The sequence below is a fragment of the Amblyomma americanum genome, chromosome 9 (assembly GCF_052857255.1).
Source record: "Amblyomma americanum isolate KBUSLIRL-KWMA chromosome 9, ASM5285725v1, whole genome shotgun sequence".
Taxonomy (NCBI): Eukaryota; Metazoa; Arthropoda; class Arachnida; order Ixodida; family Ixodidae; genus Amblyomma; species Amblyomma americanum.
Genome location: NC_135505.1, coordinates 61,115,077 through 61,187,165, shown reverse-complemented (window position 1 = coordinate 61,187,165; position 72,089 = coordinate 61,115,077). Strand labels below are relative to the sequence as shown.

Sequence of the window (72,089 nt, the reverse complement as noted above, 5' to 3'; positions counted from 1 at the left end):
GGGGAAGGAAAGGGGTCCAGTTAACTTGGAGATCAAAGACGGGACAATTGCTTAATGTGCATAATAGTACACAATGCCTGTAATGTTGCAATGTCGTACTGACTGAGAGCGGGAAGAAGAAATTAGAATAGGAGTCGCTGCGTTTCTTGAAGAAAATTTTGCACAGCAGAGCGCACACTCCTGTCGCTTCGTCCAAGCAAAGAAGCGCCAATTGAAAGAACAACCGCGGAAGACACAGGCAAGCCCAGTTGATGAAATGGAATTTGCAAAAGACGCTTCCTCAAATGACAAAAGCGGCGGCAGAACAGCGGGAAGTGATCTATTGTCTCAGGTTCGGCACGAAAAGGGCACAGTGGGGAAGCTGCCAGGCCAGATCTCAGAAGGTAGAAATTTAGAAGGGGAACCCGGCAACTCAAGCGCGTGAAAGAGACCTCTAGTCTGCGTGAGCGCCATTCTTTGCTACTCCAAGGATGCAGAAGATGCTGATGTTTGGGAGATGATGTAAGAGCCGAGGCAGCAAATTCCTGAAATATTGTGTAACCGCGAAACCTCACCGCAGCTGTATATGCACACGTTGGCAGGACAGCAACAATTGGGCCGCAGAGAAAGGCTCTTGCTAAGGAATCTGCAACCTCATTTAAGTGAAAACCCATGTGACCTGTGGCACATGAAAAAGTGGCACATGAAACAGTCCGACGGCCATGCAGCAAACATCGTGTCACGTCGCACACACGGCAGTACTCGAGCACAGCGCCCGCACGAATCGCGGTCAAAATGGTAATGGATACCTAGCAAAAATAACGTCGTGTGGTAGCGATCACTGCAACCATCGCAACGAATGCGACTAGCTGCGTAACGCCACGATCATTTCAGCATTCGGAAAGCACGGCGTCCGTCGTGAGCTTTCGCAGGTACACATTTCGCTGCCTTGACGTAAAAGCACTCGCTCCGATCGCAATCGCGTTCATTACGCGGAGACTTGTCACTGTGCTATGCAGCTCATGCACGCACAAGAAATTGACCGTGAGCAGCTGTTACTCGCCGCTGTCCGTGATGACCCTCGCAGCAATTACAAACGCTTACAATAACCACAAACAGCTCGAAATAAACACTTCGTGACACCGCCACTGCACAGGTCTTGCATCGGTTTGAAGAGGCGCTCTGTCAACTCCGTCAGCGTAGATGATTACAGAATTCAACTAGTGGAACTATCGCTCGCCACTGCTGAACGCGGCGAAGTTTGCAGTCGCTCTGAACACTGGTAATATCAAGATGTGTCCAATATAATATGCTTCGCGACATCGCTGCCCCTGCCCAGGCCGCGCTCCCCAGTTCAGTCGACGGACGGCCATCTTGCCCCGGCAGGGCAGAACCGAGGCGGAGGGCGGAGGGGCTCGGACGTCACTGACGTCACGGGAAAAGCAGTCAATAGCTGCAATCCGGTCTCCGGCCGGATGCGCTCGTCCGCCAGAAAGTTGAAGTTGACCAACTTTCCATCCGTTCGCCGAACGAGGCGGATCCGCCAGGCCCGCTCGTCACCGCCGGGCGAGACGGGTCTGGACGCTCGCGCGATGCGCAGAGTACGGTCAGGTGCGGGCGCGGCGAGCAGACGCCCGAGCCGTTGAGCCGCGGCGGCGCCGAAGCCCGAGGACGGGGCATACCAACGGCTCTCGAGAAGTGGGCCGGGTTAACGAAACGTAGGTGTACTTACAAAAGGGATGCTGACGCACGTTCAAAGGCAGCAACGACAGGCTGGCGCCGCTTTCCAGATTTTTGGGGGGACGCCCGTAAACAGTCGGCACGAAGACGAGTAGTTTGTTACTTGCGGCTGTAGCGGCTCGGTTGAGACCGATAATTGCCGTAATGCTGGGAGCCGCCAGGTCACGGGTTCTCAGGAAGCCGGCGACACGTGAGAGTGTCTTTGATGTATTCTCGTTTGTTTCTCTTTTTACTTGGTTAGGGAGAGAGTTTGAGCAATATTATTGAAGTATGGGGCGTGGCACGTAAACCTAGTGGGCCAATCATTTCGAGGGCCCGTTCCCGGAATGCCATTTTTTAAAAGCAATTTTGATGTTCTTATCGTGCTGAGTATTTTAGGGAGAGGGGTTTGAACCTTGAGGAACCTGGAAGACATGCCATGCAGTTTGTATACAAATCATGTGTTAGTTTGTTATGATTGTGTGGTGCCAAATGTGGGACTGGCTCCTAGGTTTCAAAACCGGGCTCCGGAGCCTGGAAAATTGTTCTGAGCCAGATTTAGATCCCTTGCATCTTCGGCGATGCCAAGGAGGGAAGATTTTCCCTAAGCCAGTTCCACGTAATCACTCGCCGTTTATTCTGTTGTAATCCGCCTTTTTTCATTTTCCTGTGCTGCCACCTCGCGTACAACGTTGGAAGCTCACTGGTAGGGTACTGTGCGCCCAACCCGGCCGGACTGAGTGCCGCTGCGGAGCACGTTTTGTTGGAATCTGTCAACGATGGCGTGTCTCCTGGGCAGCACCTGGTACCTGGAGGATTTATAGGGTTGACTGATGGCTTGGTGCGAAGTCCGAGGCAGGCTGTAGTGCCCACCGAAAAGCAAATTCTTCAGTATCTCCGATCATCCGGCATGCGATGCGAACACTAGCTAGCAAGGGCCGCCGCTTCAGAGATGAAGGCTACATTCGGAACATAATGTTCAATGAAATATCCCCGATCAGTGAGGTTGGCGTTTTCCGCTGTATATGCCTGCCATTCATGAAAGGTGGATACTACATCGTGCACGCCGTAGTACAGAAAACGACTGGGGACAACAGTTTTCACAAGCAATCGTTGTGCTCAAGCGCTGCAGAATAGCTACACGAGCTATAAAAGCACAAGCGTACTCGCAACAAAGCAGCTCTGCTAGCATTTCACTGTATTTTCCCACAGCACACCGCTGCATAGGTTAAACAAGCATGCGCGTCCATAAAGACGAGCGCGAGAGGCGCACATTAATCCATTCTGGCGATACCACGCAGAGCTCTTCATCATGGATATGATTCGAACACACGCATAACGCACCTTCTTCTTCTTCTGCCTCTTAATACATGGCACATACCCACACGGGGGGATTGGCCAGGGTGTAGTGGCATAAACAAGGAAATTTTCATAGGAGATTATGACAAAATTTTAGCACCATGCGTGAATGCTCTCGTAGCTTCTTTTTCGTTGCCCGCTCCATCGCGCGTTGAAAGCGGCTCACAGCACTTGTCCATTTGGCCTTCTTGTTTGAGAAAGCAAAAAGCGCCGGAACGAAGTCTGGGTGCCGCGGTGACATTCGAGGCTTTCCTGCCCATGAATAAAACACTTCGTGATAGACTGCACACGCATTTAAACACAGTACCTCGTCCGTACCTGTCACAAAGTGATTCTCGGACAGTCTTGACGTGCTTGACGGTGCCCAAGGGCGGCACGATCGCCGAGCCGGCGAACTGCTTTTATCCACGCTTCGCGTCGAAGGCTGTCCCGGGAAGCGCTCGGAAAGCGAAAAAATCCGAGTTTACTTCCCTTTATATATTGGGTATTGCTGCCGTATGCAACACATTTCGTAGGTATCGCCAAATGCGTCGCGCTGAACGCCCGACGGCTGCAGCAACGCACCCCGCGTAGGAAGCCGGTTTATTTACACTTCCACGACCGGTCTCGAGTGGAGCGAGCGACCCATCTAATATGTTTCGCGACACCGCCGCCAGGGGATGGGCGCATGCGCAGTCGCGTCGTGAAAAAGGCGGATTATGTGAATTCCTGTATAAAGATTCAGTTTGCGTTCCTTCAGTCAAGTGTTGCCTGATCTGGTCTGTTATACCGCCTCGGACGGGGGGGGGGGGGGGGGGGGCACCTGTTGTGGAGCCCGAAGAACGAACCTTAGCTTAGACAAAACCTAAAAAAAAACACGGCCCGTGGACTATGCCGAGCAGAGGGAGTTCAGGACGGCAACGAAGTGGGGGACGAAAGCCTGTTACCAGGTTTAAACCGAAGGGGATGGCTGATGAAAAGAAAAACCATTCAGGTGAAGACAAAAAGGAGGATAAAGGTGACGGGGCAGATAAGATAAAGTGCAGAAAAAGAAACTGAAATAAAAAGAATGCAAATACAGTAAAGAGGATCAAGAAACGCGAAACGAAAACAACGGAGTAATAAAAAAGCGTATCATAGGAATAACATTGCAAGAAGTACGGAAAGCTGAGCAAGTTGGTTACTACTATCCATGGTAAAACAGCGCGCAAAAACACGAGGACGGAACAAACACGACGACGCGAGCGCTGTGTCGAAGGCCGCCACCACCTCGCCGAGCTGACGGCTTTTAGCCGCTTCCTGCGATGAAAGCTGCGTTGAAGCCCCGTTTACTTGTTGCTAGCTTTTAGGGCCTCATTGCTTCAATTAGCCTATACTGGTAAAATATTCTCCAAACTGTTTTGCCAGCCTAATTCTCGAACGTTAGTATAGAGAACAATCTAGCAAGCCCTAACAAACCATTCCTGTATTGAGAACAGAGTTCATTACCCACTACATATGTTCGATTTCGTTCACATTGGCCAGAATAATGTGACTGCAGTGCGCGCAGCGCTTTAATAGTAGCTTGCTATATTCGTATAAATATATTTTGGTGCTGTACGCGTGGTGTTTCGCTGTAGAAATGTGGAACTGCGCAAAGTTATTCAACTGACTTCTAACTTCAGCCACCGCTTGCGAGATCGCATGTTTGTTCTGCGATAATACATGGTTTGCATGTGACGTCACGTCCGGCGGCGCGCGCTGCGGCGGACATGTTGGTGCAGTCTGTGCGGAGTCGGTGGAGTGCGTATCGCACGCGTTTCCTCGCTAGTGGTAACACGTGCGATTTTGTTGCCTTTTGTGTGGCATGCCGCCGCTTCTCAGTAAGCAGCCTTTAGACGCTACCTACCGCTTAGATCTTACGGGGTCGGAGCGCGTTCGGTATGCGGAAAAAGTGCGTCTCTGCGATAATATCGACCCGTTCATGCTGCGGCCGGGAACGGACACAAGCGATGTCGACATATTTCCAGATTTGTTACGGTGACATCGTCAATTACCTTGTTTTTTCTGAAAGCTTTCTGACCCTTGAAGAAATGAAGGCGTTTAAGTCCACCGAGGCGCATAATTATTTCACTAGCGGCTGGGTGAAGGGACTGTCGGCAAAACAGCTGCAAGGGGACAAGGTGCTTCTACTTGGAGAGGTAAGCCGCAGGACATTGATCTTTGTAAGGATTAGAGTAAAGAAATAACGGTTATTAAATCCACAAGTGACTGAGTGTAAGCAATCACTCTGTAAAGTTTTAAAAAGAACTGTTTACAAACTGTCAGGCTAGTGATTCATTTCTTCATATGTACTGAACCTGGACGACTTCAGATTAAATCACGAGTTATTCTATTTTTATGGGCATATGAAAGGAACCGTTGCTGGTTTATCTTAGTTTGGAAACACAACAAGTTATTGCGCAAAAAAGAAACGGTCATGCGTGGAGAGATTGTTATCGCTCGCTACAGATTTGTCGACCAACAATTTAGGTCTCGCCTGTCGCGTCGCGCACTATGGCCCGCATTAAGTGATCAAGCTCATCGCTGCTGCCGTTTTCGACGGTCCGGTAGCGCGACAAGATCGACAGTGACGTGTGCCTTCGCAGAGATGTGCCCAATGTTAATTTGGATTCGTAGCCTCCACTGTTGCCGACTCCTCAGCCTGACACTCCGCTTGAGCCGCGCGTTTCTGGGTCCGTCGTCTTGCCGCGCGAGTGTGGCTACCGGGATCACAATGTTTTGCGCTGTAGCCGAGCAAAAGCGTAGGGGCCCAGTCCGGGTCCGTCTCCTCCCACAGTTTTGATGGTCTGCCTACAAAATGCAAGAAAAATTTGTTTAAAATGAGATTTTCCGCTATGCTTGTACGTCATGCACCTAAATAAACACTGTGCATATGCAACGGACTTACCTTTTACGAAGTGGGCGCCGCAAACACGTATGCCCGTCCTTTCGGTGTTGAGATCGGCACGTTTTATACGAGCCAGCCACACCTCCCGTCGCTTCGCGCATAAAGCTTTCGTACGGTCACCTTGATGCTCGATGACCTTTGGAAGACGAAAAAAGTTTGTGTTTCGCCCAACAAGTGCGGTTGGAGCATCCAACAACAGCGCAGATAACCATCGCAACGCCGTCGAAGTACACCGTACGCGCGAATTGCATCAAGTGCACCACGGCCGCTGCGACTGCACCAACATGGCGGAACAGTATCCCTGGGTTCCCAGCTACGACGTCAGTGCAAGCCATGTATAGTCAAGCAAAGCAACGCGCAAGCAGACGACTTTCACAAGCTCCTTCGGACTCCGCCACCGCCGTTTTTTGTTCTTTTTTTTCCCCACGCGGGAAAAACGTGAGAGGAGCGAGCACCCGCCCTAACTGGTTGGCCGGTCTCCGGCGCCTCTTTCGATTAGAGCACCGCGCCGCTCCGTTGCTGCCGCGGTTTTCGGATCCGTCGTCGCCGCGCCGTAGAGGAGGCCGGCTGTGAGAATAACATGTTGTAGCAACCGGACAACTTGAAGGGCGTCAATGCGCATGACAACGCGTGCCGCAGGGAGCATAGTTATGTCGGCCACGGAGCAGAGTGCTTCTTGAACTGCAACGAGCTCAGCACAAAAGGACGATGGGGGTTCCGTGACCTGAAACCAAGAGGTTTGATTCAGGGCAGGTCTCCACGGGCAGTAGATAGCTGTTGCTGCTTTTCAGTCTTGTATGCTTGCGTCTACGTAGACAACAATGCATGCTTCGGGCAGGCAAGCATCTTGTTCCTCAAATTTCTGGCGAAGCAATGACGCCGAATTAGCAGATGTTGGCAGGCGATTATCGGTTGGCTTGTTGTCGATGAGCTGTACAAACTTTCATGGGGGAAGAACTGGCGTTGGCGGCTGAAGAATGAGGTGTTACGTTGCATAAGTCCTCAGCGCATGCGTGGAGTGCGATAGACTGGCCTTAAGGCTGCGCGCTTCACGGCGCTGCTGCACCAGTTGATCATTGGTATTGAGCTGCGCATTCTCTTGCAAAGATATGACCGGTGTGATGCGTGGAAGGCACGTAATGGTCCTCATAACCTCTCGGTTCACGGCTTCAAAGCGATCCCATTGGGCTCTTGTAAGATGTTGAAACTGGGCTTGATAAACAATACGGGGCTGCAGAACTGCCCTCACCAATTGCCGTGCAACGAACGAGCCTGCGCCACCAGTTTTATGGGCAATTCTCCTAATCAAACCCAAAGTCTGAATAGCTTGCCTCTTTGCCTGAGAAAGTCATGCAGTCGCTGATCCTGATTGGTGAATCAATAAGCCAAGGATTTTTACACTCGGACTTTCCTGTAGTGGGATGCGTGATAGACAAAGCCGGATTGGACTTGCAGCAAGTTTACGGCGTCCCCAGCGGTTGGCGACTGACGTGTATGTTGTTATATGCACGGGAAGTTGAAGTCCGATGGATGATGCGTAATTACAGGTAACATCCAAGGCAGATTGAAGGGCAGCCTCCTGAGTACGGAGATCTTGGTGAGTACTCCACACCGTGATGTCGTCAGCGTACTGAAGAAACTTTATGTCACGGATCTCATGTAAGCGCCAAGCCAGCGGGATGAAAGCAATATTAAATAACACCGGCGACAGTACTGATCGCTGGAGCACGCCGCAGAGAGGAACAATTGATCCGACCGCTTCGCCGCTGAGGCGTATTGCAAATTTTCTGCCTTGCAAAAACGATTGGACAAAACTACGCACTCTCAGAGGGAGGTGAATCATGTCAGTAGAGTTCACAATGGCTGCATGACTGATGTTGTCATATGCCTTTTCAACGTCCATTGCTAAAACAGTGCGCACATTGCGGCTGCGGGTAGATGACAACACTGCAGATGATAAGACAGACAACCCGTCCTCTGTACCAATATATGGACGAAAGCCGATTTGTACTGGGTGATAAAACCCTTCTGCTCTAGCCACCATGACAATCGCGTGGCTAGCATTTTCTCTGCAAGCTTGCACAGCGTAGGAGTTAAGGAGATAGGTCGCAAGTTGGCGAGGTCCGTCGGAGGCTTTCCTGGTTTCGGGATAGGAATCACGACAGCGGATTTCCAGCTCTCGGGCACTACGCCATCGAACCATACTTTGTTTATGGTGTCAAGTAGTTGAGGGAGTGCACAGCTACTCAGGTCCTAGTACACCTCGTACTGAAAATTGTCCGGGCCGGGTGCTGTTTTCCGTTTCGCATCATCTATCGCAGCCAGCAACTCGGGCATAGAGAACGGACACGCAATTCCATCTACATCGACATCAGACGGCATTTGATATACATGCGCTGGGATGCCTGCCATATTTAAACTAGCGGCTGAAGAGGGCACAGCATCGTATTTCGGGAAAAACTTTCGCGCTGCTTTTGGCGAAATCATCTGGCGACAAGTTAGCCGCGAAGCATACGGTTGCCGCTGCGTCAGTCGAACGGCGACCGCGTTCCATTGTACGGAATGTTCGCCAGAGAGAGGTATTCGAGGATTTTGCAGAAAATTGTTCGCGCCACGCATGTCACTGCCGTCGAGAGAGGTCGCGTTCATATTTGCGTGCCTTAGCTGTAAGACAGTGCAATAGCGTACGTGCCTGCGACGAAGTACGGTCTCGCGTAGCAGCCAGCTCGGCTTGACGGCGTGCCGCCCACAACTTAAGCCTTAATGTATGCCTTATTTTTGAAGCAGTAGCTTCACTATTAGAGGCTTCCGGCGGAGATCGCCGTGCGTTGCCGATGACCTTCAACGCTCAGCCAAGATCAGTCCTTAAGTTTAAAATTGGGGAACCGGTGGATAATCAATGGACAGACCAATGGTTCGGCAACTGGACAGGTCAAGGTAATTTCAAGGTCAAACCAGGGACGTCAAGGTCAACCAAAACTGGGTCACGTGATTGGCGAGGAGCCGAAACGCGGCATTTACGTGTTAGGGCGTGACGTCGCGCCCTGCTTAAAGGGACAGTGAGGAGAACTCTATTCATTTTTTTGTTTGCAAAATCTGATAGTTCGGCATTTCATGGCTTTGTTGCTGCAATTGTCCGGGAACGAAAGATGCATTTCTTTCAAAGAAATTTGGATTCGAAGTTTTTTCTGTCTATCCGATTCAAACTCGGCGCACTCTTATGACGTCATAGGACGGATTGAGGTGAAACGTGACATAAATGCAGACTCCGTGATTTATGGCGGGTAGCGGTAGGGTCTAGCAGCAGCCGAAATGAAAGCTACCGCCGCCGCACGTTAAAGGTATCTATCGGGGGTCGCTACTGTGGCTTCGTTTGCGTTTGCAGCGGCGTCTTGCCAAAGTGAGGATAGATCCCGCTCCCGAACACGACAGCGAAGTTCTCGCAAAAACTCCGGCATGCATTTCAGCGAACTCAGCCCCACAGAGCGTGCGATGCTTTTGAGGGAGGGCGGTTAGGTTATGCGCACGCGAGTGATTTCCCCCTTCCGCCGTGACCACCGTTCCTAACTAAATGCAACCCCAGTGCGGGAAGTCGCGAGGGGCGAGGACAAGGTCGGCGCGTCTTAAGCATCAGAGGCTGTCCGAGGTTTGGGGGCCAATGGATTATGATTCCTTCAACGGCGCCTTTGAACGGTGCAGCAGGCGGCGTCTAGGAGGTTTACCACGGTTGCAAGGGCCGTTTTACTATTTCTTTTTGCCGCAGAAAACGGATGGGTGCTCAAGTGCGCTCACATTTAAAGTTGGCGGCTTAAAAGTAGAGCCGACGCACGACGCTTCAACGGGTTCCGCACGTTTCCGGAGTCCACTGGATCGGGCTCTGGCGCCCACTTTCATGTACCTTAAGATGTGTACTGTGAATGGATTAAATTAGTCGAGAGCTCGAATAGAACAGCTGCGCCCAACTGCCGAAAATATTGAATGGAGCCGCAAACAAAGAATTTAGAGGAGCGCGGATTCAATGTCTCGGCAAGTTCAAAAACTATTTTTCTTAACTGCCTTGTATTTTGTCCCCCGTCCCTACTAAACAATTTCCGTTAAGTAGTTTGAAGTTGACTGGCACAACGGTTAATGTTTCGCCCGGCGAGCGTGCGAATACACAAGGGCTGCCTTGTACGATCACCGACCATCGTGCCATCATAGTTTCTCATCGACCGTGGCGATCATCTGACCACCCTTAACAGGCTCCTTCAATGGTTAACCAACACTTGAAACGTCACTTGGCGTTCCTCTGCTGTTCGGCGCTTGCAAATCGAGGCGGATCAAAAACAAAACCACGGGTCACGTGAAGCTCATAGACGCGAAGCGCCATAAAAACCTACACTCTCGTGGTCGCCTGTGGCGCCGCCAATCATCGGTTTTCTTTGCTTCCAAAATTCAGGTTGTCTTTTGTCCGTCTTCCTTGAGTGATAAAAGTGCACTATTGGTTTCAAAAGAAAACTTACTTCAATACTGAACGATGCAACTTTCTTTTGTCAGCCTCAGAGATTCATGGCATCCATGGAGGAAGGAAAATTTCTCCAAGGTGGCGTCTCATCCTATGGCGTCATCACGCTTTCACTCGAGAGATTGGCCTGTGGCGGCGATACCTGTATTTTGGTTCTTGCTATTGTCTACCTTACAGGAGCTTTGTTTTCAGTAAGAGGGGCGTCTTTGTGATCAGGAGCTGGTATTCTAACGATACAAGCCAACTTCAATTTCCCCTCAGTACCGTTTAACCGAGTACATAACGGAAACAGCGCCGGCGCGACTAGGAACGAAGTCGACATGCAGTGTTCACGTGCTAGGCCCTGACGTGACGCCTTAAGGCGAGCATAATAGGAGCGGCGGAGACGCCTAGCAGTCAGAGCCATAGTCCTGTTCGGCCTACCCTGGCCGGCGCTGTAGGCATTGCCTGCGCCCCACCTTTGCGCTGAAGCATGACAAGTCTGCCAGGCTAAACCACCGTGGAGCTGCTGCTTCTCCCTCGGTTTAACGAAAGCTAAGCCACCGTTAACATATTTTATTTTTTTATTGTATTCGATACATCAAAGGCCCCTGGTATGGGGCACTAAATGAGGTATGGGCGTTGCAGTTCAACAACAGTGGTCTTGATAGCTTTCTTAAAATGGATGGCGTTGATATGATGCACGGTGTCCTGTGCTAGATCACTCCAGTCCCAGGATGACGGGACGAAAATAATAATAATTGTTTTTTTGGGGAAAGGAAATGGCGCAGTATCTGTCTCATATATCGCTGGACACCTGAACCGCGCCGTAAGGGAAGGGATATAGGAGGGAGTGAAACAAGAAAGTAAGAATGAGGTGCCGTAGTGGAGGGCTCCGGAATAATTTCGGCCACCTGGGGATCTTTAACTTGCACTGACATCGTGCAGCACACGGGCGCATTTGCGTTTTGCCTCCATAAAAACGCAGCCGCCGTGGTCGGGTTCGAATTCGGGCACTCCGGATCAGTAGTCCAGCGCCCTAACCACTGAGCCACCGCGGCGGGTAATGTTTTTGTTAAAAGTTACGGTTTTTATAGCTAGAGTTTGTTTATAGCATTGGATTCTCTAAGAAACTTAACAATACCTGAAAAATCAACCCGTGCTTAACCACCTAAAAGCAACTTGGGGTACAATGGGATGTATTCATTGTAGAATGTTGTGAAATGTTTTTTTACTCAGTTTTTCTAGTTTTGTACACGTAATTAAAATGTGGTTAACAGTGAGTTAAATACATACATGCATATTTTATTTTTCCAGAAATTGGAAAGGTCTCCTGAGCTAAAACCTATGAGCTTGACTAGGCCCAGGAGACCCAATACATAGCAATAGCGTTTGTTTACAAAAATAGATAAATAAATATTCACCCAAAAAGTTCACGAACGAAACTTATCTATACTATTTCCATAGCACACACACAGCATTTAGCATACATGATGCATATCACAAAAAAAGATCTGACACAAAGCAAGACAACAAAAGAGTAATAACATCAATGTGCAATTCAATTTGAAATTTCGCTAACAGAACAAAAACAGCAGTAGAAATCGTATATTAGCAAAATAGGAATGCAGCATGCTTGACACTGTATTCATGAATAGAATAGTGTTTGCTGAGCGCAACAGGAAGGTTATGGGTCAAGGACTGATGTTTATAGAAAGTGCGAAAGCGCGGGATTGCCCATTTGTCTCTGTTTCTTGTGTTTCTGTTTGAATTGGTAATGCGCTGTTTTAAAGACGCCAACAATGCTATAGTGCTTTTTAGTTGTGGGGAGGAGTAGCAGGCTGCCTGTAATAAACGAAAGTCGTGTAGGCTGTCTACGGGAATAATGTTAAGGGAGGAAAAGGATTCTTTACAAGATGACAAAGGTGCAATATTTGCGATGCAACGGGCAATATTCTTGTGAATAACTGCAAGCTTGTTTAAATTTGATCTCGTGGTTGTCCTCTAAACTAAAGAACAATATGCTAAGTGAGAGTTAAAGAGGGCATTATATATGAAGAAGCTTGACTGATAATAGAAGCAAGCTACGACAGCGTGATACTGCACCAGCGATGCAGGAAAGTTTTATGGAAAAGTTATTTATGTGCACGTCCCAGCTTAATGTTGAATAAAAATGAACTCGCAGAAACTGCTGTGCTCTCGCGCGGTTTGAACTTCTGTCCAGCGACGGGTGGTTATAACGAATTCCAGCTAGTGATTTGGAAAACGGCTCGCGTCTACTGATATGCCATCACATCGTCAATGGAGCCCACCCTGTCAACGGGACAAATACCTCGATCTATACACGTCCGCTGTGCGACAGGATATTCTAAAAATGTATTAAAAGCGTTCCTCTTTCAGGCATAACTTCGCTACAGATGAAACGAGAGCAATTGAGTCACTGCAGAATCGCCTTGAAATAGTTATCGAGCCCGCAGACAAAGGTGGCGCAGTGGTAGTCACGGACAAGACCAAATATATTGCTGAGGCAGAAAGACAGCTTAATGACACCACGTTTTATAAACGATTAATGGATGCTGACCCTACGGACAAATTTAAAGAAATAATAATAGATAGTATAGGACAGCTTGTGAAAGATGGAAAACTTTTTGAAAAAGCAAAACAATCACTAGTACATATGAGTCCAATTGCAGGCAGATTTTATCTTTTACCTAAAATACATAAACCTGACAATCCCGGCCGTCCCATAGACTAAGGCATTGGAACGGTCACTGATCCCTTGTCCCGCTATGTTGACAGTTTAATCAACATTATCCCACCCACATTTCCATCTTACCTGAAAGACACCAACCATTTCTTAACAGATATTATTGACATTGATGTCCCTCATGGTTCGCTACTTGTGACCATGGATGTAGCTTCTCTTTATACTAATATTCCACATGAAGATGGTATTCGCACTGTACTTGACACGTACGATGATATAAGTTTCGACAAGGTGGCCGATACATCCACTCTTGAGGCTAATTCTCCAATTAAATAATTTTGAATTCAATGGCGATCATTTTGTACAAGTGAGCTGTACCTCAATGGGGACAAAAATAGGCCAGAATTATGCAAATATTTTTATGGGATTACTTGAGGGCAAACTCCTTGGCAGTTGTAGCTTAAAACCCTTTTATTACAAGCGCTACATAGATATTTTCTCACCTGGCAGCACGGCGAATCAGAACTTATATCTTTCATAGCAGCATTTAATAACGTTCACCCTTCAATTACTTTGACGGAGTCATACTCGATGTCATTAATTTTTTGGACGTAACAGTATCTTTGTATGGCACCAAACTCACAACTAAGCTTTATAGGAAACCGACCGACAGCCATCAATACCTGCATTTCCAAAGTAGCCATGCGAGGCACTGTAAGACTATAGTATACCATATAGCCATGCACTTCGCTTTGAAAAGATTCGTTCATACGATTCCCGCATTGCTGACAACTGTGGGAAACTGCGAAATGCTCTTACAAGACAAAGATACCCACCGCAAACTACTGACGACGCAATAGAACGCGCAGATGCAATGGACCGCAAGGAAATCCGTCGTTCTGATAAACACGTGGAACGGCCATCAAACCCCACTTTAGTGCTAACCCATTGTGCATCAAAGCCCGATGTTAACGGCATCTTCAGGAAACATCACAATATTCTTATGCAGAGCAGCCGCCTGACACGAATCCTTCTACAGCCACCCCGCGTAGCGTATACCGTAGGTCACGGAACCTGCGCGACATGCTAACTTCATGAAAAACAACTAACCTCTCTCCAACAGGCTGCCGCCCTTGCAAAAAACCGCGTTGTAAGGTATGCACTCATATGACCACTACCACATTGGCAAGAAGTACTAGGTCAGACTTTTACTGTAAAATAAAATGGAATTTCACTTGCGACAGCATCAATGTTATCTATCTTCTCGAATGCGGTGTGTGTAAGCTGCAGTACATCGGACAGACTGAGCTAACCTTCAGGTTGCGATTCAATAACCACCGATCACATGCCAATACCCTTCCTAATCTTCGCTCTCAAGACATGTCGCGACTCCCGGCCACTCATGTGATAACACTGCAGCCACAATACTTGAATTTGGCTTCAAATCTCATCATGGCAGAGATGTTCGAGAATCTCCTAATTTTCAAATTCAGAGCACTCACGTCTGGTTTGAATGAAAACCCCGGGATAATATCTTTCCTCTGAAAGTAGCGAGTAATGCAACACGTGCTGATGATTGCCTTTTCTTGCACCTGATTTTCTGTGCTATCCATGCAGTACTGTTTAGCATGTTTGTACAAGCTTGTCTTACTCCTTTGCTCTTTTTTTGTATCTCAAATGTGCAGGACTCGAGCCCAACACGTGCCAATTATTAGAATACCTGTGTACTGTACCATCTATGCCCCGTGTACTCTTTCTTTGTTTAATCTCATTGTTTATCAGATGGCGAAGTGACTGGCCGTGTGTTTCGGTGTCATGCCTTCAACGCCGCAATGCGGGTTATTTATTTTTGCTTTCCGCATGCCCCAGAGAAAATTTTTCCTATGCTATTTTTACTTGCGAGGAGCACGTGTCAACTCCGAAAGCCTGTAAGCCTCATCACTGTGCGTCACTTAGGACGCCATGCGCATTTTATTACATTGTAATCAGATATTAGTGGCTGGTCACATGCCTTTTCGTAGGACAGGTATTTAAGGACCAAGCACAGATGCTTTGTGCATTACCTGACGAAGGCTGGGCCCCGGCCGAAAGTCGTAAATAAATCTTTGTTTCCGTTCGTGTGCCCCTTTTCTGCACTAGAAATTTCTGGGAAGACTTTTGTGATATATATATATATATATATATATATATATATATATATATATATATATATATATATATATATATATATATATATAATGTATGTATGTATGTATGTATGTATGTATGTATGTGTGTGTGTGTGTGTGTCACACACACAGTCACGAAAGGACGGTGCGCCGCCGCGGTGGCTGAGTGGTTATGGCGCCCGACTGCTGGCCCGAAAGACGCGGGTTCGATCCCGGCCGCGGCGGTCGAATTTTGATGAAGGCGAAATCCTAGAAGCCGATGTACTGTGCGATGTCAGTGCACGTTAAAGATCCCCAGGTAGTCAAAATTATTCCGGAGCCCTCCACTACGGCACCTCTTTCTTCTTTCACTACCTCCTTTATCGTTTGCTTTACTGCGCGGTTCAGGCGTCCAACGATATATGAGACAGATACTGCGCCATTTCCTTTCCCCAAAAAGCAATTATTATCATTAGACAAACGCACTAACCACTGAGCCACCGGGGCGGATGCCACAAAATTCAAACGGAAGATAATTCTCATAGTTTCCGAAACAAGCCCCTTTGTTTTATTTTTTGCTTATTTATTACAATACGTTTAAATAACCTGCGTCTGCTATTATTATTTATACATTTATTTTGCTGCCCCCTATTATGTATTGCTCCTTCGGTAAAACGTAAACTAATTATAACAAGGATAATGAATTGCAAAACATCGCAAATGGGAGTGTGTTCACGCATCCCGGCGTTCGCCGTTGGACGCGTCGGCAGCTCTGGCGGCCGCAGCCACGACCACGGCGGAGTCCATGTTGAGCAGAAAGGCGAAGACCTTGCGCACCGTCTCCGGGGAGATGACGGCCGCCACAATCATGGCGACACTGGCGACGGTGACGAAGGCCAGCACGGCGTACACGCACGCCCACGAGTCGCCGTCGTCACCCAGCAGGAGCAGGCGCAGGCCACCGCCGATGCCTCCGCCAGGGGCGCCACTGCCGGTCCATTCGCGCCCCGAGGTGCTCGCCGACCAGATGGGCGAGGCGCGCGACGCGTTTTTGTCGCTGCTCTTGTCGCTGGTGCGCTCCGAGGTACGGTCGGAGCCCCTGCGACACGCACAGCAGAGCTTGGTCTCCGCGCAGCCTATTCCTATCATGCACAACTATAATGTAATGCTCATCTTACAAAACTTAGCAGACCACCGTACTTTTGCAAGACTGGGTCTTTCCCACTATTTTTACTATCATCCATGATGAAGTCTACTGTCAGCCCTGCCCGCCGAATGTCGATCTGCAAGATCGAATCATCAGGAGCCCTCCCCCTGCACGGGCATGCGCTCTTATGTCATTTTCTCGCACTGCAAAGGAATGGAATCTTTTGCCCGACGCTGTCGTACTTCATTTCGACCCATCAACATTCAGATCATCCATCGAATCAACCATGTGCTCTCAACTCGATTCCCTCTTGAAATACCCTTTTAATTGGGTCTTTGAGCTGGTAATAGATACATAAAAGCTTTTTATGTTTTGTTTTGTGAGGGTTTAACGTCCCAAAGCGACTCAGGTTATGAGAGACCCCGTAGTGAAGGGCTCCGGGAATTTCGACCACCTGGGGTTCTTTAACGTGCACTGGCATCGCACAGCACACGGGCCTCTAGAATTTCGCCTCCATCGAAATTCGACCGCCACGGCCGGGAAATAAATAAAAGCAAGTAAAAATGACTTACATACTCTCTATTGACTTCTATAGATAGTTCCATTTGTGTATTCAGTCTATGAAGCGCCTATCGAAAAGCCTACTAAAAATATATGGCGAGTAATCTACGGAATGTCTACACACTACATACCCAATAATTCTGGACAAAAGCATCTTTCAAACGGGAAAGATTTTATGGGCGCAATTTTTTTATATATTGCAAAATTTCAATATAACAATCAATATATCTGCAGATCTCCCGTCGGCAGGCTTGCATTTTTTTGCTATTTACGTTTTCGCTATCGGCAAAAACATTCCCCATTGGTTTTCTATGGAAGGCTTAACTGCTCGATGCGACCGATGGAAACACTAAAAGAAAGATCCTGTGACGCATTGGAAGAGTCGACCATTACGTTCAGCGTTTACATCACAGTACCTGCATATTTTGCAATATTCAAAATTTTTATTCAGGAATGCTGGGCATGATGATTTGGATTGTCTATAGGCTAGTGCATGTCTATGCCAAGTGTATAGACTGTGACAAGTCTATAGACATGTATAGACTGTCTAAAGAAATTCTTATCTGGGCTGAACAAGACCCTTTCACTCACATATCAACTAAGGAATGATCTCACTGCGGTAAGCGCTGCCGGCTTCGCCTTCGTATAACAAAATAAACTAACGGCATTTTCCCGCCGGCCTATGCGGAAGTCCGCATTGGCGGCCCTTGCAAAAATTCCCTTAGAAAGTCAACAGAGAATGCATAGACAAAGCATGAAGTCTATTTAAATCTTCTAATGGGGCATTGGCCGGTCTTGACAGCGTCGTGGGTATTGTCGTACGATGCAGCTGTGCCCTCAATTGACGATGATCAGAACGGGAGCACAATACATTTGTCGCACAATTGGCCTGGCGAAGGGCGAAAATAGTTGGAGAGTTTACTGAACCTATGTTTTGCGGTTTTTGCATGCAGCTTACAGTACCACCCGGCACAATAATCCAAGATTTCATCCCAACCGAGCCAAAAGCGCAATAGCAGGCTGCAAAACTTGTATCGACAGATCTTAGATCAATGACAGAATTGGCGTAGCATACATTGCGTGAAAAGGGTCAGATGTTAGCAAAGCGAGAAATGTTAAATCCGCACAATACTACAGCAGTTTTGAAGCCGTAGTTTCACCGGCTATAAAAGCACTAGAATTAAGCAATACGAAGCAAACACAGCCTACTTATTGAACACTAACAGGCAGTTATTCAGAATTAAAAGCATTTTAATATCTTTCCAATCCATTATATACAAATACAAAGGACTTCAGTTTAAATCAAGCGTTTCAACATAATGTTAACCCGTGTGGTTTATGAGAGAATGCATTGCAGTCGAACTTTGAAAAAACCCACGCAATATATAGAATTTGTTTAATTACCACTTATAAACCAGTTTATAGAAAAAAAATACTTAAAATACACTATAAGGTAACTAGAACCGAAACATTACAAAAGAAAAAGCAGAACAGTTTTATATTTTACTCTATTACAAACCCCATTCTAAACATGCCTCTGCACACTTCCCAATGAACCATTGTGCTTCAACACTTGCAGGCCATAGAAGCCTTCCATTTTATTCAATAATATGTATCTTAAGAGTAGACAGAAGACTTGGAGATCCGCTGCGGTGAATGAGTGGTTATGGCACTCGGCTGCTGACACGAAAGACACGGGTTCAATCCCGGCCGCGGAGGCCGAATTTCGATGCAGGCGAAATTCTATAGGCCAGTGTATGTACTGTGTTATGTCAGTGCACGTTAAAGAACCCGAGGTGGTCGAAATTTCCTGAGCCCTTCACTACAGCGTCCCTCATAGCCTGCGTCGCTTTGGAACGTTAAACCCCCATAATTATACCATAAAACAGAATTTTTAGATTTTAACCATTATTTAAGGGAGTGTGCAGTAAAGTGTTATACCCCTGTCACACGGGCACCGTAAAGGCCTTTTGAGAATCAGGTGCTTATATCCAAAGGCGCAAGGAGCGCAGATACACGGCACAAGTGTTGGGCCTTTGCCGCTAAGGGCCCTGGCGGTGAAGGCCCCCGTCCGAGACCTTTGGAGACCTAAGGTGCGGCCTTCGAGAACCTTCGATCGAAGTGCCATCCAACGTGAAAAAGTAAAATCAATGAAAGGAAATAGATACAGTCAATAATGTTTGAAAACACCTTTTGAAGGTGTTTGCCCCTGGTGGCCAAGGAAATACACAAAACCGGCTCCTGCTGATGAGAGTAGTGGTTGCCACGTTTCTAAGGAAGCAGTTAGAACTTAAAATCATGTGAGCTCAACGTATGAACAGAATTCCTCACTTTAATTTTAAAGAACTCATTTCAGCCATCTCGAGCACTGCAGCTGGTGCGAAGCTTCGTCTGTTTCACCTTTGGGCTGCACCATGTAGCTGCGTCGCTGCTCCTTTGAGCTTTTGCTCCTGTGGTGAAAAAAGGTGCCTTTGCTGGAAAGGCCTTCGAGGAATGCCGTGTGACAGGGGTATTAAATAGCACTGGAAATACAGCACCTTGTCGGTGCCTCTGTTGCTTATGTTTACTACTGCTTTGCTCTGGCCTATATTGCAGATTTCCCGTGTGTTTGGCTACCAAGTGCGGTATACTAGGTATACGCCCTTTCAACTTCGCAGGCCGGGCGGCGGCTCAAGGAAGGATGACGTGAAAAAACTCGAAGAGAAGCCTGCGCCGGGACGTTCGGCGCATTAAGCATCAAATGCATTCAGCTATATTCCTTACAAAAATTTGCGATGAGTTTGATTTAAAGTCGATTAATTTAGACATCACCTCATGTATTAGTCATGACTTCTGTGTTGAGTGTCTTATTAATTGCTGATGAAAATTGGCCACCGATATTTTGATTAAGATGTGATTTGTTTCCTCCTGTCGAAATTTTCTAATTTCTGATGCATATATGATGCATTTCTGCTTACTTCGTGATGCATGCTTGACGAGTTTCCAGTTGAGTTTCTGATGCATTGCTGTTTAAAATTAGCCACCGATATTCTGATTACGGCGTGATGCGTTTCCTACTGCGGAGGTTATTTTAATTTGCGATGCATTTCTACTTAGTTCGTGATGCACACACGCTGAGTTTATGATGTGTTTCTGATTTAAATGTCATGCAAATGCTGTAGTGAAATAACAAGGTAACAGTGCGTATATCAGCAAGGGAAGGCACGCTCTAGTCACCGACTCACTTGAGGCATATTGTTTCTGTTTATTTACTTTATTTCCTGCGACAGCATAGACGATATGCTGTTTTTCAATTGCAGCATTGTGGTGTGAGATTCTGCTCAGACATATGCTGAAACAGCAGAAATAAAAACATGTTACATTGGCACAACCAGCAGAAACATTTCTATCACCAAGGACGCAATTCTGGCGGACAGAGACGACCAAATTTTACAACCGTAGGAATTAGCTGTTTTGTGGACATGAAAAAAAAAAACTATTCCAACAAAATTTACTGTTTTGCCCTGGCAAAAGAACTCCAGTCTGAAAATTCTAACACTTATGAAATACTGGTGGCGGCAAAATGTAATGGCACACCAGGTCAATTACCCACTTTTCAAGATAAAATGTATACCTCAGAGAACCTGAGCACATGGCCAGGGGAAAGATTGTATCATTAGATAACCCATGGGCATATGGCGGCACTGGAGATTGAACCCCGCACCTGCCACATAAACGTAAATGCTCAAACCAATAGGCCACCGCTGTGGTCACTCATAGCATACTGTTTTAAAAGCTCCTACTAGAATCGACCCCAATGGGTGTCAAATTAGCCTATATCCAGGTCACTAGGTAATCAAAACTTCTTGCCAAGCTGTGAAAATGAGAAGAAAATCTACTGTTTTTTTACATGGCACACTGCTGTGACAAAGCAGACTACAGAATTTGAGCAAGCGCAATCCATCGCTCTACAGCAGAGCGCTCATAATGATGCACTCTGTATGCACATTTTGCAAATGGAATAAAAGCCAAGTGTAATGATATGACTAAATAACAACTATAATTCCGTGCAGCTTCTTCATATGCATGTCACCCTGGCTAGGCCAATGAACCAAACGAAAACAAAGAAGTAATGCAAAAACTATCTTTATATCTTATAAGCAGCTTTCAAGACACGGCTATGACATTACTGTTCACACTGTATCTGCTGTCATATGAAGTGCAAAACTGTTGCACTCCCCAAAGAACACCAAAGCAATCAAAGACAAAGTTTTTCCATGTGTTTCAAGTGGTGTATAGCGAACATATGAGCACACAAGAGTATGGCGGACATGTAGGGCAAATTTTTTTTCTGCTTTCGAATAAAACACATTTCAGTTGAAAATGAATACACTACTAATGTCACATTGATCAACACCAATAATTACGAAACAAAACACATCCCCCATGTTTTTCTTTGTTTTTGATGACTGATCGCTTCCTTCAAACACAGTGAATATAGCCTGTCAAAGTTCACATGAAGTAAAGCTTCTTGCACAGTTTAGGAATGCAGCACACCTATGCTGCCATAAAATATGGCCTACGGCCAGATTACTGGTCATACAAAAGAAGTGAAGCTGTGAAATGCCAAGCAAAGATATTGCTTCACACCAGCGTTGACGCAGCAGCAATATTTGGTGCCAAATAAACTACAGTTTTTCCCCACAATCACTAATCTGCTCATACTAGTCGGCCATATGTGTGGCAGCAGGGAAACAAAGGGTTAAAATAGTGCTGTTTACAAATATATCCAGTCAATATGAACATGTAAAGGCGTCTTCATACTCACAATCTCATTCAAGCACCTGTTCTGAAAAGGAAAGTGGGCAGCAAAAAAATAAGCATGGCATTTAATGTGCAACTAACCTTCTTGAGACAGCTCAGTGCTATTCATTGTAGCACTTGAAATACATGGAGAAAGACAAACAGAAAAGCAACTGCACTACTCTCTTTATCCTTGTGTTTCAATCTTCTGAGTTTTCATAATGCTAAACCAACTCACATGATATCTACTCTGATGAAGTTCAGTGCTTTTAAATACATAATTAATTTTCAAACTGAGGAAACACCCTCGAAATATTCTTGAAAACCATTATAACAGGAACTAAATTCTTTGCTTAAGGAGGGATGTGTGTTTCAACGCTGAAATTTTTGTTAACTATGATAAAATTTTTACCGCACCTGAATGCCGAAAATTAGAAAATATCTGGGAAACTTATTTTTTTCTACAAATGTCTCTGCATCTTGTGGAAAGCCTGCAGACTGGTAAAATACTGGTTTAGCATTCACTGCATTTCTGAATGAAAACTACGCTGCGCTGGTGTTTTTTTCACTGACACAAATTTTTGCTTCCATATTTGGAAACGCAGTTGATGCAGACTTGTGCAAACTATAAACAAGGCGTCACACTAAAAAACTACAACCCATGAAGATAGAAACGCAAGATTGTCTTCGCATGAAGTGGAGTTTTGTGAGGGCAACAAAACAAATGAGGTCAAAATAGAAAAAGCAGTTGTGAAGAAATCTGCTCCACAAAGTGAGTACCTAGCAGAAGAGCAGAACGGAGAAAAACGCAGATTTTTCGAGCATTTTCCAATATGTTTTCCTGCGACCGTTCACAAAACCATTTTTTGCAGTACTTCCTGGTAGATTTCAGCACTGAACTTTGAGGTAGCATACAAGCAAGACACGAGCGGGTACAACGACTAAAAAGAGTTTTTGGCCATTTTTTAAAGATTTGGAACCCACGTCTTTTAAAGGGACACGGAGGAGAAATAGAATTGGCCCGTATCGACAGAGTACCTGGTTTTAATCGCAAGACCATTTGCATCAGAAACTGAGCTTCTGTAGCTCGGAATTAACCAAAAAATTAAGTACAGGTGTCGCAAGCACATGCGAATTGCTCAAGTAAAATGTGCGGTAGATTGCAGAGGCTAAGATATACCATCATTCACTAAAAAAAGTTACGAGACACTTTGGCAACCAAAGTGTTGGGAGGGGGAAGCCAACCATTCTGTGACAATTTTCACTATGCCATGACGACTTCTGGTGGATGTGATGTCACACCGTTCCCGTGGCTATATCGATATCCAAACTATACATCTTTCAGGGATCTTAAGTATTAATAACGGTTAATTACACATTTTTCTATCTAATTAGACACAAATCTGATGTTTTTTCGACCATTCTGTGACAATTTTCACTATGCCGTGACGACTTCTGGTGGACGTGACGTCACATCGTTCCCGTGGCTTTATTGACGTCCGTGCTATTTCGACACAATTACATTTTTTACTATAATTACTAATTACTCTACAGTCATCAAACGTGGCTTCTAGGCTCATTTTTTCCTCCTCTATCTGAAGCAACCATCGGTTTTCTCCTATCTTTGTAGTTCCCGAGTTAACACTTGTGACACCCTCTGTTAACGGACAGAAGACAGTTTGAGCCATTAAAAGCTTTCGCCTTAAAATTGTGGTAACACGTGCGTTTTGTGCAATGTCATGATTTTGAGTCGACTCGCTGGAAGATTTTAAGCCCAATTTTCTGAGGCTGATAAATTCTCCTTTTGCTGCCGGGCAAACATCAACATAGCAAGAAAAAGCCAGAGAATCAATTTTTACTCAGAGAAGTAATTGAATGGACTCGTGCTCAGTGTTCCTTTATGCCAATGCCACAAAGGTGAGCCATCTGCTGTCCGATCTAAGGACATGTACATACCACTCACCGATCACAGCATTGACATGTACGGGGTCAAGTGTCTCATTTGGGGGGCTCTCCTTGCTGACGTTGCAGCCTTTCTCAAAATGGGATTTCCCTTTCATTTCTTATTGGTGAACACAACCCTCATCAGGGCCCTTGCGAATTTGGTGGGTGCACCTCGGCAGTAAGTGCGGAGCCGATCAAGGACAGACTTCTCCAACATAGCTCCGCTGCCGATGTTGGTCTGCACAATACAAAAGTTCAGATCAGAAAGTATGAACAACCTTCTAGTTCATTTCAACCTATAATGACCATGAGGCAACCAGTGACATACTGCTCTGGAGTAAAACAAGTCGGCAAAAGAATGAAGGAAAGAAAAACTTGACGCCAAAATTACAATTGCTCAGGTTTTTTCTAATGTGAAAAAACCACGAATACAGAATATGCAAAAATCTACAATCTTGCCAGCAAGTATGTGCTGGTCAATATCCTTGTACATTCTAGCAAAAAATCCACATAAATATTTGCTGTTCCTCAAAAAGCACAATTTTTCATAGCTAACTGATAACTATTTAGCTGGTACACCATTCCGCTGCTCACATGGTATGAAACACGCATGCTAGTTCTCAAACAGCCTTGTCCTTTTCTGACTAAACATACGAGTTTTGTAAACGAAAGTCATATAACTGTTAGAGGCTAATGTCAAAAGGGAAAGGAGGTAGGCGATTCCCCTCCCTCTTTCAAACAAGAAGTTCTCTATAGGAAAACTGCACTTGTAAACCCTTACAATTTTTTAACCTGAACACGCAAGCGTTGCCGGGCAGTTGGCGCTTGCGTGTTCAGGTTAAAAAATTGGAAGGGTCTACAAGTGCAGTTTTGCTGCTGTGCCAGAAGAAGGAGAGGAGAAATCCTGCGAGGGCAAGGGCACGCCCATAATCCCTGCTGCTGCAGTAGGGTTCGTCTGCTAGGCTGTTCTCATTAGTGCGAAGCAACCCTTGTGTACCATCGGCTTTTATGCATCGGAGGCCCAAGAAGCTGCGAGCAATTGTTTTTATCCGCTTCATATAGCATGGGTGATTCTTAAAAGAGCGTGGATTTGGGAACTGCCTAGCATGCCCAAGAAACCAGTTGCAATCGTCACTTATGAAAAGCTGATTGAAGAGGACCCTCGATTTTTCCGTGTTAATTTCGTTAAAGCAAATGCTCTCGATACGTTATCCGCAAACACAACCGGGGCCTGTACAGTCGTGCTTGGAACGCGTAGGAACGCTACGCGTTCCACCAGTCCAAAGCCGCAAACACGTAGCAGATAGAACACAAAATGAACGCTCTCAGAACTCGGCCATAAAACTTGCTTCGCACGAAACAGAACAGCCAAGCAGACGACGCTAGCTACACAGGCATGATCAGCACGCATGCTCTCCCGATTTCCGCTCTGCTTCACCTCGGCACCGCTGCACCGGTCAGTCGACGCTCGCGTGTTCATGTTAAAAAATTGGAAGGGTGTACATTTCCTTGAACCTTAAACACTCGAGAAATGCATGATGGAACAACTAAAACAAAAACAGGACTAAGCTTTTCACTAGCAAGCCTATATCGCTGAATGTGCCTCCACTCCCAAATATCCTATGAATAAACACAGGTGGCATTGTTACACCAGTGCGCCTACAGGAAACTTGGTGCTAGAGCAGCCCACAGTTGATGCAAATATAAATTTGGTTCTGAACTTAACTTTCATAAATATTACAGTACACACTGCAGCAGCTATGAAAAAAAGCTTAAAGTATGCAAACTTTTCCAATGCCCAGGTTAGGTGCCAAAAAAAATAGGTTTTAAAAAGAGCAACACTGGCTTTCAAAACATACAAAAATTTCTGGGGAACTTAAGGGTACTTAAGCTCTGCCTTAAGGGTACGAAGTGATAGCATTAATGGGTCCCTTCAGCAGCCTGGGATCCTCTTTACATATTGTTTCACACACACACGGACAAAGATACCGTTGCTAACTATGCGGTATGAGTCGGTCGCATCAAGCCTCTAAACTATGGCACTGAATGAATGTTCCGCTGTGGTTGAGGGGAAGCGCTCCCGGCTCACGACCTAAGGGCCAGCAGTTCGAGTCTCGGCTCGGGCATTTTTCTTTTCACCGTAATTGCTTCTTTCTTCAGAAGCAGTATGTAATAGCGGTGGAATGACGTCGTGATCGTTGTGGGGTGTTTCAATTACCCATATTACGTCATGTGGTTGTGACATCATGACATTTTCGACCAATCCCATTATCTCAACACACCGCCAATTACAGCAGTTTTTCCGCTGAACAACGCCCTTAACACTCTCGCATTGAAAGTTCACTAAAGAGCATAAATACATACTTAGTCATTGCTTTAGTGAAGCATCATTTCAAAGGAATAGGGACTATTTTCTATGTTTGTTCTGTCTTTGAAATTATCTGCAACATTTACAAACAAGGATCAGTACATGTAATTTGCCTGAGCCTAGTAATTAATTTATAATTGCTTTTTGTTAGACTGTTTCGTTCTAGCTTCACAGCCGAATACTGGTTGTGACATCACAGACAAGTTGACGCAATTATAAGATCACGAGAGGCAAACAAGAATGAAGTAGCTGCTTTGTTTATTTGTTCCCCTGCCGGCTCTTCGGGCAGACTATTGCAAATGAAAGTGACAAAGCAACAATCATATTGCAGTTTTTGTATGCCTCATGCAACCTGAACGTCATCTCAACTTGACTGCGAAGTCACGGCGACTGTTGAAACTGAAGCAAGAAAATGAAACTGAATTATAAGTATAGTCGGTATAAGCTAAGTTCATGCATGTGACGATCCATCTCTCAAACTGCTCCCACTATGTGGACTGCATTAGTAGACTTGTCTCCACTGGTCAGTTGTTAAAAGAGAAGGGGCCCAAGAAAAAAAAATGGTGAAAAAGTAAGCAAACGTAGGCACAAGTAAATTCTAGCAAAAAAGTATAAGCGCGCTAGTGAAGAGCTCTGGCGCAGGGCCGATTTTGAAGAGGAATTTTTGTTTTCCTTTTTGAGTTTATATTCAAGCTTTCCATTTGATTATCACAAAAGCTAACTATTTACATAAGCAGGAATAACGAGATATCGAAGAACTGTTAGAGTTAAAAAGAAATCGCATCTGACCAGAACAGAGGCTGAAAATTTTGGAGCTCAGAAGCTCGCACATCCATAAGTTTGTGGATGTTTGAGACCTCTGATGTACATATTATTGGCGTACATGCAATTGCCAAAAACACAAAAAAACGTTTCCAAAAGCTTGGTGCTCCTATTCCTTTAACAATACTGCCCCCTCCTAAAGGACAGCAGCATAAATGCTTTCTTTTAATATATTCACAAGTCGCAGCCCCTCCACCAAAATGTGTTGCCTAAGATGGAGACGGCATTTAAGTAAGCAGGGTTCCAGCCCCTATTGCATACAGGACACTAACTCTGTAGTCTTCATAAGCCACCCGAGGACAGCAGGTGGCAATATTCAGTCGCTCTGACAAATGATAGTTTTGCACTGCTCACAAGTATGAAAAATGCCACGATTATACAGCATTCATGCAGTGCATAAGTGCTCTATGCTGAACACAATAATGAAGTGCTAGAGACACCTTCTCTAGTTGCTGCCATCATGACAATTATGCTTAGTTCAGTGATTATCTTGTGGAGCCATGAAATCATGGTTGGAAGCATTACAAACAAAAACTCAAAAGAATAAAAATGCAACAACAGTTTGAGATTTGAAGTTAGTCTCCAAATGAGCCTTAAGCCATAGGACTAGAATTGGTGCTATGACACCAGAAAAGCAGCAAATTTTACCGTCTCAGCTGCAGCACTGGTGCTAGGAGCTGCTGAGGACTCCGGCTGATGGGTTATTTTTTTTAGGTGCTTCACCATCTTGAATGAGTCTGAATAAAGAAGCAAACACATATAGTACAAATTAAAAACATGTCTGGCCTCAGTCTTAATTCCATAGCCATTTGGAGTGGAGGGTTCAGTTCCAGGGAAGCAAGCCCAAACACAAGTTTGCAACAAAAGGAGAAAATAAATTCTATACACACACACACACACACGCTGATATACAAACAGGCGTGCGAGCAATGTGACCAATCTGATGTCAAGCATGCTTCTTTTGAGCTTATGAAAGAATGGATAAGAATTCAATACTAGTTCAGCTATGTAAAGGACCTGGCATGCCATTTAATTTTATGTGAAACTAGTGCTTGCGAATTTATGCAATATGTTATGTGACTTAATGCCAAAAGTATATAAGAAATTTTGCTGTCAGGAACCTGCTAAAATGCATGCAGTTACTTTCTCGCTACGTCAAGGAATGCAATAAGGAAGAAATTGTTTTCTGCTGACCACTAGTTACTGAGTTTTGAAGTTGTCAGCCCGGAGACAAGAATACAATCTTTCCTTCTCACTTCTGGGGTAGCAAGTTGAACACACCTTGACTCAAGTTCTACAATAGGCAGGATGATAGTTTTACTCTTACTGCATTTCTTGATATGCATTGCACATCTTTCTTCTTTTTCTCCCTCCCTTTATCCCTACAGCAGGATTTTTTGACACACTGCATCATTTTCTTTCCTCAAAACCAATTTCTGAAGAAATCAACACTTCAAGTTGCATGCAGAAAAAAGTTTACAAAGGTTTCAGGAAAAAAATTACACAGCATTACGTAATTCCGCAAGAACTTGATATGGCACAAAAATACATGTTACGTGAAGATTTTAGAATTGAATTCATTATTAACAGTTTTTGTTTTAAACAAGCTTCTCCTTAAAACTTCAGGTTTAACATTAACAATGGTGGAAAAGAGGCTAATTGGTACTGCATATTTTTCGTTACTTGCGCTATGTCCTGTTTTTGTCTTTTAGCTTGGCTACGCCCGGCACTTTCAAGCAATGAAAAAATGCCCTGCCACCTGGCCCCTTTCCTGCACTATGAATTATTATTCTCTTTCTGTTCGCCTTTTCTTTTGTCTGCACTCAGCACTTTGAAGTGATGAAGAAGCTTCAGAGTTGTATGTAACAATAGCAGCAAATAGTGCCGAATATTGAATCTATGTTAAAGGATAGAGACATCAAATTTTAGTTGTGTGTCTTTTTGGAATGATGCGCACCAATTAGAAAACAGATAGGCATATGGATAGTGCCAACAACTAGTAATTAACAAAAAAGGTAGGTGGGCAAGTTGGAGGCTGTCCATGATGGTTTTTTGTGAGCAAACTTGGCATGTATGTCTCCACGTGTACGTGTCTTGTGTCTTCATTCTATATCTGCGCCAAGTTAGGCCCACAAATCCATCATGAAGTGGTAAATAATTTCTAACAATTTTTTTTTTCTCATGACATTTCCGCTTTCGTTTCAACAGCCGAAAGACTACTGTGAAATAACAGACGATTTGAAGTCACGCGAGGCATACAAAAATTACCGTGTGGTCACTCCTTTCTTGGTTTTATTTAACACCGACTCTTATTCAAACCTGCCCAAGAATTGGAATCACAAAAAATGGTATATGGGCTCATGGGAGTTCCGTGCCAAAGTGACTATGGCTATGAGGAACGCCGTAGTGAATTGCTCTCGGGATTCCAGCCACCTGGGGTTCTTTACCGTGCACTGACATCGCACAGCACACGGGCCTCTAGAATGTTGCCTCCATCAATATCACAAAAAATGGACTAGCAACGATAATATGTGTATGACCCACGACCTAAAATCGGCTGTTATCTCAAAGTTGTCATTCGACTGGTGAAACCGGAACCAAAATGCCAGAATATAAAAATTCAGTTATGAATTGTTCAGCGGGCATAGGTGAACTCCACATCATGACTCATGTACACTTTTGTTTTGAACACCATAGCAAAGTAAAAAACACACCCGGGCGAAAATTTGGTGCCTACTCTTTTAAATTAAAACAAAAAATCACATGCAAAAATAAATTTAATGGACACAAATATGATGATGGAAATGCAAATAATCGCACAGAAATATTAACTCATTTCGAGGCACTGGTAATAGCAGGACTACAGTGAAGGCAAGGCTGTTGATATTCCTGACATCTTTTTCACACTGACAAAAAGGCCCGCAGGACTGATAAAAACTTGTGACCATCCCCTACTCAGTACATGTCTGCAAGCGCACGACTAAGAAAGCCTTGCTTTTTTCATTGTTTATTTTGTGCAGCAGGAGCAAAAGAGATAATTCATTGAATAGGCAAACACAGGAAGGACTGCCAGTCGTCAAAAATTGTGCATTATCTGCTACCTTGCACCCACTCCACAACACATTTAAAATCTGTTGTCTGTAGAATTAAAAATCATGACTACAGTGGTTGCAAAGAAAAACCCACGCCGGAATCAGTCAACTGCACATAAAATGCCGGAATACATGTGACAGCAAGCTTTCAACAAACTGTCCAGCATGGCAGGTTACACACACTTGTATGTGTCACAATATAGACTTATCATCCAAAATTGTTCCAAATACAGCAAAGCTTGCAGGCACATCACTAATGCTGCCAAAAACCTGTGAAGTTATGTAATCAAAATGTGAACTTCCATTGTTGTTTTCGGCAACCTTCAGTCGCTCTTCTAGAAACGCGACATATGCTTGCAGCTCCTTGAGTTGCCGCTGTGTACCGCAGCCGCATTTGGAGGCAGTCTGATAAACAAACTGTACATATTTTAGTAATTTGCTCGCTTCTTGCTGCTTGCACTGTAGCAGGAGGCAGCGTATTCCCTAAAACAATGTGGTGCCGTAATTTGGAGACACTTTATACAAAATAACAGACATTTAGGGGAGAATCTAGCATTTCCTTTTACAGGGGACAGTTCAGTGGTGGGCGAAACCCATATTTCTCGATGCAAAATTTGGGGATTGTATACAGAATAGTAAGGAGTTCCTGAAAAAGCCGTGATTCTCTGCCTTAATATATGTCACAAAGTCAACACCCGAATAAATATGTTGCACCACCCCTTTGGCTCAGGGAGACGACGACGAGGTGGTGGCAAGCATGCACGCCAAGGAACACGTCTGGCTGTACTAAGCGATAGCTTGGCAAATGTGGGGAAGCTAAGAAACCGAAGCAGACCCTAACTTCATACGCAGCAGATTGAAGTCTTCACTGGCAGATCAGTTTTCGCTCACAATACGGCATATTGTCAATAATTATTAGTTAAAAATTGTTATTTAAGGCACAACTTTCAAAGTTGAAGATCAAGGATAAGACGACTTCCTTGATTAAAACAAATTCGATAGGCCCGTCTAGTTACAAGAAGCTTCAATACATGGTGACCGCTGCTCCAGCAGCGGAATGAAGCCCCCATGGGAAGAGCTGTGCGCCAGGCAGCCAGGCGCAACGTCGTGTGGCTGAACTGATTGGCGGAACGACAGTTATGGATGCTCTGGCCCTGTGGCCTTCCCTTCACTGCCAAGAAAATCTGTCACCAAGCGTACCAGTCGCAGCTGACAGGCCTCTCAAGCACCCACCCGTAACATGGATTAAATGTGGCCTCCGTGGCCACATCATTCTACCAGGTGCCCCAGCTAAATGTAACCAAGTTTTTAAAACACACAGGATCTCCTAGCAGCATGAAACCAATTGAGGGTTATTTAGAGTTGCATGTCCTAGTCTGCAGTATTTTTTGTTCTTTAAAGGTAATTAGTTCAGCCTAGTTAGATAACTTTTTAATTATTGACGTCGCAAATAAAGTCTCAAAGAAAAAGTTGTGGATCACTTTGAAAAACAGCTGACTAAAACGTTTGCACCAAGGTACCATTTACATAAAGTTTTTTCTACTAACCTTAAACCACAACTCACACAATAAAAAAAGATTCCTCATGACAACGGTGCTACTTCAACATCCCAAGACGCATCTTCGAGAACAAAATTAGTTTTTTTTTTCTGCAGTGCTCTCCCCGATTTGCCTTTGCGTCCACACTGGGGCAGAGATGTGAGCCAGCAGCTGGTCAGGTGATAGCTTTCTTTAAAGACCAATAAATGAAGCTACGTAAATCGTACCTAGCCCAGCTAAAGGTTTTTTTGGCAATCTCTAGCTTTTCCATTGGCATTTTCTTATTGACACTAATAATTAACTTTAAGAAGAAATTCAGGGGAACACTTTGTTGACCTAAAGTGCGGTGAGGCGAAAGGATTTACTGCGGTGTTGCTGCTTGTGTCACTGATGTGTGGTTAAGATGTTAAGTACACAGTTGTTTGTGAATCTCAAATGCTGGAGACTCTGGAGGGCATTTGGGAGGCATCAGTCTGATTTGGCGCCTTTCTGCAAACACTCTCTAGCGTCCTAGACAAGGAGAACTACATATGCATTGGCAGGAAGTAGAGTACTCGTTAGCACCCTCAGCTAAGGAACGGAAGGATGGTGGTTCGAATACCACCGTGCACAAAGTTTTTTTCTTATCGAGTTGATGATGGTAACGGAAGGACAGACGCGAGGATGTGCCATTAAAGGCTTTCGCCTTAAAAAGTACTGCACACTAGGCCACGCGACTCTGAACAACCGTCAGTTGGTTTCACGGGGCTAGGACACTTCATCTGTTTTGAAGGCTTAGTTACATTTAGCTGGGACACCTGGTATATACAGGCTGCATTACATCACCCTTGTGTAGAGTGCACGGGCAACTCAGTTCTCTGCCAACAAAGGCACATCTCATTGCAGCTACCACGTTTTAGGGCAAAACTAGCCCGGAAATACAGCTACGTAGACCTGGAACAAAGGTAGACACTTGCAGTTTGCCCAGAAACGATGAGGTGATCTTTCATTTCCGTATTTTTTGGCCAGTGTGCACTGCTCGAGCGCTCTACACATAGGTGACTCAGACTGTACATGCTTGCAAATGCAAATTTCTTCTCATACTGCTCACCGATTTCTCACTTGTGGCGAAGAAAACATGCTTGGCAAAAAGTGTACACTGTACTTTTTCTGTCTAATACATGTGGTTGTTAATGGGTAAGCACTTTTTCCGGCCTTTTGCACACGTCACTGCGAATGGGGCAGCGCGTTTCCATATAAATCCAATTGCTCATTAGACCAAAATAATCTTTATACTTCAAAGCAGCAAGCAACAAGGTCGCATAACTGGTGTTTCTTAAATGGGTCCCTTAGGCATCAGTGCAAACTGACCAAGAAATAATATCAACGTCCACGAAAAAAAACAAACCGTGTAAAATAAGTAGAAAAAAAATTTATACGTGTATGCTCACGCGCTGTTTAATTACGCAAACATTCGTGACAAAATCTGCCCCAAGGCGCTTTTCTAAGAGTTTGAGTGACTGCCAACCGAGGGAACTCGCACTGCCTGAGGGCTAGGAGAGACCTGCCTGTAATAAATTACGATAATATGAGGACGTAGAATCAGCAATGAATAGAGTAAAATCGCAGTACACTGTACTGATGGGCGACTTCAATGCGAAGGTGGGCAAGAAGCAGGCTGACGACCACGCGGTAGGTGACTATGGGATAGGCTCTAGAAATAGCAGGGGAGAATTATTAGTCGAATTCGCGGATAGAAATAATTTACGGATCATGAATACCTTCTTCCGCAAACGAGAAAACAGGAAGTGGACCTGGAAGAGCCCCAATGGTGAGATTAAAAATGAAATCGACTTCATACTATGCGCTAAACCTGGCATCATTCAGGATGTGGCCGTCCTCGGAAGGGTGCGTTGCAGCGACCATAGAATAGTAAGGTCTAGAATTAGCTTAGACTTGAAGAGGGAACGGAAGAATCTAGCGAAGAAGAAGACCATTAACGAGTTAGCCGTAAGAGGGAAAGCACAGGAGTTTAGGATAGCGCTGCAAAACAGATACTCTGCTTTAACTGAGGAAGATGATCTTGATGTTCATTCAATGCACGATAACCTGACATCAATAATTACGGAGTGCGCAGTAGAAGTAGGCGGTAGGACAGTTCGAAAAGACACCGGGAAGCTATCTCAGGTGACGAAAGATCTGATTAAGAAGCGCCAAAACATGAAGGCATCTAACACTACCGATATAATAGAACTAACGGAGCTATCAAAGTTAATAAATAAGCGCAAGGTAGCCGACATAAGGAAGTTTAATATGGAGAGAATCGAGCATGCTATAAAGAACGGAGGTTGCCTAAAAACAGTGAAGAGGAAACTAGGCATAGGTAAAAACCAGATGTATGCATTAAGAGACAAGCAGGGCAATGTCATTAGCAATATGGATAAGATAGTTAACGTAGCCGAAGAGTTCTACACAGAGCTGTACAGTAGCCAATGTAATCAGAGCGCCAATGAGAAAGACAGCAGTGCACAGCAATGCGTCATCCCGCCAGTAACGAAAGATGAAGTAAAGAAAGCCTTAGAAGCAATGAAAAGGGGAAAAGCAGCTGGGGAGGATCAGGTAACAGCAGATCTGTTGAAGGATGGAGGGGACATCGTGCTAGAAAAACTAGCCACCCTGTATACGCAATGCCTTATGACCTCGACTGTACCAGAAGCTTGGAAGAATGCAAACATTATCTTAATTCATAAGAAGGGAGACGCCAAGGACTTGAAAAATTACAGGCCGATCAGCTTACTATCCGTTGCCTACAAAGTATTTACTAAGGTAATCGCTAATAGAGTCAGGGCAACGTTAGACTTTAATCAACCAAATGATCAGGCAGGCTTTCGTAAAGGATATTCCACAATAGATCATATTCACACTATCAATCAGGTGATAGAGAAATGTGCAGAATATAACCAACCTCTATATATAGCTTTCATTGATTACGAGAAAGCATTCGACTCAGTGGAAACCTCAGCAGTCATACAGGCATTGCGTAATCAGGGGGTAAAAGAGCCTTATGTCAAAATACTGGAAGATATATATAGCAACTGCACAGCTACTATAGTCCTCCATAAAGTCAGCAATAAAATTCCAATAAGGAAGGGCGTCAGGCAAGGAGACACGATATCGCCAATGCTGTTCACCGCATGTTTGCAGGAGGTATTTCGAGGCCTGAATTGGGAACAGTTGGGAATAAGAATAAATGGAGAATACCTAAATAATCTGAGATTTGCTGATGACATTGCCTTGCTGAGTCACTCAGGAGGTGAACTGCAAATCATGATCAACGAGTTAGACAGGCAGAGCAGATCGATGGGTCTAAAAATTAACATGCAGAAAACCAAGGTAATGTTCAACAGTCTAGCAAGGGAACAACAGTTCACAATTGGCAGCGAGAGCCTAGAAATTGTGCCGGAATACGTCTACTTAGGGCAGGTAGTGACAGCTGATCCGGATCATGAGAGGGAGATAACTAGAAGGATAAGAATGGGGTGGAGCGCATATGGCAAATTCTCGCAGATCATCAGTGGCAGTTTACCAATTTCCCTCAAGAGGAAAGTGTACAACAGCATAATCTTACCGGTACTCACCTACGGGGCAGAAACGTGGAGGCTAACGAAAAGAGTTCAGCTTAAGTTAAGGACAACGCAGCGAGCCATGGAAAGAAAAATGATAGGTGTAACGTTAAGAGATCGGAAGCGGGCAGAGTGGGTGAGGGAACAAACACGGGTTAATGACATCCTAGTCGAAATCAAGAGAAAGAAATGGGCTTGGGCAGGGCATGTGATGCGAAGGCAAGATAACCGCTGGTCCTTAAGGGTAACGGAGTGGATTCCAAGAGAAAGTAAGCGTAGCAGGGGGCGGCAGAAAGTTAGGTGGGCGGATGAGATTAAGAAGTTTGCAGGCAAAGGGTGGATGCAGCTGGCAAAGGATAGGGTTAATTGGAGAGACATGGGAGAGGCCTTTGCCCTGCAGTGGGTGTAGTAAGGCTGATGATGATGATGATGATGAATATTTTTAGGCCTTACCCCCTGAAAGGATTCTCCAGGCGATTCCACGGCGCGACTAGAGGATGCAGTATGTGATGGCACAATTTTCGCGCGCCGTCGCTCCATCTTTGCCTGTGTGCCTGCAAAGAAAGCGTGCACACATTCGCAACCTGCGCAAATGACTAGTGCGGTTATAATCATACTCACCACAGTCAAGCAGCTTGGCCAATGCAGGCAGTTCTCCATCTTTAGAACTGACGGCGACGTCACTGTTTCTACAATCCTTTATCGCGTTCGTGTCTTTCATAACGCGCATGCCCACACTAACATCAACGAGCGCACGGATGTGCAGTACATTCCACGAATCCTCCGTGAGCCACTCCACTAGGATATGCATGACGTCTGACGATCCTAACAAGCTAATGCAGCAAACGTCGCGACTAGGAGACAGCGTTTTCACACCTACAAGCCTTCGCACACAAAAAAAATGCTGCGTGTAGAGTGGGCTAGAGGGATGAAATGACTACAGTAGCTATGGCTATGGCTAGACAATGGCTATGACTCGTACATTAGAGCGTGATTGAGAGCTTGACTACAAAATAATAAAACTACTGCTTTTTATCCTATTTTGCTGTGTTAATATTTGTGTCAATATTTTTTGCTCCGAAGATCAAGGTGGAATAACTTTGCTCAACTTTCGTGACTTATAGGTGGTATGCACTGGCGCACAGCCGCACCGCGTCGCTGCGGTGCGCCGTCGCACGTGGTACATAATTTATCGAAGGAGGATAGACCGGTTACAGCAATAGCTTCACTTGAGCAAGGAGAGTGGGAAAGGGCAGAGAAGGTTCCTAGTGGCACATCAACAGGACCAGATGGTATCCCGATTATGTTGATAAAGAAGTTAGGACCAAAATCCAAGCAAACATTAATACAGGTAGTGAACAAAATGATAGTGGATGAGAAAGTCCCCGATGAATGGCGATTAAGTAGAATGAACATGATATATAAGGGAAAGGGGGACAAAGCAGACGTAAGTAACTATCGCCCCATAACAGTGACATCTGTGGTTTACAGGGTGGTGATGCAAATTATAAAGGATAGACTGCAGGCTTGGGTGGAGAACGAGGGGGTGTTAGGGGAACTACAGAATGGGTTCCGGAAACAAAGGAGGTTGGAGGACAATCTATTTTCATTGACACAGTGTATAGAAATTGCGGAAAAGGAACATAGGCCCTTATAGCTAGCATTTCTGGATATTAGGGGAGCCTACGACAACGTTACTCAGGAGCATTTAGGGGCCATACTGGGCACATTGGATGTGGAAAATGGAGTAATTAATCTTTAAAAAGATATATATAGAGGTAACAGAGTGCTCATAAAATAGGAAAAAATGTATCAGGGCCTGTAGAGATACAGCGGGGGCTTAGAAAAGGATGTCCTCAGTCCCCTTTGTTGTTCATGTTGTACCTGCAAGGGTTGGAGACCAAGCTAGAGGGGAGCGGACTAGGCTTCAACCTATCTTTTTTCAAGCAAGGGGAATTGATTAAACAGACATTACCGGGACTAATATACGCGGACGATATAGTGATAATGGCTGACAACAAGGAAGGCCTGCAGAAGCTGTTAAACATATGCAGTACAGAGGGAGATAGATTAGGCTTCAAGTATAGTAAGGAAAAATCTGCAGTCATGATATTTAATGAAGAGGGCGGCGAGCATAGAATACAGGAGTTCGTGCTAAAGGTAGTGAATGAGTACAAGTATCTTGGGGTGTGGATAAATAACAGTGCTGAGTATCTGACAGAGCATGAAAAATATGTAATGAATAAAGCTAGTAGGAATGCATCTGTCATGAAAAATAGGGCACTGTGGAATTACAATAGGTATGAGGTGGTAAGAGGGATCTGGAAAGGGGTGATGGTCCCTAGCCTGACCTTCGGTAATGCGGTCCTGTGTATGAGGCCAGATGTTCAAGCAAGGCTGGAAATTAGGCAACGGGGAGTAGGGAGGTTAGCTTTGGGAGCACATGGCAATACACCAAATTAGGGGGTACAGGGTGATATGGGATGGGCGTCTTTCGAGAGCAGAGAGGCTAGCAGTAAGATAGCATTTGAGGAACGATTGAGAAAGATGGAGGAAAAGCGGTGGGCTAGGAAAGCTTTCAGATACCTGTATATAAAGAATGTTGACACGAAATGGAGAAAGCGAACTAGAAAATTGACAAGCAAATATCTGGACAGCAGTAAGGGGGCAAATCAGCAATTATCGGTTAAGAAAAAGGTTAAAGGAACAGAGAGAGCTTTGTGGAAAACAGGGATGCTGACGAAATTGGCACTGGAAACATACCGGACCTTTAAACAGGAAATTGTCAAAGAAAATATCTATGATAATTGTAGGGGAAGTTCTTTGTTGTTTGAGGCCAGGACTGGAGTTTTGCGGACTAAGAGTCAGGTACCAGGAGATAGACACTTTGTGCATTGCGTGCGGAGAGGAGGAGGAAACGGCTGAACACTTGATACTCTCCTGTAAAGGGCTTCACCCTACAGTGGAAGGCAGCGGGGCTGACTTACCCAAGGCATTGGGGTTTAGGGATAGTGAAGGGAAAGTGGATTTTAAGAGGTTAGAAGTAACCAAGCGAAGGTTATGTGAGTGGTGGCTAAAAACAAGACAGGAGTAAAATTTCACAAGACATGGCTAGGTGGCTTGAGCCACCGCCCGATATAAAGGGTTCAGCCGTATCCATCTATCCATCCATCCAGCCGGCCGCCTTGTTTGAGATGCATGTAGCAGACGAACTCCTGCTCCGCAAGCGTGTTTTCTTCGCGCGTGGCATCAGACTGGCGTTTGGAATCCGCGTGCATCGCAGATTAGGCCGGTAGTCGCTGTGTGCGTTAGCTGCGCGTAACTACGTCGTAAACGAACGGCAAGTGGCGAAGTGCTTCGATTGGGCAGCTGCGCTTGTTAGCGGTGCTGGAGCCGGCCGAGAAACAGGCGCCGGGACGAAAGTTGGTCGCGGATTTGGTTCCCCTCAATTCGGAGGTAGAACCTCAGATAGTGGTCAATGACAGCGGAAATGATACGCGTCTGAGGCAGACCAGTATCATTTAGAGAATGAGAACAATCTGCTCATCTGTCACAGAGGGCTTACAACATTTGGAGCGGGCTGTACGAGCGGGCGTACTGCAGGGAGAGATGCGTGTCGAGCCGGCGGTAACGGCGCTCGATCCAAATTTCCGCTGCGCAACAGTATACGGGTGCAGAAACACTCGGAGCGCCTATTCTCACTTGAATATTATAGTTTTCTCACTTAGAAGCAGATTTCGGTGAGAGTTTACGGGAGTTTTCACTAAGCCGGAGTGCTCAGGCACCGAACAAAACACACCTCCCCGTGAATCCGCGATGTGACTTCGTCTCTGTCGCTAGACTGCTACCGTAGAGAAAATATTTCTTTTACCCTGGCTATGAGGCACATTCACAAAATTTTAAGAGAGAGGACAGTTACGGGCGTGTTTACTATGCTCGAGTGCGCACGCACGGAGACCGCTGTGCACGTCGCTAGTGCGCGTCGCCTTCGCTTCCTTGGAGGTTGCTACTAAGCGACGGATCGAACGTCCCCACGCCGCCTCGTCGCGTCGCTCTCTTTTTCGCGCACATAGAGCCCACTCTTAAACCAGGTCGATCCGAAATTTTCAGGAAGTGCATCAACTTCAGGAGTCTGATTGAAATAGTTTGTCGGAAATCAAGGGAGTATATATATATATATATATATATATATATATATATATATATATATATATATATATATATATATATATATATATATATATATATATATATATATATTAGCAGATAAGTTAAAGGAAATGAGGAGCCCGTTTGACAAACTTATGAACGGAGCGAACAGTCACCGATACCAAGGTGCATAGGGGAATGTTTCTTTTTATGTGTTGTGCTGATCAGTGGGATATTATATCACTTAGATTAATATATCGCTTAAAGAAAATTTCTTATAAAGCAGCAGAAAAAACAACCATGCCGCCGGTGGGATCCAAACCCACGACCTCCGAATATCGCGTCCGGTGCTCTTACCAACTGAGCTACGGCGACGGCTGTCCAATATCTGCTGCTCTTGTGGGTATTTATGTTCATTGGGTGTAAGCGAACCTTGAGAGTGTTCACCAGCGCCACCCTCGACCATAGCGGCGGACGTAGCACGTCCTGTAATACCGCGAGAGTGACGTGCGGAACGTCATCTAACGGCGAGGGCGGAAACTGCGAGAGCCCTCTTAAGCTACCTATGGCATCAAGACTGCCAGAACCGAGAGTTAAGCTATTAGCAGATAAGTTAAAGGAAATGAGGGGCCCGTTTGACAAACTAAAGAAGGGAGCGAACAGTCACCGATACCAAGGTGCATAGGGGAATGTTTTTTTTTTATGTTGTGCTGATCAGTGGGATATTGATCAGTGGGCTGGTGAACACTCTCAAGGTTCGCTTACACCCAATGAACATAAATACCCACAAGAGCAGGAGATTGGACAGCCGTCGCCGTAGCTCAGTTTGTAAGAGCACCGGACGCGATATTCGGAGGTCGTGGATTCGGATCCCACCGGCGGCATGGTTGTTTTTCTGCTGCTTTATAAGTATTTTCTTTAAGCGATTTATTAATGTAAGTACTATAATATCCCACTGATCAACACAACACATAAAAAAAATCCCCTATGCACCTTGGTATCGGTGACTGTTCGCTCAATTCATAAGTATATATATATATATATGTATATATATATATATATATATATATATATATATATATATATATATATATATATATATATATATATATTGGGGTGACTTCTTGATGTATTCGTGCATCTTAAGTGTTCATCTGAAATTTTTTCCTGTGAGTACAGCGAACACAAAAACTCTCTGATGCCAGAATAATGCAATAAAGTTAATGCTAAAATTAATCACGAAATTTTGATGTACGTCTGACGCTAATTATGCTAATGCTAAATCTTATCAAGAATTTGTGATGCTAATCTGATGTTAAAATGTTGATGCAAAATCTCATAAAGAGTTTGCGATGGTGGCCTGATGTGAAAAAGTTAATGCAAAAATTCATCACGAAACTTTGTTGCCATTCTGATGCAAAAAGTTGATGCAAACACTCATCAGGAATTTATGATGCCTGTCTGATGCAAAAACACAACAGACTTTGCTTTTTTGATTAATTTCTGACGAATCACCAGGTTTGTTTCATAATGACATCAGAAATTCTATATCCATTTTTGTAAGGCTTCAACTCAGAAAACTCAGGCGAACATTAGCCGGGAACAACAGGGAACCTTGGTACCAACGTGACGCCGAACATGAAGGGAACTCTGCGAAATTTCGCGTACAAATCTTATGCAGCTTGGCATGCGCTAAAGGGATCAACCGGTGCATCGCGAGCGAAAGCGCGTAGCACGGACCTTGGAATCTTGTCCAGCATTATTGTAGAAAAAAATGTAGAAAAAAAACAGTCCCAATAGGGACTGTTATCGATATCTTGGATGCAATGGTCCATTCTCCCGACGGGCAGTACGGGTAAAATCTTTCAAAGATTTTCCTTCGCTCACATCGTTCAGTTAAAAAACTGCCATGAAAACCAATAGGGAACGTTTTTGACGATAACAAAAAAAAATGTAAACCTGTCGACGGGAGATCTGCGGACATATCGATTGTTAAAGTGGATTCGTACAATATACGAAAAAATTGCGTTCATGAACTCATTCTTATTGAAAAGTGCTTTGGTCCAGAATTGTTGGTATGTTTTCGAACAATGGGGAAGATTCCCGGGGTTACCGGCGGTGACGCTTAGCATTTTGTGCGCTGTGCCGATCACCACGCCATGTCGTTGGGAAGCAGCGCTAGCTGCAGGCCAGCCCGGAGGTCACGCAGATGTAAGGAACCCACCCAACCTTAATGTTTGGTCACGCGACGACAGCGCCACGCTCCTCCCCTAGCGGCGGAATGCTGAAGCGTTGATCGGGCACGACGCCGCTGCGGCTATTTGACTACCGTAGCCGTGTTGACGTGCTGCTGGAGCCAGTCGCGCCTGTCTCCTCGCGGGTACGGAGGGGCCCATAAGACGCCCGATCATGCGCCGATTGAGTTCATCAAATGGGCAGTTTTAGCAATGACTGAAATGGCGCTGTGGTTGCTTAAAGACAGGGAAGCGTCTTGCTTTTTTCGCAACGTTCTTTCGAGTGACGCTTTCGTTTGCAGGCGTGTTTGTTGTCAACAGAAATCTGCGCAGGTGGCAGGAATCGTTTAATGCGTGTGAAGTATCGGACGCTGCATACTAATGACCCATCGCCGGCAGGCTATATATATATATATATATATATATATATATATATATATATATATATATATATATATATATATATATATATATATATATATATATATATATATATGCACCCACTCGGCCGACGCCATGTAAACTGGCAGGGTGTATAACGTCAAACGCGAAGGTGGCAGTCCCCATGGTAAATTACAGTCCTGCGTTGGCGCGCTCTAGCAGTGCGTGCCCCGTCGAAGCGCGTCAAAGCTGTGGCGTGGTAGTTATTTGTATGTTTAACATCCTAGGGCTGAACATAGAGTCTCGGCAACGCACTACTGGAGGGCCGCCAATTCGCAGGGATTATTAGATATCTGTACGGTAAATATGCTATCTGCGGTAACAACGACAGTGCGTGAGTAGCGGATTGGTGGAAAGCACGACAACGATATAAACGGCAATACCTTACCTACTGGTCATCGCAGTCACGCGCTCGTGCTAAATATTTGGTCTTCAACCGCTTGAGATTCATTAACGCGCACCGACATCGCGAGATGAGCTTTCATATTTCGCACAAATCAAAATGCTGCGATATTCGACCCGCGACTTTCGGGTCAGCAGCCCAGCGCCAAAGCCAGAGAAACACCGTGGAGAGGCAAAAGAAATAAGTAACAGAAAGGCGTGACCAGCAAGCTGAGCGAGCAGAGCAAGCTCAATAAGAAGACGCACATACATAAAAAGGACGGGAACTTGCATTAGAGCACGAGTTTCGTTCAAAGGAAGCCTTCAGTTTCAACTTCACATGCGGCATGGTTATACACTCTCGACATAAAACTAGCCTTTGCGAGAACAGTTCCCTTTTGCGTTATTTTCTCAACGACACGCACACGAGCTGCGCTTACTCTAAAGCACGACAACGCGCGCGCTTCTCGCACAACGGCGTCCAGGCGTGAGCGATGAGAGCACGAGCGCGCACGCGAGCCCGCGCAAACAGTTTGTCACAACGGCCTCGGAGCGAGCGAAAAGAGACGAGGGGCCGCAGTGAAAGTTTTTCAGTGAAGTGGTTTCAGTGAAAGTGTCTTTCTTGGTTTCAACACCGTCTGTCTTTTTTCTTATACATATCCCTTTGTGCCCTTGACCTCGTCAGCTCAGTTGTAAAGATGTCTCGCTCTTGAGTCACGGGCGCCACGACGGTTGACCACGCATAGGTCTAACAGTGCCGATCGGAGAGGGTGGTGATAAGCACATTAGAGGCGCGTTGTCCTGGGTTCACGAACAAGGCAGTCGCTACAATGTCGGTGCAAGCGGCCCGCAGCGAGCGCCGTCTGTTCAAGTGACATGGTATAACGCACACTGCCCCTAGTCGAATCGTGTTCAACACATTTGTGGATGCAGTCATCACTGAAGCTGTGCGGCAGCATAAATTTAGCAGTCCAAACGACCAATGGCGTGGTATGGCGACGAGGGGAGCTGGCCCTCTATGTCGTATCGTACAGGTGGCAGGCGTTCGATCTCTATCTGCGACCAACAATGCAGACGCAACTTTCCAGTTACGGTTACAGGTATGACCTCCTGCTTATAGAATAGCTCTGCACAAACGAGGAGTTGAGCTAGTTGATGCACTCTGATAGAAAAAAAAACAGCGCAACGACAAGGTACAAGGAAGAAGACAGGACCGGAGCTGTCCGCGAAGGACTCGAGCTGCCGTCCAACAGCTATTCTCATTTCACATGTGCCGTGGTGCGCGGCACTGGATGGCGCCCCGGCTCACTTGTGGGCCTCGGGCGTCTTGGCGGGCGTTTTCTTGGGCGCAGAACCGTCGGACGCGGTCAGCAGAGACGGCTGGCCGCTGCTGCCCGCCTTCTTGTCCTCCAGGTTGGCCCGCTGGGCGGCGCGCTTCATCTGCGTCGGGTTTGAGTAAGTCAGAACCAACCGTGCATTCCCCATAGGCCCTGGGCGCGCACTCCTTTGTTTCCCCTTGTCACTGCTTTCGTCCCATCTCTTCCCCAAACACACCGGAAGCGAGACAGTTAGTGCGCCTTCCTTTCTGAACCGTCCCATATGAGCGGGACAGGTGGATTGACGGGGATACAGAGTTCATTTATACCAATAAAAATGATGGTCAATTTGCGTAGTTCAGCCGAATGCGAACTCAGTGCGCTAGCAGATCGGTTTTCACGGCGGTTCCGGTGTTCAAATCCGGTGTTCCTGGATGGCAGTTGTTCGGATACCGATAATGCGTTAGTGTCCATATATGCGGAATTGGTCATTCTCTACATTCGTAGATCCCTGCGAATCTTCCTACCACTCCTGGTGCAGTGGTGCAGCAGTCAAGCGATGCGTCACTGCCCTTCTATGGCAGGTGCTGCCGTCGGTGGGACTTGGGTTGCGATCCAGGTTGCTCTTGTGGAACAGCCTCTGACGATTAACTGAGCACCCGCCTGATACAGTGGGCAGGTGCTCACCTGCCAACAGAATGGTGGGCATATATACCTGGGCAGGTTGCCCACCACCCGGTGGGCAGCTGAGAAGCCTCCCACAAAACCGTCTTCAGACAAAAAGAGAGACAAACAGTCTAACACACAACAGATAAATGCTGTAGACGAGCACTATAAGTGCTAGCGCACTGAAAATCTACATGATGATTCAATGAGATATGCTAAATCTGCGTTTGCAAATGTCGAAGTCGTGCTTCTCTCGTCCTCTGGCGCCGAAGACGGTTGCTCCGCTCGACTAGATCGCCAGGCTGCCGCTACGTTTTGCACATTCGCTTGGGGGGGGGGGGGGGGGGGGGGGACGGAAGAGAAAGAAGTCCGCGCGCTTATAAAGCAGGAGAACTGAGCGGCCAGCACGTTGGGGAGCGCCTGTAGGCGAGCAGTGCGCCGTGCTCACACGCTCTCCTCGCGACGCGCATGCGTCAGCGGGGAGTTTCCTGTAACGTCAAGAACGCTAGTTTCTCTGCCATGCGATAGGGGCGCTGACCGCATTGGCTTCACTCAGGGCTATTACTAACGCCGAACGCCCCAGAGCAAGACTAATGGTCGCAGTACTGCGAATGTGGTTCGTCTTCCCATTGCATTCCACGAAGTTACTGAGCGATGGGTTGAAGCTTTTGGAGGTGGGTGGAGGCTTCGAATAACACACGTCCCGTGGCTTAGAGAAATGACCGTAGTACTGAGAAAGCAGTAATATAGAAATCACTGTGCTCTCCATGTCTTCCGCACGGTTCTGGTAGCGTTTTAGTACGCTGTCTATATTTTTTGCGTGCGGTTTTCCACATTCTTTCTGTACAGTTTCCCCGTGACGTTTTCTCATGTCATACGGAAACCGTACAAACTGCGACTTTTTTATTGTAGCTTTTTTGTGGCAGTTTTTCATTTTCCATCTGACACACTCCTAATTGCCCGTAAGACATTGAGCCCCTACGATAATATTAACCAAACGAGCTATAAACTGTGAGTCGCAAGCTTCCTTTCTCAAACAATTATCTCAAACATCAGTTTGAAATAATTGTAAGGTGTTAATAAAAGGTAAAGTTATATTGTTGAGCTTTAGTTTTTCGGAAAATAAACTACGGCCTAGCTGTCAGAAGGTCTGACCCAGTATAGCCGCAAAAGTACACGAAGCCAATTTCCAACCAATGGTCCTGAAATCACTATCACGCAGCAGAGGATGCATATTGATTGCTTTTCTTGTGCCTAAAGGCTCCCTTCTGCCATGCCCTACCTAATTTTGGCCATTAAATAAACGTAGTAAATATGCATTATCGCATTAACAAATGTGATAAGGGATGCAGCCAACGAGCACCAATTAACAAGCATAAGCTGAAGACTTCGTCTCTTTGTAGTGATAGCTATCTATATTACGGTAGCATTTCGAGCCTTCAGCGTTGCGGCACCACCACCCTGTGGCTGCGCCGCCACGCTGTCACGTGGTTGGTCACGTGGTGCGGCGCCATGGCTGGTCACGTGGTTCGTCTGATGGTTGGGCACGTGACCAAGTTTCGCTCAGCCAGCTGTAGCTATCGCGTCACTCCAGGTTTAACCAGAGCTAAACCACCACCAATTTTTTAAAACAAATTCGATAAGGACATTTACACACCATCAAAAGTCACGGAGGGCAGTTAATACGGCTCACGTGCTTTGAATGCGAAAGCACTGTGTCATCGTGAGCTCTGTTGCGAGGTCGATTAAAGAAGTCTTCCTTTCTGATGACAAACCTACTCGTTAGCATACAGTTGTAAGGAAACGCATACACTCGGTTCACCTTCATTCGCTGTGAAGTGGCACGGTTTTGTGGCCTGCGGGTTGTGTGTTCGCCTCACAGTGTGAAGGTTACTTCGGTACAATCCCCGTGTCATCGGAAGAAACATTATCTCTCTTTTTTTCAGTAGGCTCCCTATCTTATGGTCTAGCATCATGCGAGAGCGTGGTGACGTCACTGGAGGTTCGTGCCATGCACTGCGACGGATGCCAGTTTTTGGGCTAATCTGACACATAATTCTTTTGCATTAATAACTGACATCGCGGATTATATGCCACTGCAAGCATTATACCCACCAGCACGGTGGGCACGGGGCACGCCACCGCAACGATACAGGTCACGAGAATGCCCTTTTTCATGCAGGCCGCACTGATATGGATCGCCACGTCAGCGCCGTTGTGCTATCAAGGCAGCCGTTGAAGCCTGGACCACTATTCTGGCATTTGGCGGGATACCGCCAACACGCCCAACGAAAGCAACACCGCGCCTCGCCCGCCGCCTTCAAACCCGGACCGTTTCCACATCTGGCAACCAAGTGCTACGCTCAGCGTGGCAACTCTGAATAGACTACAAACACTGCCCTCTTACTGGATTCATTTGGGGGGCGCCACCGAGCGATGCAGGTCACGAGAATGCCATTTTTCATGCAGGTTGGTTACTTATCTGATTCAATTTGCATCCGCTCTGATAATGCATTTTTGCTAGTGATGTCATGCCCATCGACCCTACGCATTGCTTTCGAAGAATACTGTGCATATCATGTTACCAGTGTATCAACGCCTATGTCACTTGCCTTCTCTTAGTGTTGGCTGGAGGCGTAGAACTGAACCCCGGACCCACAGTGGATTGTAACTCACAACCGTCCCTCGAATTGATTGTCATAACCATATCCCGCATTGAACTTTCCCAAAATACTGTGTTAAGTGAACTAGCGCTGGTTCGCGCCGCTCAGTAGAAAGTTTAGGATTCGATTTCCAGCCTTTCTTCTCGAGCTCATGCGCTAGAAAAACGCGCCGAAACAAGTCACTTATGCAGCCCAGGTTCTGTAGCCAATTCGGATACGCCTAAACTTTCCTCAGATATTAAACTACTTTCGGACAAATGTGACGATGCCGAGAATCGTCTCCGACGGTCTAATTTGCTGTTTTTCGGAATCTAAGATGAACAAGATTAAACGTGGTCACAATCAGAATCGCGCATCATTTCATTATGCTCTCTGGAGCTTCATATCAAAATGGAAAGCCAAGATATTGAGCGCGCTCACAGACTTGGTCGCTTCCAGTCAGGGAAGAACCGCCCCATCATTGTCAAGTTCACGAGGTTTAAAGACAAAGCGCGAATCCTTTCCATCAGCTCGATGCTTAACGATGCTTAAAGACACGTCGTTCGCACCACGAGAAGACTACTCTGGAAGTATACGCTTGGCAAGGAAAAAACTTTCTTCATATGGTCAGCACAGTTCTAACTCATTCAAAATCTGTTTTGATAAGCTTATTATGTACAGAAAACAGTTTGTGTACGATGCTGGAACCGTTTCCGTGATCGAAAAAAGTTCATAGCACACACTACAGTCACAGAAGCTGTTGATTCGCCAACCTTTGCAAACCTCTATGCGTGCCACCGCTGCCCCAAGAGACAAATCAGTATCAGTTTTACTAACCAATATACGAAGCTACTTGTCAAAGAAAAACGCCGTTGAAGCTATATTGAATGGCAATAGCACCGATATCACGATCTTTACCGAAACATGGCTCGTGCTTGATATACAAAATAAGGATTTATTGCAAGATAAGCAGTCTTTCGATTTTTTCCGGCGTGATAGACCTGGGCGCAGGGGAGGAGGCGTGGTGGTCCTCGTTAAGCGTACCCTCGTTGCTTCGGCTGTTGAAATCAGTAGCAATAGCGAAATACTTTGTGTGAACATGTCACTTGCTCATCTCACTAATATTATTGCCTACTACCGAGCTCCTGATTCTGATCACTCTTTCAATGAAGACTTAGTCACCATTCTATTTCACATGAAAAACCAGTTTCTCTCTGACAACTTTAGAGTCTACGGTGATTTTAACTTTCCAGACATCGACTGGGAGAATCTAAGTGCGGATTCACTCCAATCGAAGATTTTTTGATCTTATTCTCTCGTTTAACCTTTCTCAAACAGTTTTCCAACTCGTGGTAGTAACACCCTAGATCTTGCTCTTGTCTCAAATCCAGCTTCAATCCAGTCATTGTCACCCTGCGATGGTCTTAGCGATCATAACATAGTGCTGTTCAACCTATAGATTCCAAAGCCTCCACGACAACGTTCAGTGAAATACATTCGTGAGTACAGCAAAGCCGATTTTTCCAAAATCAATGTTGAACTCAGGCTGAATTTCTTCTCCACTTAGCAGAGCCCGCTCCTAATAGGTCTGTTGATGAAAACTGGCGTTCGTATAAAGAAGCAATTGTAAGACTGGCCTTCGGCTTTGGAATCTTCAGAGGCTGGCGCTTAACGATGAAGACGACGAGAAGCGCCGAACGCTCGGTCCCTCGAGCATGCTCTGGACTGAACGCTGCCCCTGGCCTGTGCCTGGACTGTACCGCTGGTTGTTCGCGACGCAGTGCTTTGCAAGACGCTCCTTATTACACAATTATCTCTCTAACTGATTCATATGCACCCCACGTCTGCATTCGTGGTGATGCCGGCAAACCATGGTTTACAAATTCATTAAGAAAATTATGTAACAAGAAAAAAGGGTTCTTCAGGGCAGCTAAGGCCTCGAACTCAGTTCTTAAATGAGAAAAGTACTTTAACTGTCTCCATAAATATACCAGGTTGCTTAGGAGCACCAAACATAATTTTTACGACAAGGACCTACTCGACATCCTCCGAATTAACCCAAAAAAATTTTGGTCTTTGTTAACTCCTAACCGTAGCGGGTCGCATAATATCACTTTGTTAGATCACGACGGCTCTCACGTTCTAAAGGAGCTCCGTTCAGACGTAGTGAACGAGTATTTGTCGATGTTTGCACACAAGAACCAGTTACATATATTCCTATAGCGCCCAGCTTAAATTTCCCTCAAATGCCGCCACTGGTATCGCCGTTGATGAAATATTTCAATTAATAAATAACTTGAAGGTATCTGGTGCCCCTGGGCCCGACAACATATCTGCGAAAATTCTTAAAAGTAGTAAAATAATGTCCAGCCGTGTCCTACAAATATTTTTCCCGCAGTATATCTCCTCTGGCAAAATCTCATCCGAATAGAAGTTAAGCAGAGTTGTACCCACCTTTGAGGCAGGGAACCGCTCCGATTCGTCCAATTATCGACCTATCTCGCTAACGTGCATTGCATGCAAGCTCATCGAACATATAATTTACTCTCACATTGCAACGCACCTAGATAATATTTCATTTTTCTTCTCTAAACAACACGGATTTCGCTCTGGTTGTTCACGTGAAACTCAGCTTTTCGAATTCACGACTGACCTCCACTCAAACCTAGACTCATCCTTTCAAACAGACATAATTTACCTCAATTTTTCTAAGGCTTTTCACCGCGTTCCCCACCAGCGCCTCATGACCAAACATTCCTGCCTGTCTCTGGACCTACTAGTATTATCATGGATTCACTGTTTTTTAACTAATCGTTCGCAATACAACGTCATTGATAGTCATCATTCCGCCGCTACAAATGTTACCTCTGGAGTCCCTCAGGAATCAGTTTTTGGCCCGCTTCTGTTTTTAACCTTTATTAATGACTTCCTGCTGGAATTTCGTCGTCCATTCATCTGTTCGCAGATGATTGTGTTCTCTACCGTCGTATTTGCACTAATAGTGATCAGTCTGCTGCAAACGACTTAAACTTAATCCAAAACTGGCGCTTTACCTGGCTCATGAAGTTGAATGTGACTAAATGTAAGTTTATGCACGTGTCCCGGAAACTATCTAACTTGCTCTACTCATATTCGCTAAACACGACCGTGCTATCTCAGGTTGAATCTTACAGGTATCTTGGCGTCGGAATAACAAAAAATCTGAACTGGTCAAAGCACATCAAGTCGCTTGCTGCACGCGTTTCCAAATCATTAGGTCTCATCCGACGATCTCCCACATTTTCTCCGCCCACGGTTAGACTAATCGCATACGAAACATTCATCCGTACCAAACTTGAATATGCATCGACTATTTGGAACTGCCATCAAGAATACCTAACCCAGGCGTTAGAAGCAGTCCAAAACCGAGCTGCTCGTTTCATAACATCCAAATATGATTCTCGGCTGAGCGTTACTAATATAACATCTTCCATTGGTCTAACTCCTCTGTCATCACGACGTAAGATAGCAAGGCTTTGCCTATTTCACAAACTTCATCATAATTTCCCGCAATTACGTGATAGCCTTATTCTGCCCCCCTTGAGATCCTCCCGACGTTTGTTTAAGTGCAACAGTGTTCAGCGTATTCATGGTACCAATAACGCTTTCAATAATTTTTTTCTGCCAACTGTTATTTCCGAGTGCAATGTGCTTCCTGACGGTATTGTCAATGAAACCAACTCAGTAAAAATTACACTTATTGATTGCTTATTTCTCTCCTCAATTCCTGTAGAAAGCCTTTTTATTTAGCTATTTATTGCCTTGTTAATTTCAACGCGTTTACTGTGTTTATTTGTGCTTGCCATTTATATTTGTGTACTGCCTTTGTGACCAGTTTTTTACCATTTGTCCCCCCACCCCTTTTGTAATGACCCATTGGGGCCTTTAAGGGTAAATAAATGATGATGATGATAACTGAAAACATAAAGCCTGCCGGTGGGAAAGTAATGAACTGCTGGTTATTAAGGATTACTAAACTTGCTTCTGTTGCTTTTTTATCATTCTCGCCGCCGCTTTAACGGGGTAAAATTAAGCACGAATCGCGCAAACGTATTGAAAAATCTGTCCTTGAAACCTGCCCACTTGAATTAACGTCGCAATATATTAGCCAGAACTGTGGAATTTCTAGCGGCCTTGCTCAATGGAAAAAAAAAAGCGATAAGGCAGCGACACGAGAGTAGAGGACATGATAACGCTGAACTTACAACAGCCCTCTTATAGGTGTCCAACAGAGCCCCCTTTCAAGACGAAATTAACCCGCGCAATAATGCCGAGATCTTTGGCCAATAATCGTTATAAAAAGTATACAGTTGTTTCATTTCGTCGCCACCGACACCCACTTATTCATGCTCATTTATAAGATCTATAGTGTCTCCTTAGACTGCATTCAGTTGGATAAATACCTTAGTGTTAGACTGTGCACTGATCATGGCACAATCATGTTACAAATATCATATCAGCTTGGAGGCAAAGTGTCCAAATTCATTCCATTGTAACACTTATGCGCTTGCTTTGCACTTTAATACACACACTGAGTCTTGAGTCCATAGGAAAAATGTCTAATCAATTGACGCAATCACTTAAACCTTACCCCCCCCCCCTTACCCTCGAAAATATTCATGCACACTATGTATTTCATGTAAGCGTAAATTCGGTAAGAAATGAAGTAGTCTAGAAGTGCTCCATTTTTCGAAATTTATCGAGATAATTACCGTTGCCCATCGCGATGAATGTTCAGTGCGGAAAAAAGACACCCCGTTACGCCGTCCAGCGGCGTCTGAGGCTCGTGAACATCGCCAGGGGGACAGTGTTCGCTTGGGCGGTGCGGCGCGACTCTGCGTCTGTCGTTGTACCGAAACCGTGCAGACCGTTGTTTGTGCACCGAATCAGAACTTGCTCTGGAGGTATACCTGAGCGTAAACGCTAACTGCGCGGCCATAGCGCCTTATGCTGCCAGGTCATGTGATCCACCGTTACGGCGGAGGTGACCAACATATGGGAGCAGCCGGGTTCATGTTGCTAACATAGCCCACAATGTCTTCTCCTAAAAGCATCCAAAACAGCGATCAGTAATATGGAGCCATGCCATGGGTTGAAGTAGGGGATAAATACGTCTTCTCCGCTTATCCGCGGCTCACAGTTTAGACCACAGAGTCTCCACAGAGTGTAACGAAAATATGGAGAGAAATAAATCCAATGAAATCTCCAAGTTATCAGTTTTCAGTTAGAAATACATCTCGCATTAGTCCTCACAAGAATTTTCCAGCTGCGTAATCGCCGCCATAGACCCACCTGTTCCTTGAGAGCCAAGATGGAGGGCGAAGGCCGAGCGATGAGCACGGGCTGCGATTCGTCCAACAAGCCGACGGCGGCGGGGCGCACCACGATCTCTTCGTCGCCGGGGTCCGCCTTGGTGCTGCTGGCAGGCATTTTTTTGGCCTGGGAAGGAAAGAAGAACTCCAGGGATGGGGCCCTCCTGTCTTTTCGCTCTCGACAAGACAACGAAAAGGCTTTCACTCAGGCGCCGTGAAAGTTGCCGTTTTCGAACAGCCCCTACCACGGTCTGATTTTTGCTAATACGAACAGTAAGTAGTTCCCTCAACCGAGAAGAAGCCGCCGCATGGCGACAGCTGCAAACTAATACCTACCCCTGTCCATTTACCCTTCACCCCTTTCACCCCACACAATATACCCCTCCTGCCCCTTCTGTGGATCAAAGTCCACAGTATACCACTGCACCTGGGAAGGCCCACGCCTTCTAGGCTACTCCCCTATTCCTTCACTCACAACTTCTCGCAGGGAGACAGCGCTCACTAGCTCAGACACGCAGGAGCAGCGACGGTGGATCCAGCGGTCAAGCGACGTGGCGCGAACCAATTGTGCCTGGCCGCGGCGCTCGTATCCCAATAGAGGCGAAATGTTTGAGTCCCGTGTACTGTGTGATGTCAGCGCGTGTTAAAGAACCTCAGGTGCTCGAAATCATACAGAGCCTTCCACTACTGAGTCATTCATATACTGAATCGTTTGGGGATGTTAAACACCCTGAAATCAAACGAAACCCTTTAATTAGCCTCCACGTTTTCGGCCCATACGTGATTGCTGGTAAGATATACAGATGCTTTATACTGCCCTCTTGAGGAATTACCGCCGCGGTGGCTCAGTGGTTATGACGCTCGACTAGTGGCCCGAATGACGCGGGTTCGATCTCGAACGCGGCGGTCGACTTTAGATGGAGGCGAAGTTCAAGAGGCTCGTGTGCTGTGCGATGTCAGAACACGTTAAAGAACCCTAGGTGGTCAAAATTTCCGGAGCCCTTCACTACGGCGTCCCTCATAGCCTGAGCCACTTTGGGACGTCACACCGCCATAAACCGAAACCTCTTAAGGAATTATCATTTGGCAGTGCCTGCCAAAGGCGCTCCGCTCAGTTCTTATTCCTCTAGTTATTCCACTCCAGTGTGGTCTGAATCTGCAGTGACTACCTAAGCTGTGTAGATGTGCTCCCTTACCGCTTCATATGCTTTTCTGCCTATCGTAAATTCTCTTCCGAGACTGCTGAACACTAAATTAAATTTCTTGATACTGAATTTTAGCCCCACCATTCTACGTTGCCTCTATAGATCCCGAATAAAGCTTTGCGGTTCGACAGCTGAGTCACTAGAGAAGTAAATGTCATCGGCAACTCGGAGATTCCTTAGGTAGTTTGCATGAACTTTCATGCCCCAATGTTCCTCCAGTGAACAGCCAGTGAATGGCATTGGAGCTATTGTGCCTCCCACCGGACTCCCTTCCTTATTGCTATTTTATCACTTTCCCTTTGGAGGTCAATAGTCGTTGTGCATCCGCTAGAGACGTTCCATTCTTTACATCATGAATGCTCATCAACTCTCCCAACTTTCAGCCTTACTTGGTAGATGTTTTCAAGTATTTTTACTTAAGACTCTTCTACCCCCTGGTTCCGCATTGCCTGCATGTCTGCTGAGGTTTCGACTGAGTCAAATGTTTTACCGGGCTCAACAGTAACAAAAAAATCTGCAGATTGATTTGCGTGTGATTTTTATAAAGTACGAAACACTTGTGAAGCGGCAGGTTTCATGTCTGAGCTCATCGTCGATTCGAAATAGTACCACACGTGAATATTTCGCATATAACAATGAAATTCGAAAGAAAAAAAAGACTAAACAAGGCAACAGCCAAGTTGAAAAATGCGCGTTATCCGGCGGCTGACTCTCCAGCGCAGTCCTCCTAGCACGAACCTCGTACAAGATGGCAGTTCCAGAAGTTGAACGTTCGCCCTCTACACGTTGTCGAGTGCACAGCTCTCGCTCGGTGGCGAGCACAACTCTTGACGACGGCGAGTGCGGCTATCTTCATCTGCACTACCCACAGAAATGCGGCACGCCAACTGCTACGCGCTGGTTTTTAGTTCTGTTATTTTGTTCCTCTGGCCGCTGGCAGAAGCAATCTTGACTGAGCTTCCTCTACCGAGCGTGCACCTCTCTTCCGAGCTGGGGCCGCTCAGGTGGAGTGAGAAACAGAACCCATCAGACCGGCTCACGAGGCCGATAGCCTACATCAACGGTGGGCAGCAATACGTGCGCTTGATATTCAGACCTTTCTGTTCCTCCCTCCGCAACAGCGTCCCTTCATGTTGTTCTCCACCTTGTTGCCTTTTTTCTACCTTGGGCGCCCTTCCTGTATTCTTGCTTCTCTCTTTTTTTTACTCCTGGTTAGCGCTTTACAGCTGTCAAGCACCCGTTCCTGTGTTTCGCGTCGTAGTAGTACAAGTACAGTGCAGTCCCCTTGTAACGTATTTCGCGTGGGCCGCGAAAATGCGTACTAATAGCGGCACCGCACTATAACAGAAAGGTTTCTAAGTCCCTTTCAGAAACGTATTTTTTTCAAGTAATATAAGAGTTCACTATGACAATCAAGAGAACGACAGATAATCGGAAGGCAGTCATGAATTTCTTTCTATTAACGTTTTTGCTATAGTCAAAAGCTTTCCTTATTGGTTTTCCTATGGTGGTCTTAACGGTTCGATGCAACAGATGGAAACACTCTGAAAGAAAGATTTTCTATATTTCAGAAGACTGGATTATTACCTGCAATATTGCCGTAAACGTATCTTACAATTTTCCACTTTTCAAAATGTTTGTCCGAAACTGCTGGACATGACTCAACAAAAAGCAGCCCACTATGTCAGCGGCACAGAGAAACACAGCTGTGACGCAATCCTGACTAAGTTGGAAGAAACTCAGTAAACCTGACGAGAGAAAGGATAGTCTCGCTCCCGCGCGCGCAGCCTGCACTTCTGTCGCGCACTAAATCCTGGCGCGATGTTCTGTACGGTCGTGAAGTGAGTTGTGAGATTTTACGCAGTGCGGTAAAGCGATTTCATGGCAGAGTGGGATGAGGGGTAGACGGACGCGTCGTGGTGGCAATGTGTTGGCTGCTGTTTCCTCAAGAAGTCCGGTCGCTTCGATCGGTGACCTTGGACGGGCGTCACACACGTGACAGCTCGGGGTGTACTCCAAATAACGGCTCTCACTGCAAAACGCTCAGTACAGAACAAAAATCTCTTCGACCACCTTAGCGCTTTCGCAAAAGGACCGGTGCCTTCTGAATCCTTAACAGCAATTCTCTCGGTGAGCGTTGGGCAGAAATGTATATTCACGAAGAGAAGAAATCAACCTGAACGCTTCATATGAGATGTGCGCGCCCTTGGCGGCTTTTTTTTAAGCTACTGCAAGACACTTTGCGCGTGTGCTGTGCACCAGACTGAAACAATGACAGGGCAAACATTCCAGGCAGCTTAAAAAGTATGTTTGGCTCAGATTGTCTTTAGTAAACACTGCAGCCCGATGTGGTCACATCACCTGGCATGCCAGGCACGACAGCTTAATCGCTTGAGGCACACCCGTAGTTTGGAAACCTCCCTCTGCTTTTGCGAAGAAAAAAAGTCCGCGAAGAGGGCATTCTCCCACAGTATCCGTGAAAGCGCTCCTCGGCTGGCTGTCGTTCATCGACGTTTCATGAGAGCAGTCCACATTCAGTGCGAAGGACGCGAAATAAGTTAGGCAGAAAAAGGCACCCCGCTCGCCGCAAGCGTTCAAACAGACCCCTGGGCTCCTGAGCTCTGTTGCGCAGTGGTGCAACTTTCTGTGGCTCTGCAGCCAAGGCTAGGCAGGAGAGGGAAGGAGACGACCCTTCGTCCTTGTGCCTTGGGTAATGGGCTACTTCAGCCCTAGCGACCCCTCATCGTTCATCCAACTCCCCCCATCACCCTTGCGCTCCTTTAGCGAGAATGAAATGTCACCCACACCTCATGGTATGGCGGCTTCTAGTACGGCACGCTACTTCAAAAAGGTCCGTTGGATATTTTTTCCTACTTCCTTTCTCTCCTAGGGCGGATTCACACTGGCGAGTCGAGGAGTACGCCCGACTGGTTCAGTCGATTTTTTACACTCCTCCGCTTTCCAAGTGCTTAGAAAGCCCTCACCCGCACTAAATCGGTCGCGCGACGTTCGCGGCTCACCACTTTCAACCTGCCTTTACATATACACCAGTAAGTTGCAGCTATCAATAGGCGAATTACTTCTGGTCTTATTTCGAATCATGAGACGGGAGGTTGAAGCTCCATTAGCCGCGCGTTCTGATCGTTTTCCGCGCCAAGGACCAGAGCACGGCGACAGCGGAATAGTAGTGCCGCTTGAGCAAGTGGCGAACAACGAAAAATTAGAGGCGACACTTAAGCACCGCATTAAATGTATGACGCGATAGCGTATTGGGTTAATTCCCATATATATGCAGTAGGTCATTCTCTAATTTAAAGGCATAGATCCCTGAGAGTGCTCATACCCCGCCTAGTGCAGTGGTTACGCGATGGGCCACTGCCCCGAGATGGCAGGCTCTGCCACCAGTGGGGCTTGTGCCACCCAGGTTTCTCTTCCCGAGCGACCAATCATTAATTGAACTACTTCTGCCATGCCGGGCAGTTTGTTCACTATTGGTTGCCAGGTTGTGATGAAGCTGCAAGCTCACGTGACCTAGGCTGCCCATCTGCCTTCTAGGCTGCTGACTGGGCACCACCTGCCAGAGTCATGCTCGTGATTTTTTGCATCACAACGCCGACGCTAGCAGCGGATTTTCTAGACAACAGGTCCTTTAACGCTGCTATGGTGTTGAAAAAAAGCGAAGGAAGTGATATGCAATTGTGTGCTGTTCTGGCTTACGTGTCTTAATTCACCATCATTTCCTGACGCCGTCGCTTGTCGCTACATATTGGCGACTGTTCTCGCTTTTGCAGCGAAAGCTGTATGTGACACGCTCTGCAGAATAATGTCGGCATCGTCCGAGCTTTCCTTCCCTTTCCTCTCCTGGCCTGTTTTCCCTCGCTGCGCCTATCACGCCTGAGAGGGACTTGTATGGGCGGATGAGCGATCTCACTCGCCGCACGGTCCACCGCGTGCCGCGCTCTTACCCTGTGTTTGTAGCCCCTTTGCACACCTGCGCCCTGCTTTAGTCTTTGATTATGTTCTGATGTTCTGCCAAGCCTTCATAACGCACTTCTGGAAATAAACTGGCAGCGGGAAGTAATGGGGTCCGTCCCGTCCGTAGCGGTGCTGAAAAATCAGGACCTTCGCAAAGGGAGTTGAAATCTTTGCACGAATTGTATGCGTAGGCGTACTGAATGCCTATCGTCAAGCGCGCCGAAGCTGACGTAGCCTTGGCGCACGCTTGATCGCGCTGGGCTCAAAGAAGTCTTCGACTTTTCAATGCAGGATGCACGAGACTGTTCGCACCGCGAATATCGGGTTTCTTTTCGGAAACCGTCAGCTATCAGACTAAAAAGTCGCATATCGACGTATATCGTGCATATGATTCCAAAGGCATTGTCCAATGCTTTCAACGGGCATGGGTTTCATGGGTACATCCCAAACATTTTGGGAGTTATGAGACTGTGTTTTTCGTACGCTTGATGTAGCTGAATTGGATGCCACGCCCCCTCTATTCATAGCTGCCCATTGGGCATAGAAAAACATGCATTCAGGATGGATGCGGGAAATCGGTTCACCCTTGCATTGCGGGAGAACTCATCGCATCGAATGGGAGTAGCAGAGGCGCGGAGAAGGAAAGAACTTCAGCGAAGCGAGTGTTTCTCGAGAGTACACGCAGATAAACGCGGCACATAAAAAGTGACGATGCTGCAAAGAGCCACCCATTAAAAAAATAATAAATGTTGGCAGACCTTACTTCGAACCAAGTGCACAATCATGCGATGCTCATTGGAATTATCGATTTACAGTCTTTGTCGAAAGTAAGCGGGCCAGTGCATTTGCTGCTAAGCCATACACTGCTGTTCTTGTGCAATCCGCGATACTCACTTTCCCAGCGGTGAGGACCAGATCTCCTCTCACATTCGTGAATTTGGAACGTCCGCATATACCAAATTATCGTTTTTATAGAACAGCCAAATCATCCCCTTGAAAATCCCATGCATCCTTCCTGTATAAAAGGGAGGATGCATGTATAACAGTAATGCTCGCCTTTATCCAACTCCTGTAGAGCGGATCCTTCGAAACATCGAACGGCGTGCCGCGTCCCTGGAAGGGGCGTTCCTCCTAATGGCGCCACTCGACTACTTTTCTCGCATTGAGCGGGTCGGCTGCGCAGCATTGGGAAGTTTCTGGCAGCGCAGTCGCTGCGAAACCGCGTGACGAGTGAAGCGGAGGTCTGCGTAATGATTGTTGCCATAGGTCTCTTCTACTCATTTTTCATGCAACAACTCTGTTATGCGGTGAAGCCCGCTCGACTAAGTAAATGCCTAGCGGAGGCCCACACCTGGCATGCTGAAGGCGTTGTGGAAGCCAACTGTGCCTTAATTTTAATGAGACCATTGTATTTAAAGTAACAGGGTTGGACCTCTTACGATAGGCAGTGGCTAGATACAATGCACCTTCCGCTCTGGCTTCAATGCGAAGCAGGTTAGGCCTAGCAACACCTTGCAAGCGTTGCGCTGTCGGCATGAGGGCGGGCGACACTTCGCTACAAAAAGCGCCTCACTATGGTGGCGTCATGCAGCCTTGCTTCGATGTTACAGATAAGCTTATCTGTACCGTTTTTATGTATCGACTTATCGACATATCAAAATGTTTCGCGATCCTCTTCGAGTTAAATATATCCTGTGTAGCAGTACAGCCTTTTTCATAAGTATACAGGGTTTTTTTCTTTCGACTTTTACAGGCTTTTATTTTTAAAACTGTGATAGCTATGTCGATGCGTTCCATTGAGCATGTGGACGTTATACGCTATATGGATCAATATTTACCCGAAGAACATTCAGAGAATGAAGAAATAAACTTTTATTTTTTATTTAAGAGGGCAAGGTTAACTGCGAAATTGATGGCCGTCATCATCGAAGGTAAGCTGCGTTTTTGAATGTTCCGCATCGACAATGTGGTTAGAAATATCCAGCGTCAAAAATACACATTTGAAGGCTGGTTGAGTTGGCCCTGCCGCTTTGCATATTTATAAAATGGCGTCTCTCGCACTTATTCTGCGTCAAATAAACGCACAGTTGTTGTATACGACGATGAAAAAGTTAATTTGATTTTATCGAAATTTGACGCGCAGAGATGTCGTTTTATAAGTAGGTAATGCGGGAAAGACATCAATATGCTTTCAAACGCGTATTTTTGACGTTAAACATTTCGAAACACATTGCCGATTACGAAATTTTAAATACAGGGCTCACCATCGGTGATGACGGCCATCAGTTTCGCAACCTAATCCTTCCCTGTGAAACAACACTGAAAAAAATTATTAGTTTATTTCAATTAATTTTTCGTTTAATCATCGATCGATATTCGGTACATAACACCCACCTTGCAGTACAGTCCATGTCAACAGTCCGCACCGATGTATCTCTCAAAGTTTTCAAAATTAAAATCTCTGAAGGTATAAAAAATGATCCTAATTAATGGCAAAGGCTGTACCGTGCCGGCATACTTGCGGACCATCCTGGAATTCTTGCTACAAGGCATTCAGTCGAACGCTCACAAACCGTTGCGCTCTGTGTCCGTGAGGCAGAAGCGGGACAGGGACATCTGGCTCTGCACGGCACTCCCACTAGCCAGTGAAAAACGATTACGCGGGAGCAGCTTCATATACACGCCTATGGGGCGCTGCATGCACTCTTTTTAACAGTTAAATATAAGGCGGCGGCTGGGGGCTCACCTGTTTCTTGGTGTCCTTCTTCTTGGCGCTGGGAGCCTTACTGCGTCGGGTGGCCGGGACCTCGCCACTGCTCTTCCTCGGCCTGCGCTGCTGCTTCGCGTCCTTCGGCTTCTTCTGGTTCTCCAACCTGCAAAGCGAGCACGGTACACGTGGTTGCTCGCGAAATCCGAGCCTTCATTCAAGAAAAAAGCTTTGCACCGCTAATGCCCCCGTAAACAATCACCCGGTATATATGAGAGTAATGTAAACTGTATACTTTCAATCCCTCCTTTATCCCTTCCCTTACGGCGCGGTTCAGGTGTCCAACAATATATGAGACAGATACTGCGCTATTTCCTTTCCTCAAAAAACCAATTATTATTATTCCTCAAAACGCGTCGTTAGTCCCTAAGTCTTCACACGGTACGCCTCTGTACCAAGTGGGTGCCACGCGCTAACTCAATAGACTGACTGCTGAAAAGAGACCAACGGGGAACAAACCGCAACATATCAGCGCACGAAAATCATGCGAAAGAATCGACTCGATCGTACCACAATAGGACTTAGTTATTTCGAAGCGCAGTATGCCACCAAAGACCGGTGAGAGCACCGCCTCTGTCTGTGCCGAAGCGGATAGACTCTTCTTCCCGAAAAAAAAAAAATGCTTAGTTCCGTTTCACACGCACGCGATCTTTGCCAGCGACGCTGCGATTTCTGTCGGTCTGCGACTGGAAGGGCCGTCGGTCTAGCCGCAGACGACTTGGAATCGAGTTCCGTCCGGTTGAAATTCAATCGCAGCATCGGTGTGTTCGCTCTGCGACTGACCATTGAGGAGTGCCGAGACGGTGGGCGACGCGGGGTCACGTGGGAGCTGTTACAGCGGCGGAAGCGAAACTGTTTATTCGACTAACAACACACGAAATATGGCCTCGCTTCTAAAACTACGCTGGTAATAACATCATCAACACATTTCGTGTGAGTTACTGTCGCGTTTAATTTTTTAAGCAACGCAATTAACAGTTCGAACCTCAAAGCTGTCGGAGCTCGTTCTTCCCCGGCTTAGCTCCGACATACCTATATATTTCGTTCAATCTTTCTGATAAAATTAGGTTGGAAGTAGCGCTTACCTCTCGTCTCCCTTACGTACCTGTGTTTGCCACGCTTTACGTTTAGCATTCATTGCCTAGAATCTCTCGCGTAGCCCAGATAGCTGGCGAACGCCACGTGTGGCTTGCTTCGACATAGCGCGAAAGCTCAAGCCAATAAGCGCATGAAGGTGGCGTGAAAAAGCGCTAAGAATGCACCAGAAACTGCACGCTCCTCTCGCTAGGCTGAGTGTTACGGGGCTGCCATCGACACAGCAAACTACAGCGCAGGTTCGCGGCGAGGAGGAAAATAGCCTCGAACTAATCCCCGTTCGGCGCGCCCAACACCACTCCTCCGCTCTGGCATGCGCGAGCGGCGATGGCGCCAAGGCATGGCACATCAGAACATGCATGTGCTACAGTGACACGCAGTCATTCGCGTGACGATGTAGCTGCAGAGTGTCTTGAATCGAGACGCAAAGTCGCCCAGCTACCACTGTATTGTTCTGAATTTTCGCTCACTTCGCCGACGCCGGATTTTCTGGAGAACGAGGCCTTTAACGCTGTCGCGTTAAGAGTAGATTGACAGCTGCTCTGCATGTCCCGCTTCACCTCTGTCGCGGCCAGGGCATCTACCGCTCGCCGCTTTGCACCACATACATAGGTTGCAACAACTCCTTTGGCATTTTACTACCCTTTGTCAGTCGTCGGAACGCTCATCGGACCACATCATTAACCGAAGTTTCGATTTTTTTTTACCGTATGCTTTCACTGCTGCTTGAAAAGCTTGTTCTCTCAGTCAGCAACGTAAGCCGGCTTGTTGACTGAGAGAACAAGCGGTGAAAGCATACGGCACTCCACCTACCAAGAAGCACATCGAATGAGAAGCTGCTACAGCTAGGAATCAGCAACACCTTTGTGGAGCTGGCAGAAGCACAGCACGAAGCACAGCTGCAACTACTCAGAAACACGGCTGCAGGAAGAGCGCTCCTGACAAGGCTTGGTCGCGACCCAAAGGGGCATCTCGATCGATCCGCCGATATACCCGACGAGATTCGTAAAACCCTGCATGTCAATCCCATTCCGAAAAACATGGACCCAAATCTCCACGCGGCCAGGAGACAGGTGCGGCCAGATTATGTGGAGAAGTGCTTAGCCAAATTAGAAAACACAGTCTTCACGGATGCAACCATGTATCCATGGAATAGACGCGAAAGCTACTACAAGACAGCTTCGGTGGTAGTTGATAACGCAGGCAATCTAATCACCTGCGCAACTACACGTAGCATCAGGATAGCGGAAGCGGAGGAGGTCGCTGTTGCACTGGCAGCGGCTGAGGGCTGTCGAAAAGACGAATCATTAGTCATCCTAACGGACTCAAAAGAGACATGCAGAAACTATACGAAAGGTAGAATCTGCAGGGCTACCTTAGCTATCCTCCGCGAAGCAGTACACCTCAGAAAAACAGCAACCCACAAATTAATCTGGATTGCGGCACACACGGGGATAGAAGGAAACGAAAGAGCAGACAGCTTGGCTCGAGAGATCACGTACCGAGCCGAGCGGCCATACGCCCTAGGACAGCACTTCACCGCGGAGATCAGATTTTCAGAATACCTAAACTATCAAATAGGCAGGAGAATTAGATACTCCCCGCCACATAAGGACCTAACACAAAAAGAAGCAGCTAGTTGGCGGAGGCTGCAAACTGGAACATTCTTTAACCTACATATACTTAGCAAGATGTATCCTACACAGTATAGGAACCCATGCCCGTGGTGCGGGGCAACCCCCACGCTTTACCATATAACCTGGGAGTGTAAGCGAAACTACACGTTCCACCAACACAAAACCCCGAGTGCGGAGCAGTGGGAGAGCCGGCTCACCAGCTGCGAGCTCGCCGCCCAAAGGGCAATGGTGCAGCACGCAACCGAAGCAGCGCGACTCAGTGGAGCCCTGGACTAGGGTCCCAACCCTGCTTTGAACGGCAAGAGCCTGCAGCGATGAAGACGAAGACCGAACGCTAAACCCTTAATGGACCATATAAAGTTTCTCTCTCTCTCTCTCTCTCAGTCAGACTCTTTCGATTCCCAACAATATCAATGCAGAAGCTCCGAAATGGCGAATGGTGCCACTTGCATCCTGTTCTGCGAATGAGACTGCACATGTCAGCATGGTGGTTACTGCCAGCCTAGACACAAGATGGCGCCAGCTTCTTGAGATGGGGGCGTCCTTAATAAAACGATCTACGCGCCAGAAAATAAATAAGCAATGATTTGCCCTTGTGAAGTACCGAGCGTTAAGTACACATGCACGTTTCGGCACTTCTTTTTTCGCAAAACACGCAATTTTACCCTCAATGGTTTAAGGTTTATCGAAACGTATTGGAAAAACATATGAGGTGAAAATCGCGATGATTTGCTGTAAGCAGCAATGAGCACGCGAGTGGTGCACCCAAGCAAGTTGTGTGCTTCGTTATACGTCTTCTCTCCGATGTGTTTTCTGCTGTGGTGACGCTGTCATATCCACAATCTGTTCCCGATCCAAAGATCGTGAGTTCGAATCCTGGTATATTCGTGTGGGTTAAGTGATCATTCTTTTATCGTCTTATGTGAGATCGGTGCTGTCAGAAACTATGATTCGCGTGCCTTTTTTTACCGTTGCTTCTGTGGCTTCCCTCTGTTGCATCTGTTACATCCACCTGTTAGGAGACGAACACTAGCTAAAACCTTTTCAGTTAGTTCCGAGAAGGACGAATGGTTTTGGAAAGCCGGTTCTTTTCCAAAAGGACTAAGCTCTCACCCTCTTTCAGTTTCTTTTTCTGAGAGTGAAGGCCTCTGCAGCACCAGGAGCATCCCCACGAGATATGGTCAACATCTGCTGCAGGAGCCGTTAACTAAAGCTGTTAACACACTTTCAGACCCTAATAGCATCTTTACTTTAGAAATCTCTGCGGAGAAAGTGCGCGAAATATAAACGTTGTTATATTTCTCCTCCAGAGCCTTATTCGCTCTTGCCTATGTGCTCTGCAACCAAGCAGTACAACAGATATACTGAGATGTGATTTATTAGTTTTTGGTGCATTTATATTTTATTTATTATGTTGACAACAAAGCGCAAAAAAATCGAGGACGTAGAGAAAGGACCAAAGTCAAGTGCACTTGTCCGTTCCTTTCGGCGCAGTGCTGACACCATCACAGAACCCCAACGAACCCATCAGTTCCCTTGTGTCCTTTATTAATTCTAACCTCCAGGCAGCCTTACCTGCGCGCCTTACCCTCTCCGGCTTGCTTGCCTGCTGTGTGAACGTATATTCAGTAAAAAACTTTAGAGCACAACATTTCTTTTGCCCGCACCGCCGGGCTTAGAAGGAATACGGCCACCGTGGTTCAATATTACCATAACATCGAGCAAAAAAATTTGCATTAAATTGCATGGAGCGGATGTCTTCCAGTGCCTCTGGGCTCTCTTCGAGGGACTGTATACACGAGGACGTTGCTGCTTAGACGAGTTCAAAATTCATTGCTTCCAATTTTTTCAGTCTTCGCTCGCAAAAGCACTAAAGCTACCTGTGCTAAATGTTAAGAAGATTACTTTGTAATTTATAACGTCAGTGTTACGAAAGCAGGTACGCCGGGCACCACATGTGATTGTCATGCAGGGAGCGCCAGGCTGCGGCAGCCATATACCTTCCATATGTGTTAGCGGGAAGAAGGGCTTCGCGGTATTCTGGAAATTTTTCCAGTGATCCATCTGAGCGGAAAACGGAGCACCTCGCAGCGGTCGCAGCGATAAGCGCCGAAAGAAAAAATAACTGCATTACCCTCCTGGGTGCTTGCTTCGGGCATCTACAGCCAAGCTGATGCAGATGAAACAATGAAGCCAGGAATGACAACCATCCACTCCAAGCAATGTTTTATCCTTTCGGACGAAGAATTAGGCCCTTCGGGGATGAACTGCGTTGCCACAACCATTAGTCCTTTAGAAGTTAACCATTGGTCACATACGAATCATCCCTTAGGGTACAACTGTTCGTCCCAAATGAACAACGTAGGGATGGAACCATGCATCCAAAGAGAACAACAGCTGAAAGGAGAAAAAACAACTGTCCCCCGGTTGGGATCAAATCTATGTCCCGTTGATTAGTACCTAGGTGCGCCAACCACAAGACCGCCAATACAACTGATTGAGCTATCCGAATATGTGCCTTGTATACGAAGCATGAGAGAGGTAATGGTAGCGCACTGTCGATTTATCGAACATATTGCAATTATTAGTGCAACGTGTGGCTGTTTCATTAATGCGTTCGCATTAGATGAGTCAGTACAGCAGAAATGACAACCGCTCTCTGTCAGTAGCCAGTACAAGTGGCAACTTGACCACAGGGCTACGAACGAACTTATACTATCTACACGAATTTAGTACACTGCCTGGGACATATGAACATTATAGTATGCCGCCTGGATTGTAAGGACCTTTCTTGTGTTAACCTCGAATATAACAAACCTTTTTATGCCACTTTGATTATAAAGGCCTTTCATTTGTTAGCATCGGATATAAAGAACCTTAACATGTCATTTTTGATATGACGAACTTTCATGTGTTAACGTCGAATATAACGTAGGTAAGTATGTCACCTAGTATGTAATTTCGTGTCTTGACCTCGGATATAAGGACCTTGCTTTGTTTACTTCGAATATAACGAACCAAGTGTACAATCTCAGATACTGCGAACATTAGTGTGTCAGCCTCGGATATAACGAACGTTTGGCTGCGAACGCTTTCAAACGATCCATCTACGATCGACTAAGAGTCTTTATACTCATGAGCTTTCGCAGAAGGTTTTTAAGCCTTAAAAATAGATGGCGCGCTTATAACGGCGTTCTCCGCGCGAAAAGTATCATCGAGCTGTTCGTGTATTCACGCACCGTGATTCACAGTCGGCGCTGCTCGGATCGTAGCAACATTCACTCGATCCAGCTCGGCGCCGAATAGGCGCGGTTTTCTTTCCTCGCCACCTCCTCCAAGGTTTTGTATGTCGTCTAGAGCCCTGCACAGGCCCCATTTCATGGCTCTAGACCAATGCAGGAATCCAGAACCGGACATATTATCGTTCTACTGAACCCGGTCCCGTCCGCAAAGCTCGGCGTAAGGCCCGTACCGGGCCCGTTGCGACATCAGCACAATAGATAAATTGGTCACTAAGTGCAGGCAGAGTTTATGCTACACAGTAAAGAAGTGGCCGGCAAATGCTTTGAAATCGCATTCACGCTTGAAAAAATTGTCTTGATAAGCACTAAAAAAAAGATAAGGTTAGTCGCCCGCTCTGTACTTTAAATAGTGATCGCGTATGTGAGTATCTCTGACGTTCCGAGAACCAAATCAGAAGTGTGGCATGCACGTGTAATAAACTGCATTACGTTACCTCTAAATTCTTTATCAGTCTTGTTTTTAGACCCGTGATGTCTAAATATTAAAAAGTCCTCACAGCTGCAGCAATGATAGTTTTTTTATGAATTCGATTTCATGGGTTCAGTTCATGGCCACACTAACTGCGTTTCAATGGTAACGAAAACAAGATCACCTATTTATTGCGTAGTACGCGTTTGAAGACCCGAAGTGCCCTAAACCAATATGCTCTTTTCCAATGGAGGCGAAGGCAGACAATAAAAGACTATCTTGGAAAAGAAGGCTGCTCGTGGAATAATCAAATCAAGGTCCTCCTCTAGTAGTTCTTATGAGGCTTCAAATGTCCAGTCGTGACAGTTTACATACAACAGAGCAGACGAGGAGTGCCGTCTGATAGATACCAAGGCGTGTGTTCTCTGATAGTTGAAGCAGCCCAAGCCACCGGTGCTGTGAGCTTTAGTAGGCGAACCTACCATGCAAATGAGCCGTATGTCAGGTGCTGCAAAGCTCCCCCCAAAACCTCTCTATAGTGTAGCCAGCTGCTGAATTTTGTGGTTTAGAGCCTAAGAAAGCAGCTTTTTTCTCGGCCCATACCATGGCGCTGCTTAACCCGTGTCTCTGCTAGAACGCCCCAACTGCCACCTGAGACAATAAATAGAAAGCCTTACACTGGCCCACGAGAGTGGGGACTAAGCATGATGTCGTTCCTCCCTCCGCTCGTGTCGTTGCTACCAAGGGCTTAACACTTAGTTCTTGAAATCTGCACAGGCCTGCTTCGTCGTGGAGTTAGTCTTTTCGCTGGACAAATTTACTATCTCCGGGGTCAAACGGTCGTCGTTACTCCCGAAAGGATGGTTTGGTTTGGTTTATGAATGTTTAACGCCCCAAAGCGATTCAGCTATGAGGGACGCCGTAGTGAAGGGCTCTGGATAATTTCTAACACCGAAACGATGAAAAATCGCTTAGAGTGCACACAAACAAGATAAGATGAAGCTCCAGAGCACACACATGAATTATGTGTTTTGCTTTTATCGAATTAGCAGCCGAGCCCCAGAACCATTGACCCACTGCGGCGCCTTGGACTTCTAGTTGTTTTTGACCCTATGAGTAAACTGCTTTAAGTTTTACGGGGAGAGCCGTTTTACGGAGGCCCCCTGAGCCGAGCTTCGGTGAAATCCACCACACAGCTGATGCGACGACTGCGCCATCGCAGCTTAAAGTAAGATTGAACCAGGGAGAAGTCAATGGCTAAGATAAGCGAGAACTCAGGAGGTGGTGGGAGCCAGACTTGGCATGACGCCAAAACTTTCGCGCGGCCTGACTTCTATGAAGCGAAGCTCAACACGTTTTTTTACTTCATACCAAAAGTTTGCTTCCTGTAACTGGAGACATGTATGGTCTTTCCTGTAATGATAGTTTCATCAATAACAGCCATATCTACACATATATGAAACTTCATACTCCGAAATAAGGATGCTAAACATTACGTTAAGGGCCTTAAAGAGCAATAATTGCGCAAAATGTTCCAGCTTCCAGGTTCGTTTACTTATGGGCCGGAAAGGGTTCCACCACTCCGTTATAGTTGCGAAGCTGCAATGTATGCGTCTAACAGGCATTTGTATAAGAAGTATCCACCGAAGCCACCATGACCGCCATTTTGTTGCACACGAAGCACGGCGAAGGCCCGCCCGCGTGTCTAATATGCTTATCGCCGCTTGCTCTGGCTTGCACCGCTGGAGCTGCTCACTGTACCACAAAATGGTGCCCTTGACGTGCCGTAGATACCTGCGCCATGTGATCGAAGGCAGTAGTCCTGGAAATGCTGGGCGAGCCCGGATAATTAGACAGCAAGCGTCTTCAGAATCCATAAAGCGCCGAGGGTATGGCGCCTCAGCAGAGAGACATCTCGTCCAAAGACACCGTTAAGCGTGAGGAGGGCATCAAGTTTTTCTCTGACACCGAAGAAAAAAAAAATGAAGATGACACTTAGGCTCCGATTTAAGGGTACGACGTGATAGCGTAATTGGTCACCATAGAAATGCGGAATTCGTTATTTTCGACTGTACATTCACAGATCCAGTGGAGTCCTCATACCCCTCCTACCTACTTCGTAGCACTAGCATAGCCAGGACTGGGCGTGCATAACACCACTCAGGAACTAGTTGACGCGTACCTTCAGACACAGTACCTTAGACTTGCCACTAGTGCCACTGGCGGCCATATACTCTCCTCCCTCCGCATCAACATACCGGCTAACCAGTCAACCCTCATAGCAATCCCTCGACACATCCATACACCTCTCGTTGTGAAGCCCCTTCCTCGAGACGTCGTTCCCCAATATCATATCCCTCGCCGCGTAACTCGCGCTAATGCCCTCCATAAGTATTATGGGCAAGCACACGATTCCTTTTGGGCAGACGCCGCATGTACAGCGCATGAAGCGGTAGCAGTTGCCTGCAATCAAACCCTATCCCACCCCCTGACTCAGTCTTCCCTCGGGCTCTACGCCCGAGGAGGCAGAGGAGACCGCCATCGCCCTAGGCCTTGCGCATTCGGACGCCCAATACATTCAGCGACTCCAAAACATCTCTGTCCAACTTTGCCTGGGGCAGGATTCACACCCCTGCCTGGCAATTTTTGAACACCCCTACCCAAAATTTACCGCGCAGGGTAGAGCTCCAGTGGGTGCCGGCTCACTCTGGGAACCCTGGAAACGAGGCTGCCGATGAATTGGCCCGAGGTTTGACTTGCCGGGCTCAGGACAGTCTCGATCCAGGATTGTTAGGGAGCGAGCGCACACCTTTGCGGAGCTCGCGCAAATATCCCGTTTGAACCGTCGGAATTGCCCCCCTCACCACCCCTCTCTTAGGCACTCCCAACAGATCCTCTTCAGACGCCTCAAGACCCGCTCTCTGTAATCCCCTCAGCTGTTATCCCACTATTGTGGCACATCCCCAGCATGCTCCCTATGCGGTGACTCTCACGCCACACTCTCCCTCATCCTTTTCGGCTGCCATGCTGACCCTCCCCCGCAGGGAGAGCACGCCATCTCGAGCTGGGAGGACTGGGAGGTCCTGCTCACGTCTGGAGACCCGACATCGCAGTTTGCTGCGGTGACTCAGGCTTCCGACGTCATGTCCCGGCATGACCTACTTAATGCAGTGCGGGACTGCGCAGTGGCCCAGGGACCCAGCAGGGTCTAAAGCTCACTTCCCAAATAAAGTCTGTCTGTCTGTCCTCGCGCAGTGGCGCAGCGGTTAAGCGATGCGCCACTGCCCTGCTATGGCAGGTCCTGCCACTGGTGAGGCTTGTGCGACCTAGGTTGCGCTGCCCCAGCGAACAATTATTAATTTATCTGCCACCTGCAACTGTACGCAGGTTGTGATGACGCCACAAGCTAAGTGACACAGGTAGCCCACCCGGTTTTTTTTCGAGGCCATTTCGCTCACACCGCCGACAACGCCAACGATGACGACGCAGGATTTTCCGCACAACGAGAGCCTTACAGCTTTCACGTAAGTAAATCGGACGATCTCAAACCTGCCGAGACATATTGAAACAGCGCGGTTGCCGGTATCTACGACCTCTGCCGGAATGCGTGACGAATACTCTCTGAATAGCGGGCCTTCGACTCCTCTCAAACATCGTCGCCGAGAATCGTACGCATCACTGCAGCTTCATTGCGCAGCTGCACTGTACGCTTTGATCCAAGGAACGCGCAGTGGAGGGCTCTGGATAAATTCTTACCACCTGGGGTACTTTAACGCGCACAGACATCGCACAGCACACGGGCCTCTTCCGTTTGTCCTCCATGAAAATGCAGCCACCACGGCCCGGATTCGATGACCCGAGCTCTTGCTGAGTAGTTGAACACCGTGACAGCTGAGTGATCAAGGCAGTTGTATGGCAGCCTCCATTTTTATGTTTTTAGTATGCGTAATATTCAGGGTCATGTTAGTCTCCTAAATGTGAGGTGCTTTTCGAGTGTAATACATGTGTCGCCTTTCGCGTGTAATACCTGCTGATAGAAGGCAGTCTTCATACTGCCTTCTATCCTTTATTTCCGCTGCCCCAGCTCAGGTGCCGCCGACACAGTGATGGCAGCTGCCGGCGTTAGCAAATATCTTTTAACTTCCTTTTTATTATTTTTATCGATAAACACTTACTACTACTACTACTTTATTGAGGCCATTGACCTCTAGAATCTTCTGACGCACCCGTTTTAACGTTCCCTCCCCACGTCCGTTTGACCCGCTCCCTCACCACCCTTTGTTCTCTAGGTGCTGAGCAATAAGTTACTCGTAGAGACCTGCAGAGCAGCATCCTTCCCCCTCCCCACCTCAGAACCACTTCTGTCTCCCTGGGGTTTGAGCGACATGAGCTTATAATTTGCGCTGTAAAACAGTCTTGGGGTCACAGTACTTAGCTTGTGGAGTGATCTGGTGGTGGCGAAACCTGAACCTCATTTTTATCACCTATTCCACGTTACAAGCGCCTCGTTTTCAGTGAAGCCCTGATGTCGGCATTTCGTCTCCATTAAACGGGTCCAAATCCTGCTCAGTAGTCGGACGCCCTAACCAATGAGCCTTCGCGGCGAGACCAATGCCTGCTTTTGTGAGCATGCAGCGAGTGCAGCCGAAACTGCCCAGACTTACTTGTGCTCGTCTCCGACTTGCCTAGGGCTGGACGGGATCGTGAAGAGGGGCGCTGGAAGGGGTGCCGAGGCGCCGACCGGAGCCCGTGGGGCAGCGTCCCCCGGTTTTTTCTTGGGCGATGCGCTGCTGCGGCGAATCACGAAGCGTGGGGCTCTGCGGACCTCGCTTTCTTCCTTGGCCGGACCGCCGGGCTCCCAGTACATGGCGTATGCTTCTCCTTCATCTTCTTCTACCGCCCTGTCGGTCCTTTGTCACCCGGAACCTGCAGCCCACAAACAAAAAAATGGAGGGGACAGTAAAGCTCCCCGTAAGGGTATGACGCGTCAGCGTAATGGTTTAATTCTCATATTCCCATTCTCTATATTACATTCACAGATCCCCGGGAGTTCTATACCCCTCTTGGCGCTAAGCGATGCGCCACTGCCCTGTGATGGCAGGAGCTCACAACGGTGGCAGGTGCTCACAGGTTGCTCTTCCCGAGCGACGAATGCTTAATTTAACTGCCACCTGGCACAGTGGGCAGTTTCTCACTACCCGGTGGGTAGGTTGTAATGACTCCGCAGAGTCACGTGACGTAAGTGGCCCACCTGCCTCCTAGGTTACTCTCTGGGGCCACATGCCAAAGCCACGCCTGCAATTTTTTTCGCTTACAACGCTCACAGACGGGACGTCAAGCCCGTGTGTTCGACGAATGCAC

General features: G+C 46.5%; 2 protein-coding genes across 3 annotated transcripts; both read right to left on the bottom strand.

Moving 5' to 3' along the window:
• Positions 1-15,845: 15,845 nt before the first annotated feature.
• On the bottom strand, positions 15,846-71,616 carry LOC144104802 (uncharacterized). The gene is made up of 5 exons (XM_077637989.1): positions 71,393-71,616; positions 60,265-60,391; positions 52,319-52,465; positions 43,673-43,803; positions 15,846-16,401 (listed from the first exon to the last, which is right to left on the bottom strand). Exons 1-5 carry the CDS (start codon positions 71,593-71,595, stop codon positions 16,035-16,037), a joined length of 975 nt encoding a protein of 324 aa, XP_077494115.1. The 5' UTR covers positions 71,596-71,616; the 3' UTR covers positions 15,846-16,034.
• Positions 20,256-36,073, bottom strand: LOC144104803 (uncharacterized). 2 transcript variants are annotated; one of them, XM_077637991.1, is made up of 6 exons: positions 35,780-36,073; positions 35,612-35,712; positions 27,575-27,663; positions 23,756-23,974; positions 21,818-21,838; positions 20,262-20,341 (listed from the first exon to the last, which is right to left on the bottom strand). In XM_077637991.1, exons 1-3 carry the CDS (start codon positions 35,967-35,969, stop codon positions 27,646-27,648), a joined length of 309 nt encoding a protein of 102 aa, XP_077494117.1. In that variant the 5' UTR covers positions 35,970-36,073; the 3' UTR covers positions 20,262-20,341; positions 21,818-21,838; positions 23,756-23,974; positions 27,575-27,645. The 2 variants fall into 2 exon arrangements, with proteins under 2 accessions (XP_077494116.1, XP_077494117.1); XM_077637990.1 differs by having other exon boundaries at positions 20,256-21,838.
• Positions 71,617-72,089: the final 473 nt, after the last annotated feature.

Bases quoted from the DNA above. Each gene is read 5' to 3' on its own strand.
- LOC144104803 (XM_077637990.1), bottom strand. From the start codon at position 35,969: ATGCATATCCTAGTGGAGTGGCTCACGGAGGATTCGTGGAATGTACTG. The intron at 35,713-35,779 runs GTGAGTATGATT...CTTTCTTTGCAG, and splicing joins GGCCAAGCTGCTTGACTGTG to GCACACAGGCAAAGATGGAG.
- LOC144104802 (XM_077637989.1), bottom strand. From the start codon at position 71,595: ATGTACTGGGAGCCCGGCGGTCCGGCCAAGGAAGAAAGCGAGGTCCGC. The intron at 60,392-71,392 runs GTAAGTCTGGGC...CTCGCTTTGCAG, and splicing joins CAAGTCGGAGACGAGCACAA to GTTGGAGAACCAGAAGAAGC. The intron at 16,402-43,672 runs GTGAGCCGGGGC...TGCGTGTCGCAG, and splicing joins AAGACGCCCGAGGCCCACAA to GGGCTCCGACCGTACCTCGG.